The 51,786-nt window shown below is 39.3% G+C and overlaps 2 protein-coding genes and 1 long non-coding RNA gene across 4 annotated transcripts; 2 read left to right on the top strand and 1 right to left on the bottom strand.

The window, feature by feature from the left end:
* Positions 1-366: 366 nt before the first annotated feature.
* LOC309392067 lies at positions 367-1,240 on the bottom strand. Its single transcript, XR_014175387.1, has 2 exons — positions 1,169-1,240; positions 367-565 (listed from the first exon to the last, which is right to left on the bottom strand). It is a non-coding gene; the product is annotated as an uncharacterized lncRNA (long non-coding RNA).
* Positions 1,241-5,373: 4,133 nt separating this feature from the next.
* AZIN1 (antizyme inhibitor 1) lies at positions 5,374-34,860 on the top strand. Its single transcript, XM_081950565.1, has 12 exons — positions 5,374-5,697; positions 13,741-13,878; positions 16,490-16,688; positions 16,926-17,099; positions 17,369-17,541; positions 19,151-19,285; positions 20,203-20,284; positions 24,172-24,246; positions 25,838-26,003; positions 31,968-32,083; positions 32,222-32,436; positions 33,140-34,860. The coding sequence occupies exons 3-12, from the start codon at positions 16,587-16,589 to the stop codon at positions 33,249-33,251; spliced, it is 1,350 nt and encodes a 449-aa protein (XP_081806691.1). The 5' UTR covers positions 5,374-5,697; positions 13,741-13,878; positions 16,490-16,586; the 3' UTR covers positions 33,252-34,860.
* A 10,050-nt stretch (positions 34,861-44,910) lies between these two features.
* Positions 44,911-51,575, top strand: KLF10 (KLF transcription factor 10). 2 transcript variants are annotated; one of them, XM_081951036.1, is made up of 4 exons: positions 44,911-45,130; positions 48,425-48,661; positions 48,784-49,702; positions 50,228-51,575. In XM_081951036.1, exons 1-4 carry the CDS (start codon positions 45,092-45,094, stop codon positions 50,485-50,487), a joined length of 1,455 nt encoding a protein of 484 aa, XP_081807162.1. In that variant the 5' UTR covers positions 44,911-45,091; the 3' UTR covers positions 50,488-51,575. The 2 variants fall into 2 exon arrangements, with proteins under 2 accessions (XP_081807162.1, XP_081807163.1); XM_081951037.1 differs by lacking the exon at positions 44,911-45,130 and adding an exon at positions 45,792-46,196.
* The last annotated feature ends 211 nt before the right edge of the window (positions 51,576-51,786 follow it).

Raw genomic sequence — 51,786 nt, 5'->3', positions numbered from 1 at the left:
CCTGAGTGGCCCCTAGGTCAAAGAGCAGCTGATATTCTGAAATAAGAAACTGTCCATTTACTCTTATAAAATAAAGCTAGCCCATTGGAGTGGGTTGGTCAGATGGCTTATTTAGAACCTGAAACACGTGCTGTGGGAATTCTCACAAAATAGTTTTTTTGTGAGCATTTCTGTAAATTAACAGAATGGCTGTCCTAGTGGATACGGTCTGTCTCACACCAACACAACATCACTAGAAGGCAAATGGACGAAGTTATGTCCTTTCACCTGTTCTAAGCTCTGAGGCTGTGCTCTGCATCTGATCTTTCCTGCCCGCCCCCCCCCCCCCCCAGGCAGGTGGGTATATTTTCAAGCAAAATGCAAGAGTGCAATTACACAGTTTTATTTTCTAAGAATGCCTTTTGAACCCCAGTGGGGCCAAAGAGCATTAAAATAAACAAATAGAATAGCATATTTGTCACATGCCACTTCTTCCATGAAAATAAACACAAGTTGACGTAGGGACGCCAGAGGAGGGGTGGGCAGCCTTGGAGGTGCTCCTGCCACCTCCAGAGGTTTTCCTCTCCTGCAGTGATTAGATTAAAACAAGGAACTGATGGCTCTGCTTACGCAGGAGGGTGGAAAAAGTCTAAAGGTTTCAAAGGTGCAACTTCTTTTCCTTGCTGTGTGAAGTGTGATCCTAAGATATCTGACAGAGGCAAAAACCCCACTGCTCCTGCTTCATTAAAAGGTAAGAGTTTGTTATTCACTGTATTAAACTTTGCCATAATTGCAATACTGTATGTCTATATCCTATGTAAATTTTAGTTAACAGATATGTCACATTATAATTCACTATTTTTTTAGCAAGCCTAGTTCATAAAGTAAAATCTTGAATCAAGAACCATAATTTTGGGGGAAAATGTGAAATTGAAAAATTCTAGAAATTTTTCATGGCTAAGTGACTAAGAAACTACTGTACAGGTGAAGAAATGAGGGTTCAGTCCTATAATATTTTTGAAGCCTTTGTTAGATGTCACTTCCCCCTTCCCTTTTATAGCTGTAGTACCTCCGTTTTATTGGAGATGAAAGGTCTGTATTTGTGCCCCTTCCATTCACAAAGTACCTTAAAAAAAATCTCAACAGAGTAATAACCTAGAAGACTTAGAAAATTTTACTTGCAAAATACCATCTGCCTAGGTCCTAGGATCATCCCTCCAACCATTTTTATTCATTTTGGTCTTCTCTTCTTCCAGAATCAAGTAAGCATTTCTTAACATAAATAGAAGAATGAATTATTTTTTAAAAATATATAAACATCATCTTTTAGGCTCAAGACTGTAGTGTTGTACATAAAAAGTTAAGAGGAACAGAGCCAAAACAAGTTATATCAATTTTGTTAAAAATTAAAATCTACAGTTGAACACTGGTGTTTGTTTTTATTTATAAAAAAAATAGTAAACTCCCTTAGGCCAATGTAATCTTGGTGATTACATTGACATATTGCTGTTGCCTCTTTCCAAGGTGCTTTTTCAACTTTCCTGTCTTTCCATTTCTTGGCAGTTTTTCGTCTTAAGTACAGTACTAGCCAGGTGCAACTTTAATAAAATGAAGGATCAGCCATGGTCAGTTTGGTTGGATCGCCTACTGCTGGCATTTTTCCTTTAATTAACCTAAACTCTATTTGTCTTAAATACATTCTTAACTCTTCACATTTTGGCATAAAAAACATTGTTCTAACTTTTCATGAAAGAGTCAAACAGAAATGTTACAACTACTGTATGTGCAATTGAATCTACTAGGTAGTTATATAATACCTATGTTATCTTGCACATGCTTTGAATTCTTTAAGTTCAAAGAAGTGATCCTGCTCAATCTTCCTCCATGTTCTTCCATAAAATAAAGTTCTGAGGCGACCCCCCCCCCAATATTGCATAAAATATATAAATTTTAAAAAAATCTTTGCTGGTTTCCAACTTCATTTATGGCAACTTTATTACCAGGGTGGGGTGTGCATGTATGTGGGATGCATGCTTAAAGGTTAAGAAAAACAGCTCCCACACCTTATTATTTGCTTTAAGCCTATATTACTTGCTACAGTACAGCTAGTGGCAGCATCTAGTCAGCCATGGCACGGTAAAAATTTCCATACTGTTGCAAGAAAACAATACAAAGCACAGTCACTTTGATGTTCTACTTATGCTACCCCAGACATAGCAAGGCTTTTCTGATCTGTATTCTTGAAATGTAATTAGTACGAAGTAGTGAAATGCTTTAAACTTTCCTTTTCCATAAACTCAACTGTTTAACTATCTCCTTTTCTCCATTACACCTGCTGCCATTTACATCTGTAGCAGTTTATATGCTAGTTGCCCTCAACCATAGATTAAACTGTTCTCTTCAAACATGTCTGTTTTTGCCTTTTTAAAAAATATTTCTTCCTGTTGGTTACCCTTAGGGGAAAAAAATATCAGAATTGTGATCAGGCAACAATGCCTTACCCAAGTAAAAGATAATAGGGAAGATAAGAAGTCTCATTCTTGGCATCCAAAGCAGAATTTCATTTTGAACCTGACAGAAAATCTAACATAGCATATTTTCATATTGTAGCTCCTATTTTACTTATCCAGATAGCCTGACATTTAACCAACCAACCAACCAACCAACCACATTCTCTTTCACAAAGCTTCCATTTTCCATTCTTCCCCACGTTGTTATTCAGCTTTCCCTCACTCTAATTAGAGCGTTTGGGGATTTCTCCATAAGTCACAATCTTTCCCTCACTAATTTTTTTTGTATGTATACCAAATGATGCTTAAATGTGGAAATGAGAAATAAATCAGAATGCGAACATGGTCTCTGTGTAGGACAACCTTCTCATATTTTCGATATCATTTTATGCTTATTCTCATTGAATATTTTGAACTCTCAGTGGATATTATTTTTCCTTCCATAAATATTTTCCCTCCGCCTTTTTGTTTTAATTTCTGCAAGTTTTGGAATCCTATGACTTAAAAGATAATATTGATATTTCCCACTTTGCAGTTTATTCTGGAAATGACAGATTGCTAATTTCATACTTTCTTGTGATAAAATTCCCATATATTATTTTGCTATATATTATTTTACTTCACTTATGTTGTCTTGTTATATTTTTATTGGGCTAAACATACACACCCTCAACCATTGTTAGAATTATGCTGGGCAAAACTGTATGCTTTTCTTTCCTTACATAAGTTTTTCTAATTCCATGTGGAATATTTATTATTGAACAATATGTACTAATTTGTTGTACTAAAATGACCCATAGTTACTACTGAAAGGCTGTAACAAATGTTTCTTCTCAAGTATCTTCTCTCTTGTTTTTTGTTCTGTAAATATTGGCAAAGATCAAGCTTGGATTTGTCAAAAGCAACTACAGTATGATGTTCAGGTGGAAAGTCAAATGCCTCTGGACCAAACTAGAAATAACACAGAAGCAGCATGAGTTGCGCTTCTGACATTTTAAAAAGGAAATGTTATTATAAGAATCTAAGCTAAATAAAAAATGAGAAAGAGAAAAGTTGTTAAACTTTATTCTGTAGCTATTTTCATTCAGAATCTACTTCCTTAGCTGTTTTTGTTCACACTTACAAGAATGTACAATAATTTTATTGTTGTATTCACACACCCTGGCAACCTGTGATAATAATTTATTGAATTAACCATAGTAGGCTGGGAGCACACAATATGCTAATTTACAAGTAAATAAACTATATTATGCCTTAGTGTGGTGTGGAAACCATTTTTATGTATATGTGTGAGAAATTGTGCTGTTCTGAAAACACAAATAATTGGAATGGAACTATAAACCAGCTATTTTTGCCAGTTGCAGCTTCCAAAATCATTATTTATTCATATACAAAAGAATGTTTATGTATGTCTCAAGTCATGTCCAGGTTCCTTTATCATCAGATTGTTGCTGAACAAGGAAAAAACATATATTTCAAAGCTTGTTCTTCTAATTGTATGATTTCTTTAATAATAAAGCTTTAAAAGTTATACAATTTCTGCATTTCTACACAGTAAATAGGTCCTAGCATTATTTTTAAACTAGTATTCACTTTTCATTTGTATCAGATTATTGTCCTTTCTTGCAATGTTTCCCAATATTTGTTAGTTTAGCAGTTAATTGCCCTACACTGTTATTGTTACAAATTGTTTCAGAATTTTTTTTTGGTTAGAAAAAAACAGCAACAGTTCAGCTAAATAACACTTTCAGTTAGCACACAGTGTCCCAGAAGTAGGTACAATTAGGCAGTTCTTAGCTTGATAAATTCTTGGCCGAATCCATGTATATTTATACTGAGCTATTCCAGGACAGCATACAGGTCGATTAATAATTATCTACCAGTAAAATGTACTGTATTCAGAAAGTCACTTATAAATGTACTGGAAAGACAGCCTCTGATACCATGATAGGATCCTAACGATAAGCCTGGAAAAGTGAAAAGTCTGAAATAATACACCACAGTCCGAAAGTCACACAGCGCGGGCTGTAACCTGAACAGTTTGAACTTGAAAAGTATGCTGGCTGTAATCTGGGGCAACTCCCCCCCCCCCCGGTTGCCAGTACTTGCAATAACTTTGTCTGATTTTAGGAGTCTAAATCTACTTGGTAGATAAATTGCCTCTAATATGAATGTGGAGGGAATAATTCCCCTCTTTTAACCGTTCTTGAACAGGACCGCCTTTTCTTATACACAGACCAGCCGTCCAAATACAAGCGACAGCCACTGCCCCAGCGCATCTCCCGGGGTCGGCCAGAAACCCGACTGTCATCTCAAAAATGGGCACCGGCCCTGGGCGTAAAAATCAGCTGCCATCGTAAGGACAGCTGCATCGGCTGGGTTTGAGCCTCTAAGCAGGCAACTTCGAAGCGCTTCTGTAAAACAAAGCAAGAGCGCATGGAATAAGATTCACTTGCACCTCCTAACCGGAAAGCAACCTAAGCAACTCTTGTGCTGATCTGGATAGATCGGGCCTCTTCTTCGACCCGGACTCTGTCACCTCTTCGAAGAAGGCAAGGACACCGCAACGGACGCGCCTAGCGAAACTAAATCCAGCTCTCCGACCCTTCGCAACCTGTTCGAACCTTTGAGAGAAACTGCGTCCCTGAGCCCCGCCGACGCACATGCGCAATTTCTTCGTTGCCGGAAAAATTCGCGCCGGCCCCGGCGAGGGGGGGGGGGGTAGGCAGGAGGAGGAGGAGGAGGCGAGGAAGCGCGCAGGCGCGTCTTTGGTGCTCCGCGGGGAAGCGGCGCCTCCTTCCTCGCACGCTTGTGACGCGTGGCTCCGAGCCCCTCCTCTGGCCGGGCTTTCCTTATAAATGCCGCCTCGCTGCGGCCTTTCTTCCTCTTCTGCCTCCTCGCGGTGCTCCGCTGCCCGGTGTTCGTGTTTGGTTGCCGTCCCGCCGTCTCTCTGGCCGCCCGGGTCTCACGTCGCCTCCCATTTTTCGCCCCCTTTTTCCCGCGAGGTGCCGCCGCTTCTTTGGGCTGCTTCTGCTCCGACGCCTCAGCGCAGATTTGCGCTCTTTCGCTGGTCGCCCCCGCAGCCTATGGCCCTGGAAGGCGCCGTTGCCGCCTCCTGTATTTCTGCTGTAGGTTCCCACATCACTCTTTAAAAATTCCGCCTAAAAAGAGAAGACGATTTACCAAATCTTTCGGGCCGTTGTCCCACGTGAGTATGCGGCTATTCGGGGCCCTGGTTTCGAAGCGTGTCGGGGTAGATGTAGCGGGGTGGGTACCCTCGAGGGGAGGCGGCCCCTCCGGGACTGAAACTTGCCCTCCAAACGCGGCGGGAAAGGGGAAAGGATCTACGACGCGGCCTGTGTGTTTGTGTCTGTGTGTGTTTGCGGGAATATCTCACAGATGTCTGGGATGAGAGGGGGGACGGGACGGGACACCCGCCTTCCTTCTGGGGGGCATCGCAGAGGGGCTGCCCTGTGACATCGGCGCGAAGTTCTCGGGAGGAAGCCGCCTCCAGAGCCTCTCCCGCCGACCAAGACTAGGTGCCGGGAGGCGGTCGTGCCTTGCTCGCCCTCTTCCGAGGAGGCATTTTAGCGCTCTTAGAAGCGAAGCACAACGGCTTTTAAGCACCGGCGGCGGCTGGCTGGCTGGCTTGGCTTGGCTGCTGGACATCCCGTCCCAGCTGATGTCCGAGGATGGGGAGCGCGGGTGCTTCGCGCCGTGGGATGGGTGCATCTGGCCGCCTCCTGCTTCTCACTTCTGAAGGGAGGGAAAAGCGGTCGGCGGTGCTCATGGCTGTGTCGGAGGGGAGAGAAGCGGCTTCTGTTCTAACATGGCGGACGCTCGCGTGGGCGGAGAAGGGCCGCTGTCTGCGGCGGGGCGGACGCCCGGTCTAGTCCGGCGCCGGGCATTTGAGGGGAGAATCGAAGGGGAGCCGAGAAGCGGGAATCCAGGCGCAGCGCCCGGAGGAGAACATAGCGGAAGGGGCTCGGCGGTGACGGCGGCTCTAACATGGCGGATTCCTGTGGAAGGGAGTGGGAAGCTGCCGCCGCCACCGCCGCTTGGGTGGCTGCCTCAGAACTGGGTCACTTCGCAGGGAAAGGCTGAAGGAGCAAGAGCCGTTTTAGCCTGTTGTTACTGAACGGGAAGACGGGTGGAGACGACCAGACCGGGGTCGAGGGGGTGGGAGGGTGGGCGTTGTCAGGCTGGGAGAAAGGAGATCCCTGGTGGCTCTGAGAAGCCGGCGTGGTCCCTCCTAAGCCCGGGAGAGAGGAATGTTATTTTGTCGGGAGATCTTCCTCAGGGTGCACGGGGGAGATTGGGCTCAGGAGAGGCTGAGGCCCCCATTTTGTGACAGAGATGAGGACAGCTGGTAACATGGCAAAGCTTCCTTCCCAACCTCCTCCGTGTACCTGCATGGGAAGGTTGAGCTCAAGCTAGACTGGTTTGTTTGTGTTGGCCCCAAAATAAGGCTTCCCCTTGTGAACCTTGGGAATCCTCTGAATTCTTCCATTTCGGATATAAGAAATGAAGACTTGGTGATCCTGTCACAGATTACTTGGTAATGTGTCACTAAATTGCATGGGTATATTAAAACTGCAGTGGAAAGGTGAAGTGGTCTTTTCCTGGAAAAATAGTTTTGACATAATTTAAGCACCAGCATCTGATATCCACTCTTTGTCATGAAATTATCCTTCATTAGAGTATCAAGTGGAGATGGTATGATAGTTGTACAACATAAGTCACACCACTGTCACAGGTACTCTCCTTTACATCAGTGTCTCTTCCCGAATGAGTGGCCTTAATATCAAGAGCCTTTCTTGGATCCTAACCTTTCAGACTAGTTTACTAAAAATAAATAAAACAAGCCCCTTAACTATGTTATTTCATGACCAAAAACTATTAGACATGCATGTATTTTCTACCATAATTGTTGCAGATATTTGTGTCATATCAAATTAAAGAGGTTCAGTAAGTTCACAAAAAATGTTTCTGCTATCAGTACAAAATTTACAGCAGTTCTGTTGATCAGAAATCCACAGTTAGCAGTATTATAATAAGCCAAAATGACATTAAAGAATATGTCTTAAATTCTTCGGGACTTTTAGAAGAGATTGGATAGCCACTAATCTGGACCGGTGTAGGGTCTCTTACTTGAACAGAGGGTTGGACTAGAACAGCTCCAAGGTCCCTTCCAGTGCTGTTATTTTGTTACTGCATTTGCAGCAGGTCTAACAAAAAGCAGAGAATAGGGAGGAAGCAAGAAAATACAAAAGTTGGGCAGATTATACAACCGTGAAAAATGGTGGCCATGCAGTTGGTTTAAAAATGCTTAATAAATATAAATTATATTTTGAATGGTCTATCCTATTAATCTAACTTTAAAATTTAAACCCATTCATGCTGCTTCAGGTAACATGAATTGATACTATATCAATTCTACTTGGACTCTTAATGTAAATAAGCATTTTCTGCTTTGTTTTTGAATCAGTAGAATCACTCTTCAGTTGTAGGTAAGTAGAAGTATGTTAGTTATTAGTAAACATATGTAAAGGAAAACATCCCAGTTTGGGAATACAGAATTAACTGGTTTTTTTTTCCTTTTTGCATGGCTGTTTAATACTAAGCCAAGGGAGCATAGGATTATAGCCCAACAAAAGCAACAGTTATTTTGTAGTCAGGAAAAAGTATTTATATACTAAATTCCTCCTTTCTTATCCTAGTGCTTATCAAGTAATTGGCAATTGGTTTCTTGTAAAAAAATGTGGCTTTTAGAAAAGTTTGGAAAAATATATTAGTTTAGCTGTTATAAGGTTGTTTCTTTAGTCTGACCTATGAAGAGATTGGATAGATAAAATGAATATAACTGTAATGCTTCTCAGTTATGATACAACTTGACAAACATTTTACCCTGGGATTGGAGAAAAAATAATGAAGCAGTTTAATGTCACAAGACAAGCCCTTTATTTTGGTCATAATATTAATACATAACATTAACACCTTGTTTATATTGATCAGAATTGGCAATCTTGATTTATAATAACTGATGGGGAAAGCACCTTAACTCTGCCCCCTTTCCCAGTATAATAGAAATGTTACAGTTTATTAACTGAATATGCATCAGAACTTCTGAGCATTAAATATATGAGAGAAAAGCATATTGTACTGAGTGGCCCTTCCATTCTTCGTTTGATTATTCTTAATGCTTGTATTATCAATTGCATAGGAAGTATATGAAGTGTGGAGCTCAGCATCTTTAAAAAGAAAGTACTGTTTATATGTATTTCAAATGAAAATGAAACCTAGCTTTTTTTAGTGCTAATAAAGACTAAGAAGCACAGTTCTTGGGTTTATGTATAGCAGTCACATAAGAAACGATATCATTAGCTGTCCAATTTTTGCTTCTGCTTCACTGTGCTGTACGACATTTGAAAATTGTGTGAGTTAACAGCTGGGAGTATTTTTAATCAAGACTTGTGGGCGGGCCCTTCTAACCCAGCTGGGTAGTGAATAATCTTGGTGAAAGGGGAGGAGAGTCTGTTCCAGTCTGGACTGGTCTTGCCCAGTTCTTTACTTCCTGTAGTGTCAACAGTACTGTTGCTGCCATGGTTTGTGAAACATGGCATATGAAATAACATGTCTCCAGCCCATATGTCTCAGTAGGATTGGTGTCCCCTTTCATTCTTCATTTGCCCACTTATAGCACAGCTAGGAAGCTTCTGTGTCACACAACAGGCATATTAACCTATCCCACCTACAGAGAAGCTGGCAGCTGATGAACTATAACAAACTTCAGAGCAAACCACAAAGTGACAAATTTGGGTTAATTAAATTGAAGGAATTATGGCACACAATAGATCTTCTGTTAGGGATTTTAATAATATGAAGTCAGATGAACCATCTGGGAATATAACAAAAATTGATTATTCTGCTTTTGATTTTTGTTTTGTTTTTTCCCCTAAAGGTAAGCTTTAGCTTTATGGTTTAAAATTTGCTTGGAGTACAGATTATTGATTCAAATGTTACTTGCTTTCTTAATCATGACTTAGAATGAAGGAATAAAGACAATACATTTGAGAAATCAGCTTAATTACATATATAGAACATGATAAAAAATAGCCCTTCTGCTAACAATAGTAGGTTTAAGAGTTGCTGTGAAAAACAAATATTAAAGGAATTAAATATGGAACTAAAAAGAGAAAGTAACATTCATGTAATTTGTTTTGAAACATCTCTGGAATGAATTTTAATAGTTAGTAGTTAAGCATACAGATAGGTTATGCACAAATAATTCTTCATAGTTGTGTATAAACCTTGCTATAATTCTTGACATTTTAAAGTATTTTCTTCATACAGTACAACTTAATAAACTTCTTGGAAGTACTGAATCTTAGTGTTAATACTAAAACTTATTATTATTCTTTTGATAATAAATGGTTGCATAAGAATTACAACTGAAAAGACAAATAGGTTCCACTTTGTGTTTGAAACTACACACTAATTGTCTGCATATTGATAGGAGCCTACAGAGATTCTTGTATTTTTGAAATATTTAACTCATTTTGAGAAGACTGTATAATTTTTGTTACATGGTTATCTTTGCCATGAAAAGAATGCACCACAAATACATGCTATCATATTTATGTACATGAAATTGATACTAGATAAGGTGACTTTTGTGTGACTGCTATGTGTATCCAACAATTGTAGTTTGTAAACTGATTTATAATTCATTTTGATTTTTTTAAAAAAATCCTGTCTATTGTTTTAATAAAGGAGCATTAAAAGTTCTTGTATGGATGATCCCTAAAGCAGGCATTTAACACAATAGCATATTTAGTTTAAAATATTTCATATTTAAGAGAACTACTTTTTTTAAAAAAATACACATAATCTTTAAACTAAAAAATGTACCTCATATTTTATACTTATCTAGCTATTGCTTTACTAATAGCTACTATACCATAATATAATCAGGAGAAACTATTACTGTAAAAATTTACAAAATATTACAAAAGCCCATAGTAACGCATCTTATGGAATTCATTGCTAGATAATATTGCTGTTTTCAAAAAGTAGATTGCACATTTCTGACAACCATTTCCTGTCCTTTGGAATAATACTACATTTCTAATTTCTCAGTATTATTCTTTTAGCCACCTGCCATGCTTGATACAATCATAGATCCTGATCAGTCAGATTCCAAAGTTTTGGTGTATAGTTCAACATTACATTGATATATTTGACATTTAAAGATTCTACATTGAAGTCACTATCCAAAAATATAGTAAATGATTGCATGACAATATGATATTATTGAATATTTGAACTTTTGATAGAAGTATGTTATGGTATGTTAATGCTGTCATGGATTCCATCAATTAAAAAAGCAACTCAGAGACTTTGAGGCAGCCAAAGTATATGATCTATGCCTAAATTTGAAGATACCTCCATTGTGAATTGGGAAGACCACCCAGAACTTTTATGATGGCGCCAAAAGCAGTATGAGGAACTGGAGGGAGACTCTGTGGTGGTGCATATGATTATCCCAAATATTTAAATCTAAACCTATTTTCAGCCCATTTGCTCACATCTGTCTGTTTAAAACCATAGGATATATTTATTCATATTTATAGCTTAAGCTATAGATATATTTTTTCTGAGCTGTATCTAGTCTGCAACCTTTCCTCATTGGATGATCTCCATGTCCTTCCACAGATATTGCTCTCTTCTAATGACATTTGCATTTATAGCTCAAAGAATATTACTAACATCTTAGCAGGTAGGAATACAGTATCTGGCTGGTTTTACCTAGCACATTTGAGGATGTCACAAATTCCACACACTTTGAAAGAGTGTTCAGAACTAAACACAGTAATTCAGGTTAGGTCTAACCCAAACACAATAGTTTCATGTGATAATTATATTATTAACTTCGCTAGTCGTTAAAGGAGTTTTTCCTTCTCTTCTTGAAATTGTTGCTATGGGAAAAATTAAAGTAGGTGTACAGCAAGAGAATGCAAATAAACAACAGTTGGGTCCCAAACTATTAAGAGTACATATATGATAGATTACATTCAAAAATAGCTTACTTCACTTCCACCTCTGCCAGACGATAACAGGGTATAGTGATTTTTCTCTTTTATTACTTTAATCTTTGTCAGAGTTTTTGGAGATGTCACTGAAATTTATTCTGCATTTTAGAATCTCTACCTGTAGTGACAACACCAACCACAGAAGGCAACAAAATGCTTTACAAGTGTAGCATAGGTTTATTGATTAAAAGTTTCAAAATAATTGTTACTTTAGTATATCTCTCAATAACAGCACAGCTACATAAAAGTAGTCACAGGTGATCAATCTTGTGTCCTTGTTAATCGAAAAGTTTAGGTATCTATGTCCTAAGTAGAATTACTAGAAATATATTTCATTATCCTCCAGTTTTACTGTGTCTCCCTAAAACTAAGACTGCGTCTTAATTTTTTTGGGCCCCTAGGGCTTATTTTGAGGGAGGGTGTCTTATTTTTTTCCATGTACAGGAGGCCCACTTCTGCTTGCTTGTGGCAGGGTAGGAGGCTACATGGTGTGTTAGTGCTGCTGCTGTGAGACGGGGGAATGAAGCTGCCCACCATGTCCCACACCAGCTTACCTCAGGGCCCCCACAGCCAGGCCTTCTATGGCCCGACACCTGCTTCGCCTCATGGCCACAGCACCAGCACTCCATTCGTTCTCTGCTCCATTGTGGCCATGAACAAGCAGAAGAAGTGGGCCGGCAGCCACATGGGCTTCTGCTGCAAATGGCTGCCACTGCGAGACAGGTATCGGGGCATGGATGGCCCGGTTGAATGGATGGCCGGTCAGCTGTAAGCTGAAATGTGTGGTCGGTCAGCTGCCCAGGCTCTTCTTAAGTAGGGCTTATTTTGGAGGTAGGACTTATATTAGGCACACACATAAAACATGCTAGGTCTTATTTTTTGAATAGGTCTTATTTTCATAGAATTGTGTAATCTCACTGACCAACCTTCATTCACATCATCCCTTCACCTAATGTTCCTATTCCTGTGTGAACATAATTTGCTACCAGAAAGGAATTCCAACCCATTCCTTCTGTTGGATCATTACACTGCAGAGATAGATAGGGGGACTACCAATATCTTAGTATAACTGTAGTAGACCCTCTGGCATTTAGTGCATATTGTCCCATCCACAAAGCACAATTTATTTATTATGTCAGCCTAAGCTAAAATTCTGTAAAAGCTTGCACCAGTAAGACACAACTGATAGCAGCTGCTTTAGTTAGTAATGCTTCAATTTACAGGTTACAGACAGGAGAGAAATCAGCTGTATAAAGTAAGTTTGCTGCCCAGTTGCTCTCACTAAAAATGAGTGAACTAGTTCTATTATGGAATTTACCTGTTGGAACTGCAAAAATGGATGTCCAGTCACATTTATTCCACTTCCATCAAAATGGTCTTATGTGGATTTAATTATTAGGTCTCACTCCTCATATACTTCCAGTTGTTATCCATTATCAATTTTTAATAAACTAGTGCTTCTTTTATTAGGCTTGCTTGCTTGGTCAGATTTTTCATTAAGCTTGTTAAGTTATTTTTTGCTCGAATTGTGGTGATCTTAGGTTTAGTTAAGCTCTGTATCCTGCTACATTTTATTTTATGATAGTTTAGATACCATCCCCAGTATATCCACTGCACAATTTTGCTGGAGGGATTTTGGTATCCACAGGATTTGGTTGACCATAATGTAGTCCTTTGTGCAATTTGCATACATGGCCAATATGGGCAAGAATGTACTCCTATTTACTGGTCTTTTAAAAGTCAAATTTGATTAAATACAAACCATATTTATGACTCGGAATAGATTCTGTTGCTCAGTTCTTTATTTCATCTAAAAAATGCATTTACAGGTTTTTGTTCCCCCCCCCCCATAGATCTATGAGATATCTTTAGACCATAAATTTTGAAACAGAGATTATATGTATATACTGAAGTTTCCTGATATTTTTATGACATAGGGGACTGTGTGAGGAAATGGAAAGACGCCATGCTATTGGGCCAGATGTTTGAAGCTGTATACTGGGGTTTGAAATTTATTTTTGAAAAATGGGCCTTGGGAAACTGTTGTGAATTGAACACGTTTAACAGCATGCCAATATATTAGAAGCAACGTAAGGCAATATTTGTTTTGTGGATCTGGATTTTCTGAATTGATGATGAATACTATATTTTCTTCATAGGGCAAGCTCTCTGACCGAGTTTACAACTATCCAGAGGGTTTAGGAGAAGTGCTTTATCGAGAACAGTTCGACTTCAACGCCGAGCCACCTTGGGAACCTAGCTGATGATAGTAGGGTTCCATCTCCTAACTTGTCCATGTAAGTCTTGACCACAGCTGATTTCTCAGCTCAGAACTCAGCTGTTCGAAGAACCATAAATCACATGTTATTTTTAAGTTGATCACCTAATGATGTTCTCTTGTCAAATTTTGATACAATCTAACTCAGTGTTTCTCAAACTTGGCGACTTTAAGTCCTGTGGACTTCAACTCCCAGAATCCCCCAGCCAGCTGGCTGGGGGATTCTGGGAGTTGAAGTCCACAGGACTTAAAGTCGCCAAGTTTGAGAAACACTGATCTAACTGGTCATAATTCAGTAAAACTCTGCATTTATTTCAAAAATTAATAGTGCTATAGCCTTATCAACAGTCTTCTAAGACTGTACATTTTTATTAATATTACAATTCAAAACGTATTACTATTAAAAATAAACATTTTAAAATTTAAAACAATAAAAATATTAAAACCAGTAAAGAACATTAAAACATCTAGCCATGAAGCTACTGTAACTACTAATTCCTGAACTTTGGCAGAGACTACACCATGTGGGTCCATCTTTTGCTAGTACTATCAGGCATAGTGAAGTTCATTGATTTCTCCTGTCCGCACAATTATAGCCCTGCTTAATTGTCTCTTAGTTACTGTAGACTTATAGTGCACATACATACGCATAATATTTTGATCTGACTCCTAGCAAATGCCTTGCCCAATCCCTGCAGTTTTCATTGCAAAATTCTCGAAAATAATTTGCTATTGTCTTCTGATGACTTGAGAGGAAGTGGCTGGACCATAGTAGCCCAGTTACATTCATGTCTAAGGCAAGGGACGATGGCTCAGCAGTTAAAAATTCTGAGGTTATCACCTGGAAAGATGGCAGCCCAGGTTCAAAACCTGAACACCATGCAATAGGGTGAGCTCCCATTACTTGCCCCAGCTTCTGCCCACCTAGCAGTTCGAAAGCATGTAAATGTGAGTAGATAAATAAGTACCACTTCAGTGGGAAGGTAATAGCATTTCATGCACTTCTGCATATATATAGTCATGCTGACCATATGACAACAGAAATGGGTTTGGAAAATGTTGGCTCCCTCTACTAAGAAACAGAGGATAGGGGAAAGTGAACTGGATAGGGGAAATCTTTATCTAAGGAAGGACTAGAACTCAGTTTCTAGCCTAGTGCCTTAAATCATTATATCAACCCAACTCTCTAGTTTCTTTCATTCAGTTGTGCCCTATCTTGGAAACTGCCTGGACAAGTCTGCAGTTTTCATGGCAATTATTTTTGGAAATGGTTTGCCAATATTTTCTTGCTAGGGCTGAGAAAAAGTGACTAGTCTCAGGTCACCCAGTTAGCTTCCTGCCTATGATGGGACTGGAACTCATGGTCTCCATGTTTTTAGTTTGATACCATAAAAACATCACCAAACTGGCTTTATTACTAAACTATCTGAAGACATATTTTTAAAATGGATCATAATCCTTAAATTCAATATTAAACACAAAAAAAAAATTTGCAAAAGAAAAAAGGTATAATCTTGTAGCTTGCTATACAATGCTTTATCTGCAAAATATTTGATACATCTCTGTTAAATCATTAACACCCAGGTAAACTGTCAAGAAGAAACATGTTGCAAGATCCTAGGAGCTATGGGCTTATTTAGCTGTTTCATAAGACTGAGTAATCATATTATGTTAGTGCTGGCTCCTCTTGTCCAAGCAAAAGTGAACTAAATACCTGCTACTATAATAGCAAAGTTTCCCAAGGTTGTCTTGAATAATTTGATTGCTAATATTTGGTAATCATTCTGGAAATGTAATATCTGCTCGAGTTGACTTACCACATTGTTTCTGTTCAAGTTCTACTCTGAAATGATTGAGGGAAAAGTCAATTAAATATTAATTTATTAGGAACAGAGTATTACTTACCATTGCCTTGTCTAATTGTTTATTCAAGCCCCATTAATATGTTTTCAGCTTTCTCCTTCAATTGATGGCTATAGAAAAGAGACTATTTCTATATTATGTAGGATAATTGTGGTTGTAGCCTAATCAGTGCATAGCCTTTAGGAGACTTCCAGAGTGCTCCTGGGGGCTGGGGAGGGCAGAAATGAGTGAAAAATGGCCTGCTTTTGCTCAATTTTGCTCCCCCAGCCTCCAGGAGCACTCTATAAGCCTCCTAAAGGCTATGCATACCCCCCCTTTTTTTAAAACAAAAAACAGGTCTGTTTTTGTGAAAAATGGGCCATTTTTTACTTGTCCCCCCCCCCCCCCCGGAGCACTCTACAAGCCGCCTAAAGGCTATTCATGTCCTTATTTTGGAAAAAAAAAACCAGACCCATTTTCGCGAAAAACAGGTCGTTTTGGGGAGGTTTACAGAGTGCAAAAACTTTTTTTTTTAAATTTGCCTCTTCAAACCTTAGTGCATCGTACACTCCAGTGTGTCTTATACTCTGAAAAATACAGTATGTGCTATTTCTCTACAGCCTAAAAATTGAAGAAAATATAGACATAGAATAACAAAGTTGGAGGGACAGACATTAAATCCTTTTTTTTACTACATCTATATCTTTCTTCAGAACAATAGTTTTCCACATGAAGGTGTTATCCATATATAATCCAAACTAAAATGGACCTGATTTTTTTTTTAACAGTTTGTTGCATAATTTTAAGGATCCAGCTCTAAGGCTTTGTGGCCTGTTCCTTGTGTTTCTTGGTTTATGACTGTCGGCTTTGCGGAATACGGCTGAGATGAAAGGATTTCTTGAGGATGCAAACTACTCCATTGGCTTACTGGATGAAGGAATGAACATTGCTGATGTCGTTGACAACTACATTTATGAACATACCCTTGTAAGCTGTTTTTACATCGTATTCCCATTATGCTTACTTTTACATATATAAATCTTACAGCTTCATACGTGTTCTGATAAATCATATTTTATGAGTTATGTGTAGTTAAAAGAAAATGAAAAAAAAAACATCCATTTTGAGGCAGTAAGAGAAAGTGACAAATGTTCTCTAAAATTTGTTGGTTATTCACTAAAGATTGCTCATTGTTAACTGTAGATTAAAATACTTTCTTTATAGACTGGAAAAAATAGTTTTTTTATTGGCGATCTGGGAAACCTGATCAAGCAACATATTCACTGGCAGAATGTGATGGCACCAATAAAGCCGTTTTACAGCCTAAAATGTAATTCCAGCCCTGGTGTACTCGAGATACTATCAGCTCTTGGAACTGGGTTTGCTTGCTCAAATAAAGTAAGTCTTCAGAGTTCCTTTTCTCATTCTCTTAAAGTTTCTAGATAATGCTGACCTCACTGACAAGTTTTAGAGATTAATTGGCCTCTGGATATAAGGCAATTTATATGGTGGTACTTTGTTTTTAGAAGCCTTCCTTTACAAAGCTCATGGATGAGTTGACGTTTGTGATTGAAAATTTATTTATTCTTAACTTTTAGTCAATTGATTTCTAAAATTTTGTTTCTAAGATTAAAAGTAATTTAAAAACAATATATTTTCTGTTTCAGACTGAAATGGCATTGGTTCAAGACTTGGGTGTTTCTCCTGAAAACATTATATTCACCAGTCCTTGCAAGCAAGCTTCTCAAATAAAATATGCAGCAAAAATTGGAGTAAACATCTTGACATGTGATAATGAATTAGAATTAAAGAAAATTGCTAGAAACCATTCAAATGCAAAGTAAGCTTAAATTTATTAATTTTAATGTGGGAGTCAAGTAAAAAAAGATACATTTCTAAAGTATATTTCATTTATTTATTTATAGTTCTACCATGCATCTCTACATTTTCCAGTTTAAAATGGATGATTATTAAGAATTTAGTATTTTTTTGATCCCTTCAGTTTCTTTTTAGGAACTGCTTTTAAAAAAATTCTAATCTTTATTGATAATACTTTATCAACATACCTTAAAACTCTTTGACACAGAAGTTGTTCCTGCCAAGATTATGTGGGCAGTCAAGAATAAGAAACAAATTTATATTATATGTTTATATCCCTATGTTGCTTGGGACTCTGGCATGAATTGAATTTCTGATCACATGACCAGCTGTGAAAATTGCCTCAAGATCCCTTTAGTATCCAGAAAGTTTCAGAGGGGAAAATCAAGTACAAATCTGGAATGGTTCACTGTGTGATAGAATTATGGTGCTGCACCAGCAATGCACATCAAGCTTTCTTCTAGGTTACAGGGAAAGCAGCAGCATGAAAGAAGGATTATCTAAAAGAGATAAGCCTTTTAGAGGTAAGTATGTGATCATTGGAAATAGTAATAAAAAAACCACCCCTGCTTATCTTACTTGCCTTTCTCTATTCCTGAAGTATATTTTGTTATGCAAAGGATCCAAAAATGTGTTGGGAAGTAGAGATATTTCTTTCTCTAATTTCAAGTTCTGCATAAAAGTATAGTTGCAATATAGCTTCATAATTGGGTTATGATTTACAAATGTCAGATACATTTTATTTTGTCCCATGTTACTGATAGATACTGAAGCATAGTACTTTAAGATCAAATAATTGCATTAAAAAGAATAGTGGACAATATTTGGTTGCATGAGTTTATGGATATATCTGTATTTGCTGTTGACCACTATTCTGATATTGTAGTACTCCAATAATTATATTGGGCAAACTGCCTATGTAGCAACTTATGTAGGCTGTGGTAATGAGAAGAGAGACAATACGATTATTTCTGGAGGTACACATACACCAATTCTTGGAGAAGATTGATAAACCTGCAGCAATAAATATATTATTCCAATGTCTATGAGCAATTCTGACTATTAACTGATACTCCGTTTGCAAATAGATTTTTTATTTTAGAGATCAGAAGGAATAAAATTTTTGAATTTCTACCAGTTTAGGTTTTAGTGAAAGAAGAAAGCACTCATATTTGTCCATAATTAAAGGAAATGAAGAAAGTATCTTTATACAGTTTGCTTCAGTATCCAGCAGTGTACCATATTTAACATATATTTTTAAAGGTACTTGGATTATGATTGTACTATGGTGTAATGGCTTTTCATTGCAGCATTCAACAGACTTTCTGCTACAACAGTCTTTAGCAGCTGCATTTCCAACCCCCCCATGCTTTTTCTGACTCCATGTTTTAGGCCCTAATTGGTAGTTTTCTCTCTGTACAGGATTGTTTTTATTAGGCTCACATGACTCGTCGGCGACAGAATTGGAGTAATGACATCATAATCAACATGCTTCTGACAGTCTTCAGGCTTCACATGTGCTGATGCTGCTGTAAACCAACTGTGCCCCAATCATCTTCCCCTTCTCTTAGGCTCTTACTTCATATTGCCACAGAAGACATAAATGGAGATGAAGAGATGACTATGAAGTTTGGCACTACCCTGAAGAATTGTCGTCATCTCATGGAATGTGCTAAGGAGCTGAATGTCCAAATAGTTGGTGTTAAGTGAGTGGACCTGTAATATTTCTCCATTCCTGTCATTGGTGTTGAAAATACATGTCAAATTAAAATTAAAGCTGCAAGGTTGACAAAAAAATTCAGTGTATGTTGCAAAAATGCACATAACATTCCTTCATAGGATAAACTCTTGCAAATAAGTGCTTATAGCAGGAATCACCTATGTATATAGCTTTTTGGATATACTAATATTTTATAGAAATATACTTTATATATAGCAGCAAATTGAAGGCATTCATGATACTGAAAGAAAAGTGGTTTCTTGCTTTAAAGCTAGTTAATTTTTAAAGCAAAATTGCAAACTATTGGATTTGCGATTAAAACGTTTAAGCTCAATTCAGCATCTTGTTAGTGAAGCTTTTGTTGTTAGTTTTTGATCTTCATATTTATTTGCAAGATAAATTAACTTGATCTTAAGTCAGCAACTTTTGTAAGCAGTTTAGAAGAATGGCTTTGTTAAGTGGAAAAGGTTAATATTCTTTAAAAATAAAGAATATTTCCCCCAAAAGCTATTTTTTGAAGAAAAAATGATTGTGATTGACCATTGTGAAAATTATGTATAGCTGAATCAGTTATCTTAGTTAAATATCCCTGTAAAGTAGAGATAGTTGTGAAAAGGTACCAGATCATTTCTTCATATTGTGAGAGAATGAGAAATGCCCAACTGAATTGTGGAGAAAAAAATACTGGAAAACATCACCCACACTGATACTTAGTTTAATTACTTCTTAACTCATGTTTACCCAAGATTCTTTTTTATTAATATTTTAGCTATTACACTATTTGGTGGATTTGAGAAATTAAAAGATATCTTTTCTACACTGTACAAAATTTAAAACTTCTTTGTAACAATAATGCAATGTTACCTCATGTAACTTCTAGTTCTTTTTTTTTTTTAATGAAAGGTTTCACGTGTCAAACCCTTGCATGGAATCTCAAGCATACAAAGATGCTATTTCTGATGCTCGTTGTGTATTTGATATGGCTGTAAGTACACTAAAACTTGAGTATATGTACCTGTAAGTTCAGATCTTCTTGATATAAGAAACTAGGAATTTGTCCAGAGTGGGAAATGTGTTTGGAGGATTGGCTGTACCATTCTGGACTGAGTAACTCATAGTTTGTCCAAACTAAAACAGAGACATTTTGAGTGTGCTTTGAAAAAATATATATTCAAGGGATGTTTAAAGGAACAAGTAGGGGATCGCTTGTTTCCTTTGTGTCCACATGGCCTCGTTCCTTGTTTGTTTTAATTATTGTCATGAATTAAAATGCAGTATATCCCATGTGTCTGCCTGTCCCTCTCGAGTGGACTAGTTAGATATTACACTGGCAGCAAATACAAGGAGGAGGCATACTCCAATAACCAATAAAATTTTGTATTAAAAAAGGAGGAGGCATACTATCAGCCTGCCTGCCCTTTTCCTTGGGCTTCCCAGCTAGATATACTATACTTGAAGTCAAGGGTTCTTAGAGTCACTGCACCACACTATACCATAGATTTCAAGTACAGCATATCTTGCCTATTGGGGGACAGGATTTTCCAAGCTTTTCTTTTCTCCGTTTCCTCTTCGCTGTTAAGTAATCTTGTCTTTTCCTCATTTTCCCAACTTCAAATACTTAGGCTTGGATATTTATTTTATTTATTTATTTTATTGAACTTATTAGTCGCCCCCTCTCCCCACAGGGACTCGGGGCGACGTACAGAGCAATAATCAAGATAGCACCATAAAATCGTGCAGAGGAGGTAAAAATAAGTCCATAAATAAGCATACTTACAAAGTTTAAAACCCCAAAAATATTAAAAACAAAATTTCCCATTGTAAAATGACCTGGGGTGGCAAGATAGTAACGTTATGCCAGGCCGGCTTGACAAAACAGGTAGGTCTTCAGCTTCATACGGAAGGAGCGAAGATCGGTTGTTGTCCGGATGTCTGGGGGGAGGTCATTCCAAAGGGTAGGGCCCACCACAGAGAAGGCCCTACTCCTGGGCACCGTCCCCAGGCACTCTCTAGAGGACGGCACCCGGAGTAGCCCCTCCCTGTGTGAGCGAGTGGGTCGCAGGGATGTATGGGGCAGGACGCGATCCCGCAGGTAACTAGGCCCTGTGCCATGGAGCGCTTTGAAGATGGTAACCAGTACCTTGAAGCGCACCCGGTAGGCCACAGGAAGCCAGTGCAGCTCGCGCAGGATAGGTGTTATATGGGAGAATCTCGATCTCCCCATAATAACCCGCGCGGCTGCATTCTGGACCAACTGCAGTCTCCGGGCGCACCTCAAGGGGAGCCCCATGTAGAGAGCGTTACAGTAGTCCAGGCGGGACGTCACCAGCGCGTGAGTGACTGTGCGCAAGGCCTCCCGGTCCAAAAGGGGCCGCAACTGGCGCACGAGGCGAACCTGGAGGAACGCCCCCCTTGCCACGGTCGCCACGTGATCTTCTAAGGTCAGCCGATCGTCAAGGAGGACGCCAAAGTTGCGCGCCCCTTCCACCGGGGCTAATTGCTCATCCCCGATGGTCAGCGATGGAATATGCTGATTGAATCGGGAAGCCGGGAACCACAGCCACTCTGTCTTGGAGGGGTTGAGCCTGAGCCTGCTGTCATCCATCCAGACCCGTACGGCTTCCAGACATCGGGTCATCACTTCGACAGCCTCGTTGGGGTGGTTTGGGGTGGAAATGTACAACTGAGTATCATCAGCGTACAGATGGTAACTCACCCCAAAACCACGGATGATCTCGCCCAGCGGCTTCATATATATGTTGAACAAGAGAGGCGAGAGAATCGACCCCTGTGGGACCCCACAAATGAGGGGCCTTGCGGTCGACCTCTGCTCCCCCGTCAACACACATTGCGTCCGGCCAGAGAGGTAGGAGTGGAACCACCGTAGCACGGTGCCTCCAATCCCCAACCCCTCCAGCCGGCGCAATAGGATACCATGGTCGATGGTATCGAAGGCCGCCGAGAGATCTAATAGAACAAGGATGGAGGAACAACCCTCATCCTTTGCCCTCCAGAGATCATCCACCAACGCGACCAAGGCCGTCTCCGTGCTGTGACCGAGTCGGAAGCCGGACTGGCGCGGGTCTAGATAATCATCTTCCTCCAGGTGACGCGGAAACTGCTGAGCCACCACACTCTCAACAACCTTTGCTAAAAAAGGAAGGTTGGAGACAGGACGATAATTTGCTAGTTCCTTTGGGTCCAGAGAAGGCTTCTTGAGCAGGGGCCTGACCACCGCCTCTTTCAGGGCGGCCGGCATCCGGCCCTCCCCCAACGAAGCGTTCACCAGCCCCAGTAGCCAGCCTCGTGAGCCCTCCCAGGAGGCCAGCACCAACCAGGAGGGACACGGGTCCAGTAAACATGTGGTGGCCCGCAGTCGCCCGCGCAACCTGTCCAAATCTTTGATGACAACAGGGTCAAACTCCTCCCAGCATGGTCTCTCAAGACTAGTCTCGGACGTCCCCACTGGAGCACTGGAGTGGGTCCAACCTCTCCGGATATGATCGATTTTATCCTGCAGGAACTCTCCAAATTCCTCTGCCCTGCCCTGCAATGGGGGGTCCCGCTGCTCCTGTGACAGAAGGGAGCGGGTCACCCGAAACAGGGCAGCAGGGCGGTTCTCTGCGGACGCTATAAGAGTGGCACAATACTGACGTTTGGCCACTCTAATTGCCACAAGGTAGGTCCTTATGTAGGCTCTTACCTGTGTTCGGTCAGCTTCGGAGCGGGAGGATCTCCACTTACTCTCCAGGCGTCTCCTAAGGCGTTTCATCGCCCTTAGCTCCCCGTTAAACCAGGGGGCCCGGGTCGATCGTGGCCGTCGGAGAGGCCGCAAAGGCGCCACCCGGTCCAAGGCACCGGCAGCCGCACTATTCCATGCGGCTACCAGGTCCTCAGCCCGGGAGCGGGACAGGTCAGCAGGAAATGGCCCAAGCTCAGCCTGGAACCTATCCGGTTCCATCAGGCGCTTGGGGCGGAACCATCTGGGATAATCTGGTTCCGCCTCCCCGCGGTGGGGAGTAGCGCCAGGGAAGTCAAGCTGGAGAAGTGAGTGATCTGACCATGACAGGGGCGTGATGACTAAATGCCCTCTTCCCAGATCACTCGTCCACTGGTCGGAGACAAACACAAGATCCAGAATGTGGCCTCGCTCGTGAGTGGGGTCCTGAATTACTTGAGTCAGACCCATGGCTGTCATGGAAGCCATGAATTCCCGGGATATGAGAGTTTTATGTTGGTATAGGCCACACTTAAGCTTCAGTTCAGATATGCACGCACACACATACACAGGCTGTTGTGTGCACAGAGCATTGAAAGTTTTACACCTCCCTACAAGAAACTTTTTTTTAAAATGTAGTTAATTTGTTTTAATTGATTTAAAATTTATGTCATATTTCTACATTAAATATGGGATTTTTTTCTGTTACAATGGCTGGGTTCAGTGGTTGATAGCTATTTTGAAAGGCACATCTGAATGCACACAAGAAGAAATTTTTCCTGTTATAAAGTCACAGATCACAAGTGAGATCTTTCAGGAAATTGTCCAAGCCTTAGAAATGGTTTTCAGGGGGCACAGAGGATTGTAGGAGGAAGTAAGAAATAAGAAACCTGTATGCTGTGACCAGAATTCCATTAGCCATTTGTTGGATCCAGGCTGCAATATTTGCAATATTAGTTTCATATTTAATATTGGTAGTTATTTTTTCTTTTTATTTGACATCTGTTAAGTTTTAGTTCTTTTTTTAAACTATAGAAATGCTTGTAGCAATGTAACAGAGTACTTAGTTGAAGAGTTGTATAAATGAAGGGTAAACATTATTTGAAAAGAACAAATATGTTATAAACTGCAAACTTTCTGCATTTCCGTTTTAGGAAGAATTTGGCTTTACCTTGAATATGTTGAACATTGGTGGTGGTTTCACTGATCATGAACTTGATCTGGAAGAGGTATGAAATTAGATTTTTTTCCAATAAAGAAGATTTTTTCATATAGAATTTGGCCTGTCATTTTATTCAGTTCAAACTTCTGTTTACAGTACTATGAATGTAAAACTGTAAGGTTACTTTGGCAACAAGCAATAAAATTGGAGTTTCACTTACACAGCATGCACTGTTTGCTTATTTATCAAATTTGTATGGCCAGGCATATTCATAAAAAGTGACTCTGGACAACATACAACCATTAAACAAAATGATATGTAAAAAAGCAAGTCACTATTAAAAATACAAAACAGTTGTTATTAAAATATAAACAATTTATGCACAGTTGGTTGACTTGGTTAGAACTTGAAACAGCCACAGATTAGACATATTTACCAAGAGCACAGTGAGTCCTATGCACCTCAACATTGGGCTTGTGCTTTAATTTCAGGAAAGCTGTCTGTATAAATGTCTGGACCAAGGCAGTTTTTACAATATAGTTGTATATGCTTGGCTTCCATAAAGCCCAAACCCTGATTGTCTAGGTTCAGGTGGAATTCAGTATATGTGCAACATTAAGATCTTTTCAGTGTAATGAGGATCCTGAACCTACATTGTCGATGAAACATTGCGGGGAAATGGGGCTTGAAGCTGTGGTATAAGCAAAATCCAATTTTATAGCACCTTCAAAAAGGAATCAAATCTGGTTGTGGACAATAATTGTTGGACTCAAGAAACTATGTGGATTATTGCAGCTAAAAAAACCAAAGGGTTTGTAGATTTTTTTTTAGAATTGCTGCAGTATGACAAAATGTACTATGCTTTTATAAATAGTGTGATAGTGTTTTAATACTTCCCATTGGCTTGTATCACATTTATTTCAAAGACAACTAGAATGTCATTGTTTTCCATCATTAGAATATGTGAAACTGGTGTGGTTAATAATTTACAGGTAGAATAAGCCAGAAATGGAAGCCATTATTTTAATCAGTTTATTTATGGGCTCCAACTTTGGTTTATTTTGATTGGAAAATCATTCTAGAAGTTTATATACATGGTTGTTGCAAAAAACCCAAGAATAATTGGATTGCTATTAAAACAGCTCAGGGTCAGGAACTGCCAGTTATATATGGCTGAATAATGCTTGATAGCCAAGAGCTGGCAAGAACATTGTGTAAGGTAAGGTAGCTGCTATGCATTGCTCTGAGATCTCTTTAAAACAATGTGTGTAGAATGACTGGGTAGAGCAGCAAGCTACTCTGTTGAGTATGCATGGCTTTGGTGCAATCTCTGGGTTACACCTTGGAAAAGAGCAGATAAATTCTTAGTCATCAATTACTGCGTTAAGCAACAACTGTGTCACATAACTATGTTCTCCACCTCAAATGCTGGATCTATTTAGCATGTAGCCATAATACTAATAACCACTCATAGATATTTTCTTCATGAAGAGTAAGTTGTGATAGTCATATTTTCTTCAGTTAATTTCCCACCAGGGAGTGAATATAATTTTTATCTTATTATAGATCAGAGATTACCAAGGACTCCATAATTTTATTAAGTTGTGATTGCTCCAATTTAGCAGAGAATTTTCAAATGTTCATATTCTATTTTTTAGATTAATCGTGTTATCATTCCACTGCTTGGTACCTACTTTCCTGAAGAATCTGGTGTAACTGTGATTGCAGAGCCTGGATGTTATTATGTTTCTTCAGCATTTACTCTAGCAGTTAATATTTTTGCAAAGAAAGCTGTTCAATCTGGTGACCCTCTTCTCAATAAATGTAAGCAATATCTGGCAAATATTTAAATTGGTGTAAAAACTGTAAAGAGTAATCACTATTCTGGATCCTAGCTTGTCAAATATGATTCCTCTTAGATTGTCGAAGTTTTTCTTTTTAAGAAAAGTCTAACATTAGTTTATACAGGGTATTTTAAAATAAGCATTTATAAAGGAATGACAAAATTAAGCTATAGGAAGTTTTCCAGAAAGCTAAATTTCTTTGAGTAGCATTTTAAGAAATAATTGGTAGAACAAAGGGCCCATTTAGTTAGCTTAATAAGAAAACAGTCCTTAAATTGTTTTCTTTAGTTGCTTAAAAACTAGATCATACTTGGAAAAAGTTCAGGCTGAAAGTTTTAAATCTGTAAATAATTTCCTTGTAAAATATTTTTTCTTCATCTTTGCATCATATGTATGCACCACTTTGGCAATGGCAGTCTCAAGCACTTTCTGTACCTGAAGACATTTTTTCTGGGAGACATTCTATATTTCATTGCAGCAGTAGAAGCATTCATTTGTTGCAGTGGTGGGCAACCTTTTTTTTCAACTGAGCCAAATCTCGCCAAAACCACGATTGAAATTTATTTTGAGAGCCACATTTTTAAAACCGAAAATACATAGGATGGTACACTGTTTTTAGTTTCAATAAACTCTGGCATTTGAAGCACGCAAGTCTTAAAGCTGTCAAGTTACAAGATCCTTGCACCCCTAACCCTTTAGAAAAAAAAAACCCCCAGGGGTCTTCAAACCTGACAGCTTGAAGACTTGTGGACTTCAACTCCCAGAATTCTGAGAATTGAAGTCCACCAAGGGCATCAATCATATTAGCCCAGGAATCTGCAAAATTGGCTCTTAAGACTGGTGGACTTCAATTCCCAGAATTCTGAGAATTGAAGTCCACCAGTCTTAAAACAGCCAACTTTGCAGACCCCTGTGTTAGCCCAAAGCCTGGTGCTGGGCCTTGCTCCCCCATTGGTGGAGCCCCAAGAAGCGAGGAGGGAGAAAAAGAGACGGAGGCCAAGGAGCTTTCCCCCCCCCCCGCCCCCCTCCTCGCTTCTCGTCTCCGCCCGACTTCAGGATCCTCCCTAATCATTGTGGGTTGAAAAGAAAAAAGGGAAAGGGACGCTTAAAGGTTCAAACAGTAGAGCAAACGCTTCAGAGGCAACAGTTTTCACGGGGAATTAGAACAGAGAGCCCTGGAGTTTCGCTGCCCACCCGGTCAGACCTCACTTTCCTCGCATGATTGGCTAATTTGCTACTGCCCGGCTCCCCGGTTAGATTTTTGCTGGTCCCCGCCCGACTTCAGGATCCTCCCTAATCATTGTGGGTCGAAAAGAAAAAAGGGAAAGGGGCGCTTGTTTTGAAGTGCCCGAGAGGAGGGAGGGGAGCGGGCGCTTCAAAACAAGCGCCCCTTTCCCTTTTTTCTTTTCGATCCACAATGATTAGGGAAGATAATAATCCGGCACACAGAAGAGCCGCATTAAAATGTGTAAAGAGCCGCTTGTGGCTCGCGAGCCGCGGCTTGCCGACCACTGATTTGTTGTGTCTCGTTTTCACAGTTGAAGAAAATTATGTTTGTTTATAATTGTTACCTACTTTTGTCTTTTCATTCTCATCCTTCCTGCCAAATTATTACACCTTTCCTTTTGTCCTTTTTGTTCTTCAGCATCAATGAACTCTTAGCAAATCTTCTGTCAGTTATTTGGACTATACCATCTCAATAGTCTTTTCAATAGTCCTTGAAATACAACAGCTAGCTTTTGCCAGCTAATAATCGTTAGCCTTGTCAGAGGCTGTCCCACTGGTAATAAAGCATTTTCCTGGCTTTGACCTTTCCTTTGGAAGAAAATATTCCTTGTAGGTGATATGTCTGCTAGTGTGCCTAGTCTTCTATTGCCCTTGCTTCTAGAATGGATAGAGATGGGGACTGATCATCTGATTCAACAGCATTCCTTGAAACTTTCAGTTGCCTTGATATCAATAGATTAAATTTGCACTGGTCTGTTTCCAGAAAGATTTTTCAAATACTTTCTGAAGCAAAGCAAAATAAAAGAAGCATCTAATTGAACAGTGGTCTCTTAAATTGTCTTCTCTGTTGCTTGGATCTTTTTCATCTATAATTAGGGATCTCATTCATATCGTTAGGTTGCTTAACTGGCTTCTTGATTTTGCTGTGAAGATTTCTATTCTTCGTCATCCTTATACTCCACACTTGATTACTTGTGTAGTTTCATGATCCCTATTAAACCCACAACTACTTTGATAAGCATTGTTCAGTTACTACCACTTCATCTGGTCTACTTATCTTGTGACTTTTCATGTAGCTCAAGATCAGCAGTACTAAAATCACAACTGTACCTATTGTAATAGGTTCCTGTGTCACCTTCACAATCACTGCCTTGGAATTACTGAGACTCAGCTGACCCTTATGTATCCTCATAAAGTAATAATCTGATTCTTTATCATCTGATACTCCTTCCTTTTCCTCATCAGATGCCACTATATGCAATCAACACAGTTTCCTTCAGATGAGAGTTGCCTCTTTATGGAGAAATGGCTCTAAAGGACAAGTGCCCTTGGCTAGAAATACAGCTGACCATACTGGATGACTCAGTAATTGAAAATATTCAGGGTTCGAGAAGTCCTTGATATTTATGTTCTTGCAGATCTTTCAGGTTTTTTAAATATAATTTTATTAAAGGTATTTTTTAAAAAACAATATAAAGTAAGAAAAATGAGAAAGCTAAAAGCACAAAAAAGGAAAAGGATGTGCCTCCATTTTCCTTTGCAGCAGTTATAAATACAATAAGTTCATCTCTTACTATATAATTATAACTTTCTAGGGTCTTTCATCTTTTCAAATCTTTCATCCATTTTGTTTAAAAGCTGTCAGTTTGGTATCAAGTGATTTCGTCAATTTAATATTCCTCTAAAATTTTCTGTGGCTAATCCTGTGTAATTCCTCTTTCTGCAGCTTGTTCGAGCAATCTTCTCCTTCATTCTCGCCACTTTTCTGGTTGCCATTATAATATTGTAATCCAAAAAGCGTCTCAAACGAGAGAGAGAAAGGAAAACTTTTCCTCTGTCATCTTACTGTGCCTTAATACTTTCTTCTCTAATGGCATTCTGTAAAATAAGCAGCACAATCTACATTCTTGTAGCTAGTCAGCATTACAGTCTGACTCACATTACCTTTATCTTCTCTTTTGTAAAATCCACCAATTGCCTACACTCAGTAATAGTAAATAAAAAAAAACATTCCCATAAAGGGCTGGTTTATTTGTCTTATTTAATTCCACATTTATTCAAAAGCAGTTTCACCAAAAACAATCTTTGAAAGCAATTCCCTTCGCCCATTTTATATTTTACAATAACTGTTGCTAGTTTTTTGCCAAGAGTTTTTAAGTCCTTAAAACCCTTTCCATTGGAATTCACTAAATGGAATCTTACTCTTCTATATAGAAAATCCCTTTTAAGCTGTAAATTAATTGCATCCAAACTGATTAAGAAATGAGGTTTGGCTCAACTTTGTCTCTGTATAATGGGCTCCATAATGGGCTGTGAGTTTGGTTGAAATCCCTCAAACTCCTAATTGCCAATTTATGAGCTAGAAACCTCAACTGATGCAGTCTATACTCATGAGGAGCAGCTATCTGGAGTGCAAGTGAGCAATCTCAGAATTTCTCCTTTATCTGGAAATACTTGCATGGACCAGTTTGGCTGCCGATTCCACTGTAAATGCCATTCCTGTTGCTTCGGGGATATGTAGTTTGCCACGACCCTCACTAGAAGCTCTGGCAGTTCTTTTAGTTTTATTAAATGCTTTTAATAGCTTATGGCAAAAATATTCCTATTTTTTAAAAGAAAATCTTGGGAGACTAGAAATCCTCTCTTGTGTTTTGGATGATTATAGTTATTTTTTCATAACTCCATCCTTACTAATTATAGATTATCAGTAGAACTGTCCTCATTTCATGCTGACAGACAGGGAAGAGAGAAAGTCAGATGCCACAGGATTCTAAATGTATGCTGCAGCTGATCTTTTTTGTACACATTGAGTCTTTACCATTCTTATTTGTGGGATAAAATGGTCACTTTTAGACTATGTTTACTGGAGGACAAGAAGAAAGTAGTGAATGGGTGTGGGGGGTTGTGTATGCCCTAGATGTCTTGAAATAACAGATCCAAATATATAAGAATAGTGTTGTAACAACTGGTTTGGCAGGAGTGGAGGCCTTAGCAGACATGTCTGTTTATAGGTCTTGTGATATCTCGAAATAACAAATCAATCCACAATCTCATCTGTCTTATATGTTCATAGAAAATGGGCATTAGTCCTATTTCTCGTTATTGATTATGCCCTAGACCAGGGGTGGGGAACTGTGGCTCTTTTGCGACTTGTGGACTTCAACTCCCAGAATTCCTGAGGCAGCTATGTTGGTTCTGGAATTCTGGGAGTTGAAGTCCACAAGTCGCAAAAGAGCCACAGTTCCCCACCCCTGCCCTAGACTATCTGCATCAATTTCTGGATAGCCAAGGAATTTGTTAATGTCTTAAGCAGATTGCCTTCTTTGTATTCTTCCCTACAATTATATAATAATCCCAGATGCCATCCTTTCAGTGAGAAAGAAGCACTGTGTATTAGTAAGCATTTTCTTTGGCTTAACCATGATTCAAACCTGTATTTTTGTTATTAGCTAGGTAGATATTTTCTAGCATCAGATTACTTAAAAATCATTGGGTCTTTATGTTGCAGTTTAACCTTGATAGGGAAAAAGTACCACCTTTCGCATTGGCTGAGATTGTTTTCAATTCTTCATTGTCACATATTTCAGTGGATTGGTTTTTCCACATTTTGCTTGTCTGAATCCTTTTACCTTACCCAAATTCTTTTCAATTTTCCATCCAATGGATCCAGGGTCTCTTTCTGTTGTACTACAGACATTTCAAGGCTCCTAAATTAGTGCATTCCACTCAGCTGGAATAAATGGGAGCTTTGAGAGAATGCCTGTCTTGGAGTTTCATTGGAGTTGGGGTTTTCAGGAACGCTAACAATGGTTTTGTAAGGAATGAAATAAAGACATACCCTGATTTGTGTATTGCACTTGGCGAGATCTTCCATGTCTATATTGCTTAATTGTTTTCTGCAATAAAGCAACTAATTTTGCTATGTTGTGCCTGTTTGCTACAGCCTTCCAGAAGTAGGGATTTGGGTTAGAAATCTTACATTTTAAGAAAAGCCAGCCAGGATTGTATTGTCTCCTTTCATGGCGTTCCCTATATTGGCTTATGAAAAGAAATAATATTTCATCCATTCATTTTTATAGAACGTTATTTGATAAACATACAGACCACAGGTAACTACACTGTTGGGGAGGGCTGTACTTTTTTCAGTTCTTCTTGCCCAACATTGAGTAAGCTTGCTAATTGCCTATATTAGGATACAGAGGTGATGATGAATAAGTTGCTTACTTATGTTTCTTCAACTAGTTATCTGTGCATTTACTTCTTGCACTTGGCAGGTACCTTTTCTGGCCAGCCTGACCAACACCTAAAGGGTTTGGATACTATTATGGGAAAGCACAAGAACCAAGAGTATGCATAGCATGTCTCCTGCCTAAAAATCTGTTATCAGATGTTTCTAATGATGAATTTGTGGGGGTGTGGCTCCCATAAATGCAAATGTACAAATGACCACTTGGAAAAAAAACCACAACCCATTGTAATTTGCATCTTTGTGATCAGATAGTATTAAACAACAAATAAGTTTTATATGCATTACCTAACCATTAGTTGTAAAATGTTTTTTATATATTTTGGTAAGTTCATCCTTCTTTCTTCTAAACTGTTAACTCTTCGTACTCGTGTAACATGCATTCATGGAAAAGCTATAGCATTTAAAAACAAAGCACCACCATAAATTGAAATTTACTGTGCAATTTGTATTTGCTTGCTTATTTTACAGTGGAACAAACACAGAACGATGAACCAGTCTTCATTTATTACATGAATGATGGTGTTTATGGTTCTTTTGGAAGCAAGCTGTCTGAGAACTTGACTACTATTCCAGAGGTTCACAAGGTAAGGGCATACTTACATGCTACAGGCAAAAGTCTTTGGTAAATTACTATGGACTACATTTTGCTATCATTTGCACTACTCATAAGTAAGTTGCTCAGAAATTGCTGTTCTGAGTAATACATAACTGTTTTTCTTTAGAAATACAAGGAAGATGAGCCTCTGTTTGCAAGCAGTCTTTGGGGTCCATCCTGTGATGAGCTTGATCAAATTGTGGAAAGCTGTCTACTCCCTGAGCTGAATATTGGAGACTGGCTACTCTTTGACAATATGGGTTCTGGTTCTTTGGGTGAACAACCTGCTTTTAATGATTTCCAGAGGCCACCCATTTACTATGTAATGTCAATCCATAACTGGTAAGCTTACATTACTTTATTGTATAGCTGTTGGTAAATTAAAATAAGGTATATTTCTGTTATTTGAGAATAAAATCTTTCTAACATTGTTATATCAAAAGTTAAATGATAATGGATGTGTTTCCTTAATTATATTTCAATTTTTAGACAGGATCCCTTATCCCCACCATACATAATGGCACATATTAAATAAACTGATGGAAATCTAAGGACTTTTTACATTTGAACAATGTAGCCTATATTGGAAGAAGGATATGGCATTTTTGTAGCAATCATTTTTTAAAAGATTCCAGTTTTAGAATAGCAACTACAATGCTGAGTTCTTTACATTTCCATTCAGTTTGAAACGTGATTCACTTTCACAGGCCTCACTGATTTCACAAGAAACAGGTAGCAAATTAGTAATGATTAAATACACAGTTAGCTAATCTTACAATTCTATCCTTGGAATCACTTTTCACAAAATAAAAAAACCTTCTAAGGAAATTATTTCTATATGCTACAACAGATAAATAATAAAAATGATTTCCTGGCATAATGACTGGAAATAATTATAGATTTGATTGGTTTTTAACAATTTTTGCGTGACTCTTCTTAGAGTTGGAACACAATATTGCTTGGATATTTCAAATTTTTTTGAATAACATTGTTTACCCTGCTGTATTCCAGTGTTGTTGCTTGAATGTCTGTATTTTCACTTCAGGTGTGAGATGCAAGATGCAGGATTTATCTCTGACACACTGATGAAGAATTTTTGCTTTGTGCCTTCTTGCATTCAGCTGAGCTCTGAAGATGGCTTTTCTATTGCAGCTTAAACAGGCACTAATGCTACATTTAGCCTTGCAGTTGCTCGTCTATAATCTTGTCTGGTCACAACATTCCAGAGTGAAGGAAAAGTGGAACAATCTTGAATGAATTATTGAAACTTGAAATCAATTGGGACCAGGCAAACCAGCTACAACTAAATTCACTGGGGGAGTAAAGCTTACATAATAAACATCCCGAAATGTCAGATCATTTAATCCCTCAATAGTTAAAACAAAATATGCAACAAAATGGATGACTTAGTTGAGATGGAAACCCATCACTTGGGTTCTCTGTTAAACAGTTTACATACAAGTACAGCTTTTATACTAAGGATTTCTGTTAGAAAGTCTTGTAAAGTTGTCTTTCCCCAGATATATGAAATATCAAGGGAAACAAGTGTGAATTCGTTAGCAATGTTAGTATATTTAGAATGTGTAAATTTGTGCTTTGAACTGTAGTTTAATAAATGTAAAATTGCATCATAGTATTTGTTGTATTTCACCCTTGTTGTTCCCTCTCTTGTATGAATGCAATAAAATTTTGTGTAGATTTTACTGTTCTCTGGAGCTAATACAGGGAAGAAGTCTAAGCAACAATGGCAGTTTAAGTACAAAAACATAGAAGATAAATTGAAAAAACCTTTAGGTTCAATTGGCAGAACATTAAATCATGACTAAAATAAACTAAATGTATTGCACTAAGTTCAACATTGACATATAGGTATAGAGCTTTCTGAAAATTTGATTTAAGATTAAGTTTTTGCTCTTTTGAATATTGAAAGCAAGACCTTAATTCTGACAATAGGATATAATTAGATTTGGAGAAACTTCAGCAGTAAATGTAGAAATTATTGAAGCTTTTACTCATTATTACTTAGACTCTTCCTATATTTTGATTAATTTTAATTTATTTTACTAACCTAGTAGTCTTGGTAGCTATTTTTGAAATGCACCAAGTCAATTTCAAAGTGGAATTTGTATATCTAATTTGGTGATGCGAAATGGGCTGCCAAGTGTAAATGCATTTTATATTAGTGCCAATTGGTAGAATGTTTATGCCTCAATTTAGTGGAGCTAAAATGCACTGTTTGCTAGAGGAACATCATTATAGAAAATGGTTCTGTTTAGCATGAACATTTAAAATTACAGGTACTATATTTGAGATGCTTTTCACTTGCATGAATGGTTTCTACAGCTAAATCTAAGTGACCCTGAGCACTAACCATGGCTGTGAGCTTTAAAGCACAAATAAAAATACAAACTAATTCAGTTTTCCAATTCAGGCAAAAGACAGATCACTTTCTAGCATTTTGATCCAATGCCAGGGTTCTGTCAGTCTGGAAAAAGGGAACAACTGTCGTAATTCCCCAAGTGTCTCTAATGATGCCCATGGCTCTGCTATACGTTTTTAAACTATTGTGAGTTTAACCAACTCTGTTGTAAATGGTACAGTCACCTTGGAAATGTCTGTATTGTATTTGACAGTTTGCCATAAAAACTGGTTTGAACTTAGTATATATTTGAATTTATATGCTAAAACTTATCTTCTGTTTACAATATTGTAATATCAGTTTTGGAATAACACAAATATAAAACTGAATGATTTCTATATAGCAAATTAATCAATGGAACTTTGTCTTGTATATAGTACAATTAATTGCTTTTGGAGCTGTCTCATCTGCATTCATATGGTCATCCATAATAGAAAATAATCAGTGTTCAAATGCAGCAAACAGTGCATTCAACACTGCTTATTAACTAGTTAGTAGATGTAATGGGACAGAGAGGGAAACTTGCAACTGTGTCTCTTGAAATATTGTGGTAATTGCTTAATTGCCATTGATCTAAAATACATATTTTACACGCTGACCTTATTTTCATTTAATAGTTCAAATCTAAACATCCCTCATTAGTTAAAACAAGCGAATTTTGACATGAGGTCCTGCGGAAAGGGGGGGGGATAATTTTGCATAAGAGTATATATCTACAGGTAGTGCACGGATCACAACATTGGTGAGCTTTCTTTGACCACATGAACAATGGTTATTAAGAGTGTGAATAAGGAATTCCGGCATAGGTTCATGAAATGGCAGTAGATCTGCAAAACCACTGCCTAGCTTTTGCACTACAATGCCTTCTATTTGATGCTTTTGACTGGAAAAGCCAGAGTCTTAAGAAGGTAATCTATATGCAAAGCATATAACCTAAATTTGTTTTAAATTTAATGATATAATCAAGGATCTTTTAGATGAAAAACGTGTGTTAAGTGCAAAGGAATTAAAACTTAAATTACAACTATTAACTTATCCAGTAATGGTTGTGTTCTGGCTTATACACATACTAAGATTTGTTTAATTTTGGCTCAGTATTTCACATGAATCCTGATAACTGATTTCAACAAACTTCTAAGTTTGAATGAATATGCCAATAAGGTAAATGGAAACATTAACTAAGCTGCATTTCCTTTCCTGGATTTGGAATTTTCAAAGTGAAATGGGGAGGGAGAACCCCCGGGGGGGGGTGTGCGACATGCTTCGTATATACTATCCATGTCAAAGAGCAAACAAGGGATATATCTTTCTCAGTCATTCACATATACTATTTCAAAGAACCAAATACACTCAATCTCAAATGGGTAGATTGACTGGCTGGAAGGATTAATAGTGAATATTCCTTTTAACGTTGCTGATTACTTAGGAGGTAGTCACTATCTAAACCTCAACAACTTGAGTTTAAAAGGGGGTGCTGCATTTGTTGAGTATGGGAGACATGTAAATGAACCATTTCTTGCTGCGAACCTGCCTTGCTTTTGGCGCTGGTACCCAGATTGATTTGGGACTGAGAGTTAATTAAACTATACTAGGAATTGGTGTATCCATACACATCCATATCTACATACAAGAATTTAGAATGTATAAAAAGGATACATTTGTCTTCTGACAAAAATGCTTCAAAGGAATAAAGTCATCCAGCCAGAAACCTCAAGCAGTTGCTTCAAAAGTTGACCCTGGTGGTGTGTGCTTGGATAATCACTTTAATTCACAGAATACTTTATTAAAACTGGATTAAGATGTTATGTTCCAAGTATGATACTTAGGTTACTTTGTAACAAACAGTTGCAGACAAAATGCAGAGATGCACGTTGGAACAACAATCGCCACTGAGGGTAGATTAAACTATTAATTCTCAAAGGGCTGGCTTTATACTCAATGAACAACTATCCAAAATGCATATAACACTGCTTGTTCTGAAAGGACATAGCTGAATTTCAGTCCCAATTTCTCTGTTAAAACATTAATGGTCAGGTAATGTTCATAATCAGTTTAAAAATACTATGACAGTACAAAGGAAAATTCTAGTTTATGAACACTGAGTGATGAAGTCACCAGAAGATTTTGCTTTCCACCTAGGTAACCTAGCATGTTAGAGAAGTAGGAATAGAGGTATATTCTAAAGATTCAAAAGAATAAATAAAAGAATATAAAAAACATGTTTAATATATAGAATATTGCCTACTATATTTAATAAACACTTAACCAGAAGGGATAAAGGAAAAGTTTAAAAAATCCTGAATTAAATAACCCAAAGGAAATAGAAAAAATAGAAATAAGCCATATTAAATGGGGTAAAAGTATGTGATGTATAGGTGCAAAAGAGCATTGAACAGTAACCAAGGTATCTCACAAAGATGAAAATGCTTTGAACTAAGCCGCACATTCACCCGATTATATTAAACAATGAAATAGTCTCATTAGAAAGTGGATAACGTACGATTAGGGACTCCTAACAGGACAGCAGAGCTTATGATTGTTGCCAGCCAGCATAAACAATGCAAAGGAACACAACCACCCTGCTGATTGTGCAGGTGGTCCTCATTAGCAATCAGTCAAGGTTACAATGGTGTCCCAAAAAAGTACTTATGACCTAGGTTCAAGGTCTTTGTCCCTTCCTGGTCATGTGATCACATTTTGGGTGCTTGGCAACCAGCATGCATTTACAGCTACCGGTATCTGCAGTGTCCTGTGGCTAACGTGACTAATTTACAATGTTTTTTTGTGGGAACCAGCATTATAACTATTTCTAGCAAAACGTGCTCATTGACTAAAATGGGTTCACACAACCACCAATGCATTCACTTAACAACTGCCATATTCACTCTACGACTACTGCTGTTCTCTTAGCAACTGCTGCAAAAAAGACATAACATTGAACCATCACGATTGATTGCCCTTAACTGGCACAACTTACAACCGCAACTTTGAATTTAATTGTGGTTGTAGGTTGACTGCCGGTGCAGCTTATTTTGTGCACGCAGCAGCAAAAATTGCATGGTGAACTGTGCAGCTTTTGCTAGTTTGAAAACTGCTCCAACCTTTATCCTGTCATTTTTTCAAACATAGGCTGGACTGAAGGAGAGTTTACTTATTTAAAAATGTATATGCCATCTATTTCATGCTGTGTCTAGGCAGCAGACAATAAATACATATACAAAAATTATAATTATGTAGCCAAGAATAATATCCACATAGTCAGCCCTACCCTATATTCCTTAGCAGATGGGACCTGCTGGACTGGGATACGATAGGTAGAAAAAACCAGGGAAAGACAATCCTTTAAATAACCTGGCTCCATGCCTTGAAGACCTTTACAGGTAACAACCAACACCTTTAACTGCACCTAGAAGCCTATTGGCAGCCAATGCAGCTCAAGGAACAATGGTACAGTACGCACACATCAGTAACCAGCACTATTAACTACTTGCACCACTGCATTCTTCTCCAGTTGAAGGTAAGGGTTTAAGTGGGTGAAATGAGTGGAAGACTGCAACTGGCAATATTTGTTACCTGTGCTATTGCATTCTGCACCATTTAAAGCATCTAAAAGCTCTTCAATGACAGTCCTGTGTAGAGGACATTGTAGTACTCCAGACGGAAGGTCATAAGGGCATGAGTAACAATGTGCAGGACCTCCCAGTCCAAGAACTGGTGTAATATGCACAAATCTTGAAGGTGTGCAAAGGCTTTCTTAGCCAGAGCTGCTATCTGTTCTTTAAATAGGAGCCATTAGTCTAGGACATCCAGATTGTACCCTGGGTCTGTCTGAGACAGTGTTGCTTCATCCAAGACTCGCAATGCAAAGTCCTTATTACCATAAAGTCGAAGTACTCAAAGCCACTCAGTTTTGCGTGGGTTGGGCTGAAGCCTTTTGTGCCCCATCCAGGTTCCTATAGCCTCCAAATTTTGAGACAGGACATTCAGGTCATCACTCAAATGGCTATCAACAGGTATCAACAAGACTGGACACTGCTGCTCCATACAGTATTGGTTATTTTCCCCCAAATGTGAATCCTTGATTAATTTTTTTAAATGTTGTATGTGCTTAGAAATACCTATGGAACATACGTAAGAGCCAGAGGCATTCTGTCAGAAGTTGGATATTTTGCTTTATAATATGTTGGCTTCCATTTTTTGTTTCTCAATATTTGTTTTAAACAGTAGGTAGGGCAGGAAGCAGAACAAATACTCTGTTCTTTCAAGTAGAGACTATGAGTTACTGTTTCAAAAAAAAGAAGCAAAATTTTAGATATAATTTGAAAGAAATGTTGGATTTCTATCAGCAAGATCTGAAAGATTTATTTTCAATTTATTTTCTTAAAACATTGGCTGGAGGTATTACAATAGGCTCACACATTCAGAAATATTAATTAGTAAAAGTTTCCTTACAGTTTATTCCTGAAAAAATCAATTCCAATATAGAATGTGGAATCCTTGGTGCTCTCTGAGCTTGGTTATTTCTCTGCAGATATTTCATTACCAAACTAGGTAACATCACAAGTTCATATTAGAAAACAAGCTCATACAACATTAAGGACTTCACAGTTCAACCCTCAGCCACAATATTATCTTCTACTGGTATAGAACTCTCTGTAGTAAAGAGGAAAACCATTCAACTATTTTCCAACCTCTGCATACTTCTTTATCCAGTGGCCTACCCATTCCCCCTAGACCAGGGGTCTCCAACCTTGGCAACTTTAAGGCTTGTGGACTTCAACTCCCAGAATTCCTCAGCCAGCTGGCTAAGGAATTCTGGGAGTTGAAAGCCACAAGTATTAAAGTTGCTAAGGTTAGAGACCCCTGCCTAGATCACCAGCCTTTCTCATCTGATGTTCTGTGAGAAATTGCTAGGAGTTCCATAAAAGGAGCTTCTCATGAGATTTAGCATAATTGTCAACTACTGTCCACTAGGGGTCGTATTTTATTAATGTATTCATAAGTCAGAACATTCTTCTAAGTATAAGCTACCCTTAGAAATTTATTACTGACAACCTGATGGTTTTAACCAAAATGCTATGTACATATTACAAGGAAAAGCTATTATTCCTCTCTACAGGGAAAATGACTCCATTAAGTGTTGTTCCACAAATAAAAGTACAGTATTCATAAAACATACCTGATAGGTGATGCAGCGGGACAAACAACAATTTTGGGAAAGAGAATCAAAATCACAATTTTGAGGAACATATGGGTAGATAAGAAGAAGCTTCTCGGATAAGAAGCAAAACATTTTCAAAGAAAAAACCCAAGAGAAACATTTTCGAAGAAAAAACCAAGAAAGTCCAGTTGCCTTTGGGACAAGGCATCACGGTAGTAAAAAGTGTGTGTTGAGAGTGAATCATACTATCAGAAGTTTCTGGTCTAGAAAGGCATAATAACCAAAGCCTAGCGAATAGTCTTTTGGTTAGGACCGTAATGTGCTGCCATGAAACAGCCGTGATTTTGGGAGAACCCACCTGCTGCAAAATTCAATCCCCTCCAGACCCGACACTGAAGCCAAAAAGAAAGATGTTCCAGATATATCTATAAATGAAGTATAACTCCATCCTGCTAAGATTTAATTTAAGATCCCATCAGTTCCTTACAGCTTCCAGGAAAAGATAATCTCTGGCCAGGTCTACTTAGGTGGCAATATACAACTAGATATCAGTGACAAACTAATACTTCACCTCAAACTGTTGGATAACCTACTCCATAGATGTTAAACTAACAAAAGGGAGAGAACTGGGTGGTTAGATTGCTCTTTTCTCCTGCCAATGAACCAAGAGCACATGCTCAGCACCGAAGATTAGTGCTTCATTTTTCCACTTTTCACAGAGAGTTCAGAGCTCATACTATAGGAATGATTTTTTCCAGATCCAACAAGATAAAAAAAATCATCAGCCTATTCCTCTCATCAGCCTATTCCTAACCCTAACCCTATCTTTGCATTTTTAAAATGTGTCTGTTAAATATAAAATGTCATTCTTAGCTTGGCTATAATAGAACAGTTGTAGATGTCTTTAAAGTGCCAAACATAGGACCCCTACCATCACTAGGGAAAAAATACTATTGCCATCATCCGTTTTCATTTATTCCTCAGAATACTAGCGAAGCATGAGAAAGTATCTTCCCACTTCTTCCTATTTAACATGAAAATTGCTTTTTTTAGCTATATCCCTGCTGTGACTTAAATATAAATATTTTTACTGAACAAAATTATTGCCAGTGCATAGATGCATTTGTGTATATGGGTTGGGGGAAGCCACAATTAGGATTTACTTTTACATTCTTATGTAAATCAGGGGAACCCCCCCCCCCCAATGCTTACCTTGACATATTCAACAGGTAGACCTAACAGCTTTTTGATCTTTGGATATATTAACAATTCCATGGTGATATAAAATGAAAATTATGTTGTGAACCTGTAGCTTTCATGAAAGAATGTTCCAAACATATATTATTTTAAATAACTTTGAGCTACAATAAGAATTAAGCCCATTCAATGACCTTTTGAGAGGTGGCTACAGAGTATAGAATCAGATTGCAGAGAAAGAACAGTAACTACAAACAAAAGTGTAATGAAGTGTGGGGGAAACAGGTTAAATTTCTTACATTAGAACAGAGTGGCCTTGCACAAATCAGGCTCTTAGCTGAGGGACTAACAGAAGGCCACAAAATAAATCCTAGGCTCAGTGATTTCCGACTGAGTGCCCAAAACTTCCCCCCATCCAAAAACCCCAAATACAATGCATACACGCCCCATACACATGCACGCAGGCGCCCCGCACACCCCTCCCCCCACATGGGTGCCCCTGCATATGCCCCGCCTCCCACGCAGACATGCACACCTCCTGCGCATGTGTGCACATCCCTTCCATATGTGCCCCACAACCTGGAGCATGTGCGCACGCCCCATGCTTGCGCCACACCCACACACATACGTAGCTGAGACCTGATGACCAGGTGGCTGGTGGGAGACGCACGCACATGTGTGGTGGAGCTGAACTGAAGCAATAGCTCACATGACCAGAGAGGGCACTGCATGCCACCTGTGCCATAGGTTTGCCATCACAGTTCTAGGGCAAGATACAATGTAAAACATTGTATCCAAATATCCAAATTTAGCATTCCCAGTATAAGCTTGTTTATTCCCTGAAATATATTACTTTGAACTAAACTTTGGTGGTATGAATTTTCCAGTCTTTTTAAAAACGTATTTATTTTGCATTTTACAATACTTATCTTCACTAAAATAAAATGAAACTTTAGTAGACAATAATCAATAACATTCTTAGATCCACAGTTAGTTTGTTAACTTAAACAACTGAATTAATTCAGCTTCCTGCATTCACATAAAAACAGATCAAACCCAATGCTGTGGAAATACACATTAGTAGAATGGAAAGTATGGAATAGACTGCAACAGAACAAGAAGGGATATTGTTTTGATTTGTATAAAAATTTCTGGAAACAATGATTCTTTTCTAACTTTGCCGATTACTTTTGGGTTGACGATGCTTAAAACTTCCTGGTGGATGGGGGCAAGAAAACATGCCTTTCCCGTAATGGAAAAAAGGTTTTCAAACTGTGGGTTACACCATCCCAGGGATCTTGACGAACTTAGGAACTTAGGAAAAGTACAATGCTTTTTAAAGCTGGTTAAACTTGAATAGGCAAAGCAGGAGGCAAAGGCCTAAGAGACTTGAGGGAGTTGCCTAAACCTCTGGGTATAAAGATCAATTTTAAAAATACAGCAATCACAGTTGTTTCATTTATTCTTACTTTTTGAAAGTTCTTCCATATACATTATTATTTTAGCAATCACACAATGTAAGAATCTAGGCATTATAGACATTTAACTTCAAACTCATTGTACTCCAACAGTTAAGATACCATCACTGAAAGTCCAAGATGATTACCATGTGATTGGTATAGAAAAGAGTGAGAGTGTACACAGCTTTAGTAGGCAAGTATGTACAAGTGACTGCATTGGAATTTCTTTATTGTATACTTTCTATGCAACCACCATCTTTATATATAGGGATTGAGGTTTACGAATTGAAGTGTGTGTGTGTGTGTGCGCGCGCACACACACTTTATTACACTTACACACCATTTTAATTCATCCAATTTTAGGGATACATATGATACCTGAATTTCATTGACCATGACTGGTTAAGATGTAGTTTGCTAGTCAATAGTTTTATGTAGCATGTAAAAAAATCAGGACTATTTTAATTCCACTGATTTGAATTACCTTTGCTTTAAATCAAGAACCATCCCCAATTAAATCTTAATTTTCTCACATTAATCAAATATAACAAAGATATACCTGCCATGCAAAATATGAACAGATTATTTTCAAATGCTCTTTTATGGAAAATACAACTAAGACCAAAAGCTTAATTTCCCTTTGAAATTGTAGGAACTGATTCAGTTTGACATCTTCTTGAAATACTCAAGAAATTGTAAATGAATGCTTTTGAAATCTTTTTTTAAAATATACTAGCATAAAACAGTGATTACTGAAAGCACTGAATGGAAATGTAGAATCAATAGTTTCTATTTTGAAATCCAAGATTGTCTTCCAGACAGAACAGCCATAATACCATACTAATGTCCAAATAAGAACACTTTTATAAGTGCTGCCCAAAGTCAATTCATGTAAGATGTGCAACTATACAAATAAATAAATAAAACACTTTACAGATAGTGTTTGACCTGAGTATTTATTCAATGACCATTGAAAATTACAACAGCGTTGAATGAAGGGACTTATAACCTGTACCTGAAATTACAGTTGTTGCAGCGCTCCCACTGTCAGACGATAAAAATTTGTGTGCTTGGCAGCCTGCTTGCATTCACAAGTGAAGGGATACTGCAACTCTCCTCTAGGGCACCTCCACCCCAATTATGCTCTTTTGACTGTCCTGCAAAGTGTTAGCAGTGGTATAGGAAGATTATTAGGCAGAGGGAATGGACTCCAGCCTGCAGTTCAGAAACCAGGAGCAGAGAATACATAAAAGCAAAGGGTAATGCAGATCCATGTGGTTTGATTTTGTGCAATGTCAGAAAAGAGGCAAAATTGTTATGATCAAATGAGAAACCTAGTGGGCTCTATCAAAATGAGTACCAAAAAATAAGCCATATAGTTAAATAATATAATCCAAAGTATTCAACATAGTCAGGAGTTATTTCTAATGGGTTCCACACAAGAGAAACTGGCAGATAGGAATGAGGCAATGACCTAAAGTAATGCTAGGTATTACACTCACTGCCTTTAGTGCCTGGAAAAAAGATGGGATGTAAATACAAATCAATAACTAAAGCTAACTGTATGCTCTGTTGCTATATTATATTTTTACAATTGCATTATGGAAAGCCCTGCAATGGCCTTTTCTGCACCTTACCAAATTGTCTTTCACAGTAACATTTCTTTTCACCCAACCAGTCCTCCATCTACACTTTGTCTCTTTCTCTGCAATAAAGGGCATTCTAGACACAGAAAAGGAAAATGCCAATAAAGGAGAATATTTGTAGCTCAGGATTGAAATGAGTGGTCCTTGTTCTGTGAGCTTGCTTGTTTTCTTGCAGACGTTTCATTACCCTAACTCGTTAACATCATCAGTGCTAGTAAGGAGTGCTGTTTACTGCCAGTTTATATTCTGGTGACTTGCCTGTCTATGTGGGTGTGGGTAGTCTTAAAGATTCTTTGTTTGTGCTGTTTAGTGATGGCTCTTTGGCACACCTTCTAGCCATTTCTCCCAACCCATCGTCACTGAACAGAATGATCAACTTCGTATACATGTTTTAAGCAAACAGCACACCCTTCCTTTAAAAAAAAGCCGTAGCTGGGACTTCTAGGAGAATCTTTTGCACAAAAGTAATTTATTTTGGCCAGTGAAAACTTACTGTATTTAAGGTACAGTGTGCGGTACTTTTGAGGTGGCACAAGACACTGACCACCTTCGAAGCGTGTTAAAACTGTACTCCATAAAGATTATTTCCCCCCCGACATGATGGTTGTCTTTACGTAGATGCTTTCCGGAAGAGACCCAGCATGGCTCTTTCGTTATGAAGCAAACGACCTTTCCTGCCCACCTCGCTTCTCCCACAGGAACCCGGAGAAGGAAGAGAAGGGGTGGGAAGGGACGTGACACTGACTCAGCCAACAAGAGGGACTTACCCAAGAGCTGCGCTGGGACACGCTGCCGGTTTCTGCACACGCAGGAGTGACTCCCTCTTCACGCTGCCGGGCAGCCGCTGATCACGCGTGACCCCCCGCTCGCCGATTGGCCCGAGCTTCACACACCTTTGAAGGCGATTGGCTGGGTCCGCGCCCGCCTCCGTCTACGCTGAAGCTGGGGAGACGCTACCTGAATGGGGAGCTGCCCGCGAACAAAAAGAGAAAAATAAAGGCAGCGCCAAGCAGAGATCGCCTGAGGCGGGGAGGGGGACGGTGCTTGTCAACAACCGCAGCCCGCTCTTTTAGCATCCGTCCGCCGCCTAACGCTGAAGGATTTGCCATCAGTCATGCTAAATTTTGGAGAGCCTGCTTTCCAGCACACCGGAGTAAGTACAGATCTGGGCTGCTCGGGGGTAGATGGGATAGCGCTTATCGAGGCAGCATAAATAAGCCCTGATGGGAAAATCTTCTCTTGGGTGCGGGGAGAGATACGAAAGGCTGATCTGTTCAGGAAAGCAGTTCAGAAAGAGGGTGTATATAGATATAGATATGCTTCCGTGCGAGGCGTGTAAAAGGAAAAAGGGGCTTTCGGGGAGGGGGGAAGCGCGAGCTGCCCGCGGAGGGGAGCATGCCCGACCCACGGTGGCGAGTCTGCAGGGTGGGGGCTCCAGGATGAATGCGGGACTATTAAAGTGATCTGTTTTTGAGGAAAATGGAGGGGGGGCAATGGAGAGGCGCACAAACGTTGCTAGGTAACCTCCTGGAATTGGTAAAGTGATCCCAAGCAAACTTCGCTAGGAATTGGGAGCCTCCAAGGGGGGAATGGAGCCCCCAAGGGTGGAGGGACAGTTGGACGGAGGGAAGCCTCCAAGGGGTCAATGGAGAGCGCTTGGAGGACGTGAGGGAATTTGGTGTCGTGCGCTGGAGGGCAGTTGGGGTTCGACGGGGCGGGACGCTCTTGAGGGACGGGGAGAAGGGGAAGGCGCTCGGCTGAGAGGTTAGCTAAATTTAAGCAGTTGCGGGGCAGGGGAAGGGACGGCGAGACGTGATGGTAGCTGGAAAGGGGCTGATCCGGAAAGCGAAGGCGGGCAGCCACGGCATGGCAAACAGCCGCTGAAAATAACCTCGGCAAAAAGGGCCGTGAACTCCAAGCGGGAAACGGGAAAGCAAGAGGGGAAGCCGGGGGCGGCTCTGGCTTTAGACGGAGAGGTCGAAATTGGTCAGGAAGCGCCACTCTTGGATGGCCGAGAGACGCCTCGGGGAGGGGTGGGGGTCGCTGAGGCGGCCAGCGGGGGGGTGATGGGAGGAGGGAAACTCCCTCGCATTTCCGCCTCTTCTTGTGACCGGCTTTGGCGGGAATGCTCGCCCCCAGAGCGCTGCGAGAGGCGAGAGACGGTCTTCAACCGTCCATCGCCTTTTCGCGCCTTCATGAGGCGACCCCGCGGGAAGAAGGTAGGCGGCCGGGCCGCTGAGGCCAAGGTCTGCCCGTCGCGCCGCGCCCTGGCATTGGAGCCTTTCTGGGAAGGCGGGATGCCGCCCTGCTCCAGCGAGCCTGCCAACCCGCCCACCCGGCTTTGCCTCCGGGCGTGGGAGCGACTTGCGGACGGCGAGGGGGGCGGGGCGGGGGGGGAGGAGGAGGAGGAGGGAAGAGGAGGCCGCAGAGAAACTGGGTGAAAGGTCGCCGCGCGGCAAAGCCCAGTTCACGTTCCCCGACGCTGAGGAGCAGCCCCCGATCACGCTTTGTTCACATGTCTCCGCCCTTTTTTTTTCTGGCGGGGACAACCAATCGCAGCCCGTGCTGCCTGCCCCGAGGAGCCAATGGGGGAGGGTGGGGGCCGCCCTGGAAGGAGGGGGAGGCGAGCTGTTCGGCGGGCCGCGTGAGTTACGTCGGAGGCGCTCTGAGGTGAACGTGGCTCGCTTCCAAGATCCGGCTGCCAGAGCGAGGAACTCCCTGGCCTCGATTTTCCTCTCTCGAAGCCTGGCTGGCTCAGCGGCCTCTGCTGGCAACCCTGTTCCCTCTCCGGAATTTCCTATTTGAAAACAAGTCTTTCCGTCCGCCCGCGTAGCCGCTGTGACTGCAGAAGCCAGGCTTCAGAGCTCCTCAGTCTCGGCGAAAGACGGTGGCGGATTAAGGCTCACTGGCGCTCTAAACACTGACAAATCCTGGTGCCCCCCCTCCTTTATACATACAGTACAAATCTTCATGTTTTTTTCCCCCTTTCTCAACTTTATGGTGCCACCTTTGGGCCTGGTACCCTGACCATGTGCTTAGTCTGCTTAATGGTTTGTTGGAAGAAATGTCCTTCTGGGTTCAGCTCCAAAAAGACACTGGAAATAGGGAGGCTGCTTGGGAAGATGGTTTAATGGTGGACAGGATCACATGGTTTGAGATCCTGGGGAAAAAAGTGATCACATGCTTCCAGATGTTGGGTGAAGAAGAAAAGAGGGAGAGGCTGAAAGTTCCTGGCTTTATACTCTCTGTTCCGCCCCATTTTTGCTTCCTGTTGCTGTGTAAGAAGTGTATTCTGATTGGTTGTCAGACTCCCATAGGGCCATGCAGGGGCATCTCTAGGCTGTGTGTTGAGTCTAGAGTTCCCAGATGCCATGTGAGTTTCTGTAGAAAACTAATCCTATCTTTGTTATCCAGAGTAAACTAGCTCAGGGCCCCTAATGGCCCATTAAGAAAAGTAGGGGCTTTTAAGAGTGAGTCTGTTTCCTGCCTAAAAACATGTTTCTCCATTTCTTATTGAGGAAATATAATATTCTGCCTCTTCAGTATTTTCTAGGATATTTCATTCTTCTACGAGAGTGCTAACTTCCAACAGGTTTTATGCAAACAACATCACTTTAGGAAATGTGTGGACTTCAATTCTCAGAATTGCCAATATTGGGATGCACTGCTTTAAGATGAAACAAATACAAAACACGGTTACTTTTGCATGTAGAAAAACATGGAGTTGAATAACCAACAATCAAAAGATAACCTACAGCATAAACAGTGGTAGAATTACAGTGTGGGACTACAAACATTTAGACTACTAAATGTAGGGTGGCAAAAAATATGAACATTGTTTTGATGTTGCATTTATTTAAGCAATTGTTGTGGCTGCTCACCTGACAGTACTGCCTCTAGGTAGCATACAAAGAATAAGACCAAATCACAACTGAATGCAATTTGTTAAAGTAACTGAAAATGTTACAAATACCCAAGATCTGAAAACATTCATATTTAGTAACAAAACTATAATCCATGGTCAAACAGGTCAGTCGGTGTGGTTCACTTAGCATTCAGGCCCAAGGGTACAACCAAGACTTCAATCCCTTGTGAAAGGCTTAAGCATAGGATTTTTGGTCCAGTGGCCTACTTTAACTTAACAGCTTGGCTAAGTAAGCTTCTAAATATTTTGCAATCAAAGGGGTTTATTTGAGTTCCTGATAGTGTTGATTTTAAAGAAAGTAGATTGATAATTGTAATATTGTGATTACTATGTTTATACATCCTAAAATCTTATCTAAAAGAATAGAAAAAAGTAAATTTGTACTGGAACTTACTGTTGTTCTTTATATAATTCATTTTTGTGACTTTTTGGCAGGTTTTGCATTTTTAATCAGTCTAGCTGATCAACACCTTTGTGTTACTTAATAACTTAAAAGTGATCCCCCCCCCTTTTTTTTTTTAGGAAGAAGGAATGGAGATGATTGCTAAAAAGCAATGCCTCAGGAAGTGTTACTGGAACTATACCAATGAAAAGAGTGCTTTTGAAGCTGTGGAAGCTCTCATGTCTATGAGCTGCAGTTGGAAATCAGATTTCAAAAAGTATGCTGAGCGGAGGCCAATGACACCTGCTTCAGATACATCTGAGGAGTTTGAAGACAACTTGCTACCTCCTGCTGATTTTCGTACAATACCAGCTTTTGTAAGTTTTATTCTGTTATAAATTATTCACTTATTCTAAGATAAGCATCTCTAAGATAAAAGCTAAAATCTGCAGAAATTCAAGTCCTCATAAATAGCTCACTTTTATTTGCTTTTTTGTAGTGTTTAACTCCACCTTACAGCCCTTCTGCTGACCTTGAAATGTCTCAGGCAGTCCATCCAGCAACATCAGCGCCACCTTGTGTACAGAACAAGCCATATCCAGACCTTTCTGATCAAGTCTTCACAGCATCTCCTAAAGAGGCCCAGAATGCTCCAGTGCCAAGAATATTGAGAGCTCAGGCAACCAGCGTCATTCGCCATACAGCAGATGCTCAGCTTTGCAGTAGCATAACCTGTCCAGCCAGAACAGACTATGTTAGGAAGTATGATGATAACATGGGGGAAGCGAACCAGAATGGCAGGACAAAATCCCATTCAGAAGACAGTACAGAAGAAAAACAAAATTTATCTTGTAAAAGAATATTGCTGAATACTGAATTTTCTGAAGATAAGCTGCCAGCCATAAAAGAATCCAAAAGTCCACTACAGACCATCAGCCCAGTGCCTTTCCCACAGACTGTACTTGATACTTCTCCATCTGTCCCTTGGGCTTCACAGGTGGCCCCTCCATCTTCTGGGCATGTAGGAGGAGTCTCTTCTCTGCCATTGGTTTGCCAGATGGTTCCATTGTCTGCAAACAACTCTGTTGTGACAGCAATAGTATCGAACACTCCTTGTGGTCAATTGCCATCAAACCTTTGTCATCCAATGGTCCTCATGGGAACTCAAGTTCCCAAAGCAGCAGTTATGTTTGTAGTGCCACAAGCTGTTGTGCAGAAGGCCAAGGCTCCGGTGACTAGTCCTCACAGCACCAGACTGTCTCCTATTGCTCCTGCTCCAGGCTTGGTACCTCCTGCCACAAAGATCACTCCATCTGTTGACTCTCTCAGAACAAGAAGCCATGTTTGTAACTACCTGGGTTGTGGAAAAACATATTTCAAAAGCTCCCATTTAAAGGCACATGTTAGAACACATACAGGTAAGTTGTGGAATTGTCTAGTGTGAAAAAATTCTACATGAACTTCTTGACATTAACATGATGGGGAGAATTGCTGTTATTCACCTATGCAACTCTTTCCAAAGGTTTTGGTCTATATGTTTTTTGAGAAACCGTGGTATCAAATAAGGAAAGGATCACTTGAAGGCAAGGAACATGTCAGATTTATAATTTGAAAGTTAGATTCCTTCTGCTCAGAATAAAACATCTTATGTCAATCTTCACATATTGTTACTAAAGTATCATTTAACATAAAGAATATATGCAAGGTGCAACTTGGAGACATTAATTATAATTTGTATTCTGATTATATGGAACTGTAAGAATATAGTAGATATCATATAAGATTTTGCTTGGGTTATGGTATGATTGCCATTATTGCTTTTCAAAATATATATATATTTGCTTATAAATGGATACAGAAAAAAATTATTCTCTGGTATTAATAAAGGTCTGTACCCTGCTAATAAAAAACATGTGCCATTAATTCCTCATTTTGTATTTTAGGAGAAAAGCCATTCAACTGCAGTTGGAAAGGCTGCGAGAGGAGATTTGCCCGTTCTGACGAACTATCTCGCCATCGCAGAACACATACAGGAGAGAAAAAATTTGCCTGCCCAATGTGCAGTCGACGATTCATGAGGAGTGACCATTTAACAAAACACGCACGTCGCCATTTGCAGGCCAAAAAATTACCAAATTGGCAGATGGAAGTGAGCAAGCTAAATGATATTGTTACGCCGCATACTTCTGTGGCTGATCAATGAAATAACTTCATCTAAAGAGGCTGTTTAGCTTTTTTTTTTTTCCAGTGTACAACTGGTACCAATGGTAATGTGAAAAAACATTGCAGAATAAGTCTGTGGTTCTACACTATCAGATTGGCATTGCATTGAAACAGGCAATGGCTACCTGTATAACTTGGCTGTGATATATAGGCTAGTAGGCATTTTTGGAGAAAGGAGACATGGAAATGTCAATGCCAGTTGACGAAAGAGCTATTCCTGTGTCCTCTGTAGCTGAGTATAAACTAGAGAGACATGCAGACATTAGGATGTGGGAATGTTTTCAGCGCTGTTGCAAACAAAATGCAGACTCTCAGTTTATGGTACAGAATCAGGGATAAATTTCAGTAATACTAGAATGCTGAAAATTTTAAGTAGAAATACTTGTTTTCTCAGTTGTGAATGATGATGGGAATGTGGTTATCAAGCTTCCTGAGATTAAGCATATTTATCTTCATTTCCTGCTATATAAAGTATAACTAATTTAGCAATTCTGTATAACTTAAATATATCATTGAGAAAGTGGTGTCATATGGCTGGATTATTCTAAAGACAAATTTTTACTACTTTGAAAGCATCACAGTTAGTACTATTAGCTGTACTTCAGCATCTTTTGTTACTTGTGTGTTTAAGTTATGTGTTTCTTTTATACATTTAAATTTCTATATCATTGAAACCTTGATACAGTGCACTTTGTTTAAAGGATAATTTAAGAGTTACAAAAGCTTTATTCTCCAGGAAGAACAAAAGCAGTGTGCTATGTTACTTCCTGAAATTTCTCTAAAATAGATTACAATAGAAATATGATTGACCTTTATATGTTATAGATAATTTAAAATGACATAAACTTAGAAAATGATGGATTGCTTATGAAGCAAAGAAAGTCAAGTCATCAGTTCTAGGTGTGTATACAGTGATTTTGCCATCATTTTTTCAATTCTCTTACTATATTGAATAAATATAAAATTATAGAGAGTATTGTAATATCTATTTTGTGACTACTTAAGATTTTGCACAAGATTTCTTATGTACTTTATACTTGTTTACAATAAATGTAATTTTCTTTAATATACCATGTGTTCTCTCAGTTTTTTATATTTTATTTCTTAAAAAAATGACATTAAAATTCAATGTGACACATTATTTGAAGTGTTCTGAACTTAGTGATCTTTTGTAAATTACTAAGATGTTGTATACAATGAAGTTTTGCCTGATTGCTTCTAACAATGACCTCTAAATTCTCCTTTGAGCCTTGAGTATTTAGAATAATGGGATTTAAAT

The sequence above is a fragment of the Natrix helvetica genome (genome assembly GCF_964273705.1).
Source record: "Natrix helvetica genome assembly, chromosome: 4".
NCBI classification, from domain to species: Eukaryota; Metazoa; Chordata; class Lepidosauria; order Squamata; family Natricidae; genus Natrix; species Natrix helvetica.
Note: the sequence above shows the minus strand (reverse complement) of the source record. Positions and strands in the feature narration are given on the sequence as shown.

Bases quoted from the DNA above. Each gene is read 5' to 3' on its own strand.
- AZIN1 (XM_081950565.1), top strand. From the start codon at position 16,587: ATGAAAGGATTTCTTGAGGATGCAAACTACTCCATTGGCTTACTGGAT. The intron at 20,285-24,171 runs GTAAGTACACTA...TTTCCGTTTTAG, and splicing joins GTTGTGTATTTGATATGGCT to GAAGAATTTGGCTTTACCTT. The intron at 26,004-31,967 runs GTAAGCAATATC...CTTATTTTACAG, and splicing joins TGACCCTCTTCTCAATAAAT to TGGAACAAACACAGAACGAT.
- KLF10 (XM_081951037.1), top strand. From the start codon at position 46,044: ATGGGAGGAGGGAAACTCCCTCGCATTTCCGCCTCTTCTTGTGACCGG. The intron at 48,662-48,783 runs GTAAGTTTTATT...GCTTTTTTGTAG, and splicing joins TTCGTACAATACCAGCTTTT to TGTTTAACTCCACCTTACAG. The intron at 49,703-50,227 runs GTAAGTTGTGGA...TTTGTATTTTAG, and splicing joins ACATGTTAGAACACATACAG to GAGAAAAGCCATTCAACTGC.